The sequence below is a fragment of the Aegilops tauschii genome, chromosome 1 (assembly GCF_002575655.3).
Source record: "Aegilops tauschii subsp. strangulata cultivar AL8/78 chromosome 1, Aet v6.0, whole genome shotgun sequence".
NCBI classification, from domain to species: Eukaryota; Viridiplantae; Streptophyta; class Magnoliopsida; order Poales; family Poaceae; genus Aegilops; species Aegilops tauschii.
The window spans coordinates 242388629-242460717 of record NC_053035.3 but is presented as its reverse complement, the minus strand read 5'-3'; the positions used below and the strand labels follow the sequence as shown (position 1 = coordinate 242460717).

Below are 72089 nucleotides of genomic sequence, written 5' to 3'. Positions count from 1 at the left end.
AGATGATGGCAGCAACTATATAGACTGGGTCCGGAACCTGAGGATCATCCTCATAGCTGCCAAGAAAGATTATGTCCTAGAAGCACCGCTAGGTGACGCACCCATCCCAGAGAACCAAGACGTTATGAATGCTTGGCAGCAGCGTGCTGATGATTACTCCCTCGTTCAGTGCGGCATGCTTTACAGCTTAGAACCGGGGCTCCAAAAGCGTTTTGAGCAACACGGAGCATATGAGATGTTCGAAGAGCTGAAAATGGTTTTCCAAGCTCATGCCCGGGTCGAGAGATATGAAGTCTCCGACAAGTTCTTCAGTTGTAAGATGGAGGAAAATAGTTCTGTCAGTGAGCACATACTCAAAATGTCTGGGTTACACAACCGCTTGACTCAGCTGGGAGTTAATCTCCCGGATGACGCGGTCATTGACAGAATCCTTCAGTCGCTTCCACCGAGCTACAAGAGCTTTGTGATGAACTTCAATATGTAGGGGATGGAAAAGACCATTCCTGAGGTATATTCAATGCTGAAATCAGCGGAGGTGGAGATCAAAAAGGAACATCAAGTGTTGATGGTGAATAAAACCACTAAGTTCAAGAAAGGCAAGGATAAGAAGAACTTCAAGAAGGACGGCAAGGGAGTTGCCACGCCCGGTAAGCCAGTTGCCGGGAAGAAGCCAAAGAATGGACCCAAGCCTGAGACTGAGTGCTTTTATTGCAAGGGAAGTGGTCACTGGAAGCGGAACTGCCCCAAGTACTTAGAGGACAAGAAGGCCGGCAACACCAAAGGTATATGTGATATACATGTTATTGATGTGTACCTTACCAGCACTCGTAGTAGCTCCTGGGTATTTGATACCGGTGCGGTTGCTCATATTTGTAACTCAAAGCAGGAGCTGCGGAATAAACGGAGACTGGCAAAGGACGAGGTGACGATGCGCGTCGGGAATGGTTCCAAGGTCGATGTGATCGCCATCGGCACGCTACCTCTACATTTACCTACGGGATTAGTTTTAAACCTCAATAATTGTTATTTAGTGCCAGCTTTGAGCATGAACATTGTGTCAGGATCTCGTTTAATTCGAGATGGCTACTCATATAAATCCGAGAATAATGGTTGTTCTATTTATATGAGAGATATGTTTTATGGTCATGCCCCGTTGGTTAATGGTTTATTCTTAATGAATCTCGAACATAGTGTTACGAATATTCATAGTGTGAATACCAAAAGATGTAAGGTTGATAATGATAGTCCCACATACTTGTGGCACTGCCGTCTTGGTCACATTGGTGTCAAACGCATGAAGAAGCTCCATGCAGATGGACTTTTGGAGTCTCTTGATTACGAATCATTTGACACGTGCGAACCATGCCTCATGGGTAAGATGACCAAGACTCCGTTCTCCGAAACAATGGAGCGAGCAACCAACTTATTGGAAATCATACATACTGATGTGTGCGGTCCAATGAGTGTTGAGGCTCGCGGTGGCTATCGTTATGTTCTCACTCTCACTGATGACTTGAGTAGATATGGGTATGTTTACCTAATGAAACACAAGTCTGAGACCTTTGAAAAGTTCAAGGAATTTCAGAGTGAGGTTGAGAATCAACGTGACAGGAAAATAAAGTTCTTACGATCAGATCGTGGAGGGGAATATTTGAGTCATGAATTTGGCACACACTTAAGGAAATGTGTTATAGTTTCACAACTCACGCCGCCTGGAACACCTCAGCGAAATGGTGTGTCCGAACGTCGTAATCGCACTCTATTGGATATGGTGCGATCTATGATGTCTCTTACCGATCTACCGCTCTCATTTTGGGGCTATGCTTTAGAGACTGCCGCATTCACTTTAAATAGGGCTCCGTCGAAATCCGTTGAGACGACACCGTATGAATTATGGTTTGGGAAGAAACCTAAGCTGTCGTTTCTAAAAGTTTGGGGATGCGATGCTTATGTCAAGAAACTTCAACCTGAAAAGCTCGAACCCAAGTCGGAAAAATGCGTCTTCATAGGATACCCTAAGGAAACCATTGGGTATACCTTCTACCTCAGATCCGAAGGCAAGATCTTTGTTGCCAAGAACGGGTCCTTTCTGGAGAAAGAGTTTCTCTTGAAAGAAGTAAGTGGGAGGAAAGTGGAACTTGATGAAGTACTACCTCTTGAACCGGAAAGTAGCGCAGCTCAGGAAGATCTTCCTATGGTGCCTGCACTGACTAGAGAGGAAGCTAATGATGATGATCAAGGTACTTCGGATCAAGTTACTACTGAACTTCGTTGGTCCACGAGGACACTTTCCACACCAGAGTGGTATGGCAACCCTGTCCTGGAAATCATGTTGTTAGACAACGGTGAACCTTCGAACTATGAAGAAGCAATGGCGGGCCCAGATTCCAACAAATGGCTTGAAGCCATGTAATCCGAGATAGGATCCATGTATGAAAACAAAGTGTGGACTTTGACAGCCTTGCCCGATGATCGGCGAGCGATAGAAAACAAATGGATCTTTAAGAAGAAGACGGACGCGGATGGTAATGTTACCATCTATAAAGCTCGACTTGTTGCTAAGGGTTATCGACAAGTTCAAGGGGTTGACTACGATGAGACTTTCTCACCCGTAGCGAAGCTGAAGTCCGTCCGAATCATGTTAGCAATTGCCGCATACTATGATTATGAGATATGGCAAATGGACGTCAAAACGGCATTCCTTAACGGCTTTCTTAAGGAAGAATTGTATATGATGCAGCTGGAAGGTTTTGTCGATCCTAAGAATACTAACAACGTATGCAAGCTCCAGCGCTCCATCTATGGGCTGCTGCAAGCATCTCGGAGTTGGAACATTCGATTTGATGAGATGATCAAAGCGTTTGGGTTTACACAGACTTATGGAGAAGCCTATGTTTACAAGAAAGTGAGTGGGAGCTCTGTAGCATTTCTCATATTATATGTGGATGACATACTGTTGATGGGAAATGATATAGAATTCTTGGGAAGCATAAAGGCCTACTTGAACAAGTGTTTTTCAATGAAGGACCTTGGAGAAGCTGCTTATATATTAGGCATCAAGATCTATAGAGATAGATCAAGACGCCTCATTGGTCTTTCACAAAGTACGTACCTTGACAAGATATTGAAGAAGTTCAATATGGATCAGTCCAAGAAGGGGTTCTTGCCTGTATTGCAAGGTGTGCAATTGAGCACGGCTCAATGCCCGACCACGGCAGAAGATAGAGAAAAGATGAGTGTCGTCCCCTATGCCTCGGCCATAGGGTCTATTATGTATGCCATGCTGTGTACCAGACCTGATGTAAACCTTGCCGTAAGTTTGGTAGGAAGGTACCAAAGTAATCCCGGCATGGAACACTGGACAGCGGTCAAGAATATCCTGAAGTACCTGAAGAGGACTAAGGATATGTTTCTCGTTTATGGAGGTGACGAAGAGCTCGTCGTAAAGGGTTACGTCGATGCTAGCTTCGACACAGATCTGGATGACTCTAAGTCACAAACCGGATACGTGTATATTTTGAATGGTGGGGCAGTAAGCTGGTGCAGTTGCAAGCAAAGCGTTGTGGCGGGATCTACATGTGAAGCGGAATACATGGCGGCCTCAGAGGCAGCACAAGAAGCAATCTGGGTGAAGGAGTTCATTATCGACCTAGGAGTTATTCCCAATGCGTCGGGCCCGATGACTCTCTTCTGTGACAACACTGGAGCTATTGCCCTTGCCAAGGAGCCCAGGTTTCACAGGAAGACCAGGCATATCAAGCGTTGCTTCAACTCCATTTGTGAAAATGTTCAAAATGGAGACATAGATATTTGTAAAGTACATACAGACCTGAATGTAGCAGATCCGTTGACTAAACCTCTCCCTAGAGCAAAACATGATCAACACCAGAACTCTATGGGTGTTCGATTCATCACAATGTAACTAGATTATTGACTCTAGTGCAAGTGGGAGACTGTTGGAAATATGCCCTAGAGGCAATAATAAAATGGTTATTATTATATTTCCTTGTTCATGATAATTGTCTATTGTTCATGCTATAATTGTGTTATCCGGAACTCATAATACATGTGTGAATACATAGACCACAACATGTCCCTGGTGAGCCTCTAGTTGACTAGCTCGTTGATCAACAGATAGTCATGGTTTCCTGACTATGGACATTGGATGTCATTGATAACGGGATCACATCATTAGGAGAATGATGTGATGGACAAGACCCAATCCTAAGCATAGCACAAGATCGTGTAGTTCGTTTGCTAGAGCTTTTCCAAATGTCAAGTATCATTTCCTTAGACCATGAGATTGTGCAACTCCTGGAGACCATAGGAGTGCTTTGGGTGTGCCAAACGTCACAACGTAACTGGGTGGCTATAAAGGTGCACTACGGGTATCTCCGAAAGTGTCTGTTGGGTTGGCACGAATCGAGACTGGGATTTGTCACTCCGTATGACGGAGAGGTATCTCTGGGCCCACTCGGAATGCATCATCATAATGAGCTCAATGTGACCAAGTGTTTGGTCACGGGATCATGCATTACGGTACGAGTAAAGTGACTTGCCGGTAACGAGATTGAACAAGGTATTGGGATACCGACGATCAAATCTCGGGCAAGTAACGTACCGATTGACAAAGGGAATTGTATACGGGATTGATTGAATCCTCGACATCGTGGTTCATCCGATGAGATCATCGTGGAACATGTGGGAGCCAACATGGGTATCCAGATCCCGCTGTTGGTTATTGACCGGAGAGTCGTCTCGGTCATGTCTGCATGTCTCCCGAACCCGTAGGGTCTACACACTTAAGGTTCGGTGACGCTAGAGTTGTAGAGATATTAGTATGCGGTTAACCGAAAGTTGTTCGGAGTCCCGGATGAGATCCCGGACGTCACGAGGAGTTCCGGAATGGTCCGGAGGTAAAGATTTATATATGGGAAGTCCTATTTTGGCCACCGGAAAATGTTCGGGATTTTTCGGTATTGTACCGGGAAGGTTCTAGAAGGTTCTGAAGTGGGGCCCAACTGCATGGGGGGACCCACATGAACGTGGGTAGTGGGGGCAAGGCCCCACACCCCTGGTCAAGGCGTACCAAGATCCCACCTTAGAAGGAATAAGATCAAGATCCCTAAAAAAGGGGCATAACAATCGGTGGGGAAGGGAAATGATGGGATTTCTTTCCCCCACCTTTGCCAACGCCCCAAGGGACTTGGAGGGCAAGTAACCAGCCCCCTCCACCCCTATATATAGTGGGGAGGCGCATGGGAGCAGCACCCCAAGCCCTGGCGCCTCCCTCCCTCCCGTGACACCTCTTCCTCCCCGCTTGCGCTTGGCGAAGCCCTGCCGGGATCCCGCTACTTCCACCACCACGCCGTCGTGCTGCTGGATCTCCATCAACTTCTCCTCCCCCTTGCTGGATCAAGAAGTAGGAGACGTCCCCGCTCCGTACGTGTGTTGAACGCGGAGGTGCCGTCCGTTCGGCGCTAGGATCATCGGTGATTTGGATCACGACGAGTACGACTCCATCAACCCCGTTCTCTTGAACGCTTCCGCGCGCGATCTACAAGGGTATGTAGATGCACTCCCCTCTCTCTCATTGCTAGATGACTCCATAGATTGATCTTGGTGATACGAAGAATTTTTTTTAATTTCATGCAACGATCTCCAACAAGGCCACCCTAAGAGACTTGAGCAAGATTCTCAGAGAAATAATATAGATGCACCTAGTCCTTCTAAAAGGAAGAAAAAGAAAAATGATAGGACTTTGCATACTTCTAGTGAACCTATTACTGAAACACCTGAGAATCCAAATGATATTTCTATTTCTGATGCTGAAACACGATCTGGTAATGAACATGAAACTAGTGAAAATGTTAATGATGATGTTCATGTTGATGCTCAACCTAGTAATGATAATGATGTAGAAATTGAACCTGTTGTTGATCTTGATAACCCACAATCAAAGAATCAACATTATGATAAGAGAGACTTTGTTGCTATGAAGCACGGCAAGGAAAGAGAACCATGGGTTCAGAAACCCATGCCTTTTCCTCCCAAACCATCCAAGAAAAAGGATGATGAGGATTTTGAGCGCTTTGCTGAAATGATTAGACCTATCTTTTTGCGTATGCGTTTGACTGATATGCTCAAAATGAATCCTTATGCTAAGTATATGAAAGAAATTGTCACTAATAAAAGAAAGATACGGGAAGCTAAAATTTCCACCATGCTTGCTAATTATACTTTTAAGGGTGGAATACCTAAGAAATTAGGAGATCCAGGAGTACCCACTATACCATGCTCCATTAAAAGAAACTATGTTAAAACTGCTTTATGTGATCTTGGAGCCGGTTTTAGTGTTATGCCTCTCTCTTTATATCGTAGACTTGATTTGAATAAGTTGACACCTACTGAAATATCTTTGCAAATGGCTGATAAATCAACTGCTATACCTGTCGGTATTTGTGAGGACGTGCCTGTTGTAGTTGCAAATGTTACTATTCTAACGGACTTTGTTATTCTTGATATTCCCGAGGACAATAGTATGTCTATTATTCTTGGAAGACCCTTTTTGAACACTGCAGGGGCTGTTATTGATTGCAACAAAGACAATGTCACTTTTCATGTTAATGGCAATGAGCATACGGTACAGTTTCCGAGGAAACAACCTCAAGTTCATAGTATCAATTCTATTGGAAAAATTCCATCTATTATTATTGGAGGTTTTGAATTTCCTCTACCTACTGTCAAGAAGAAATATGATATTCTTATTATTGGGGATGTGCATATCCCCATTGAGGTAACATAGTGTTATTCGAAATTTCTCCGGTTCCATGTTATTCGGAATGAGTTTGTTAACAAGACTTGATCAACCTTGTTAGTGGATTCCTTTTGATGAGCATGAGATGGATGAAACTAGAAGGCACAACCTCCTGTACCCTCCTTTTACTTTCTGTTATTTAGTTGGAATAAGGTAAAAATAGCAATTTCCTGTCTGTTTCCTGAATTATCCGTGCAATGTAAAAATACCCCGAAAATAAAAGTTCTCCAAATGCCCTGAAAATGGAATATGATTTTTTCTGGAATATTTGAGAATAACTGGTACTGAGAACACAACAGGGGGAGCAAGCACCTGGCCATGAGGGTCCAGGGCATGCCCACCCTTACAGGGCGCGCCCCCTGCCTCGTGGGCCCACGGTGGCTCCCCTCCACTTATTCCTGCACCCACACACTTCTTCTTCCTCCCCAAAAAATCACTATCCAGCTCAAGCACGAGTTCTAGCTCATTTTGCTGCGATTTTCGATCTCCTTGCTCAAAGCACCTCTCACAAAACTGCGTGGGGGGACTGTTCCTTGGTATGTGACTCCTCCATTGGTCCAATTAGTTTTTGTTCTAGTGCTTTAATCATTGCAAATTTGTGCTGCCTAGGTGACCATGTTCTTGAGCTTGCATGTCAAATTTATATGGTTCCAAGTAGTTCTAATGCATGATATAGTCTCTAGGCACTTGTAGGAGTAGTTGCTATCAATTTTGTTGAGCTTGGTTCACTTTTATTTGAAGTTACTAAAAAATTTAGAAATTTTTTAGAGGAAGAAATATGCTTAGGAAAATATACCAAGGTGGTCCTTCAAGGAAGCAAGGACCCAGGCGCGCAATGCGTGATGCCAATGATGAGCCACCAAGGAACGCTCCAGTGCGGCCTTGCGAATGGCCTTTAGAAGGCTTTATGGATCGAGCAGGAATCAAGGAAGAATTTAACGCGTATTTGCGTAACGCTGATCTTGTGAGCTTCGAGGGAGAAAAGTGCCGCCAGTACCACTATCTCACTAGTTCCTTTGTGAGGAGGAAAAAGGGAGACATTACATAACCAGAGAGGAGGCGGAGGAGTATAGGAGGAGGGCTGAGATAGCTCGCCTCCAAGCTACAACACATGATGCAATGACCGCTGCATCTCAGTACGACCCCAACTACAACTTTGGATATCCGCCAGGCTACCCGTGGCAATAAACCAACTTAGGCCAAAAGCCTAAGCTTGGGGGAGTACGTATTTCCCACCGACATTACATTCATGTTCACACACTCATTGCTAGTTGTCGGTGCTCATACTCTTTCACTGTAATATCCATGCTAGTTTATTTTCCTTTTTCTTGCTTTCTTCTTGTGTGTCTAATAAACCTTAAGAAAAACCAAAAAAAATAGTGTAGCTTTTAGTTAGTTTACTTTTCTTGCTATAGTAGTAATAATTAAAAAGAAAACCCAAAAAGATTTCCCGTTCTTCTTTTGCTTGTTGGGAGCTTTCCCGTGTAAATAGTTTTATTTCTTTTCTTTTCTTTGGGGGTCGATAGGAGAAGACCATGATTAAATTGTTGAAGTGTCTCTTATATGCATTATTGTTGATTTAACCAAGAGCCCATATTGCCTTGTCTTCTCCTGTTTATTGAATGCTCGCAGATTCCAGCTTAGTCCAATGCACGTGCACTCTTATTATTTTCACATCGATCGGTCGTGCAAGTGAACGGCAATTATGACAATATATGATGGACTGATTGAGATGAGAGAAGCTGGTATGAACTCGACCTCTCTTGTTTTTGTAAATATGATTAGTTCATCGTTCCTGATTCAGCCTATTATGAATAAACATGTTTGCAATGACAATTAGAGATTATAGTTGCTCGTGCCATGCTTGATTAGCTATGAGAAATGGTTTACCTTGCGTGCCAACATGCTATTAAAATGGTTGTGATGTGGTATGATGGGGTGGTATCCTCCTTTGAATGATTTAAGTGACTCGACTTGGCACATGTTCACACATGTAGTTGAAACAAATCAACATAGCCTTCACGATATTTATGTTCATGGTGGATTATATCCTACTCATGTTTGTACTCAATGTTTATTAATTTTAATGCATGTTCATGACTGTTGTCGCTCTCTAGTTGGTCGCTTCCCAGTCTTTTGCTAGCCTTCACTTGTACTAAGCAGGAATACTGCTTGTGCATCCAATCCCTTAAACCCCAAAGTTATTCCATATGAGTCCACTATACCTTCCTATATGCGGTATCTACCAGCCGTTCCAAGTAAATTTGTATGCGCCAAACTCTAAACCTTCAAATGAAATTCTGTTTTGTATGCTCGAATAGCTCATGTGTCAACTAGGGATGTCCGTATCTTCCATGCTAGGCGGGTTATTCTCAAGAGGAGTGGACTCCGCTCCTCACTCACGAGAAAATGGCTGGTCACCGGGATGCCCAGTCCCATGCTTTATGCAAATCAAATCAAAATAATTGCAAACAAAACTCCCCCGGGGCTGTTGCTAGTTGGAGGCACTCGTTGTTTCGAGCAAGCCATGGATTGATGCTTGTTGGTGGAGGGGGAGTATAAATTTACCATTCTGTTTGGGAACCGCCTATAATGTGTGTAGCATGGAAGATATCGCCATCTCTTGGTTGTTATGTTGACAATGAAAGTATGCCGCTCAAAATATTATTTATCTCTATTTCAAAATCGAGCTCTGGCACCTCTACAAATCCCTGCGTCCCTCTGCGAAGGGCCTACCTATTTACTTTTATGTTAAGTCATCACCCTCTTATTAAAAGCACTAGCTGGAGAGCGCTGCTGTCATTTGCATCCATTACTATTAATTTATACTGGGTATGACTATGACAGGATCTCTTATACCATGAATTACAATGTCTAGTCAGTCCTTGATCTTGAAAGGTGCTCTGCATTTATGTTTTGCGGTCTCAGAAAGGGCTAGCGAGATACCATCTTGTTATATCATATCATGATTGTTTTGAGAAAGTGTTTTCATCCGAGATTTATTATTATTGCTCGCTAGTTGATTATGCCATTGACATGAGTAAACATGAGACCTAAGAGCTATTGTGAATGTGGTTAGTCATAATCTTTGCTGAAAACCTGAATGTTGGCTTTACATATTTACAACAACAAGAGCAAACAGAGTTTGTAAAAGTTTTTCTTTATCACTTTCAGTTTGTCAACTGAATTGCTTGAGGACAAGCAAAGGTTTAAGCTTGGGGGAGTTGATACTCTCCGTCGTATCTACTTTTCCAAACACTTTTGCCCTTGTTTCGGACTCTAACTTGCATGATTTGAATGGAACTAACCCGGACTGACGCTGTTTTCAGCGGACTTTCCATGGTGTTATTTATGTGCAGAAACAAAAGTTCTCGGAATGACCTGAAACACCAAGGAACTTATTTTTGGAAAATAATAAAAATACTGGAAGAAGAATCCACGTCAGGGGGGCCTCCACCTGTCCACGAGGGTGGGGGGCGCGCCCCCTGCCTCGTGGGCCCCCTGACGCTCCACTGACCTCAACTCCAACTCCATATATTCGTGTTCGGGGAGAAAAAAATCAGAGAGAAGGATTCATCGCGTTTTACGATACGGAGCCACCGCCAAGCCCTAAAACCTCTCGGGAGGGCTGATCTGGAGTCCGTTCGGGGCTCCGGAGAGGGGAATTCATCGCCGTCGTCATCATCAACCATCCTCCATCACCAATTTCATGATGCTCACCGCCGTGCGTGAGTAATTCCATCGTAGGCTTGCTGGACGGTGATGGGTTGGATGAGATTTATCGTGTAATCGAGTTAGTTTTGTTAGGGTTTGATCCCTAGTATCCACTATGTTCTGAGATTGATGTTGCTATGACTTTGCTATGCTTAATGCTTGTCACTAGGGCCCGAGTGCCATGATTTCAGATCTGAACCTATTATGTTTTCATGAATATATGTGAGTTCTTGATCCTATCTTTCAAGTCTATTGTCACCTACTTTGTGTTATGATCCGGCAACCCCGAAGTGACAATAATCGGGACCACTCCCGGTGATGACCATAGTTTGGGGAGTTCATGTATTCACTATGTGTTAATGCTTTGGCCCAGTACTCTATTAAAAGGAGGCCTTAATATCCCTTAGTTTCCATTAGGACCCCTCTGCCATGGGAGTGTAGGACAAAAGATGTCATGCAAGTTCTTTTCCATAAGCACGTATGACTATATTCAGAATACATGCCTACATTACATTGATGAATTGGAGCTAGTTCTGTGTCACCCTATGTTATGACTGTTACATGATGAACCGCATCCGGCATAATTCTGCATCACCGATCCAATGCATACGAGCTTTTCACATATTGTTCTTTGCTTATTTATTTTACCGTTGCTACTGTTACAATTACTACAAAACCCAAAAATATTACTTTTGCTACCGTTACCGTTACATCCATATTACTTTGCTACTAAATACTTTGCTGCAGATACTAAGTTATCCAGGTGTGGTTGAATTGACAACTCAACTGCTAATACTTGAGAATATTCTTTGGCTCCCCTTGTGTCGAATCAATAAATTTGGGTTGAATACTCTACCCACAAAAACGGTTGCGATCCCCTATACTTGTGGGTTATCACTTGCCGCCGCCGGAGTGCGCACTCCACACACATTCGCTTCCTCTCAGTCATGCCCGATGCATGTTGTGCTCGTCGCTCCTCCTCTTCGCGAACCTGTCACAAGTTCGTTTCCTCTCTTACTTCCATCGCCTCAGTGAGTCGGACTGCACCCCCTCGGTCACCTCCAGTGCAGCCATCCTCCGTGCAATAAGCGCCGCTTCCATGTACTGCGAGGCGTAGGACCTATTTGTGCTCTGGAGGGGCGCTCTCACACCGCTGCTAGTGTCAAAGTTCCACGTCCTCATTCCAGGGATTTGTTCGAAGGGCGCAATCGATAAGGCCCGCTTCCTGTTCGATGCAATGCATGGTTCGAGGTTGTAAGGTCATATTTATCCCTTAGTTGTTTTGGTGATTGACGACAATGCTTTTGCGGACTAATCGTGTGCTTTGAGCATTTCAGACATATCATGACTAGGCACAAGACGATTTGGTGCCCCTCAAATACTATTGAAGACGACGTTTCTCTACGTTTCTTTTCCGTGGATTTGAGTCGTAGGAAAGCCGTACTATTAAAAGGGGGTCCGCGTTGGAAAGGTTTGAGTGGAATCAACACATACACGTATGTTCCTTTTTGCACCACCTTTCCTTTGGCTCTTTGGGGCATCCTCCATTTCTCCGTGTCTCTACAAAATGAAGGACTCCTAGTGTTGCTTGATATGTCTCCAACTTATCTATAATTTTTGATTGTTCCATGCTATTATATTATCTGTCTTGGATGTTTAATGGGCTTTACTAAGCACTTCTATATTATTTTTGGGACTAACCTACTAACCGAAGGCCCAGTGCAAATTGCTGTTTTTTGCCTATTTGAGTGTTTCGCAGAAAAGGAATATCAAACGGAGTCCAAACGGAATGAAACCTTCGGGAGAGTTATTTTTGGAACAAACGTGATCCAGAGGACTTAGAGTGGACGTCAAGAAATAAGCGAGGAGGCCACGAGGCAGGGAGGCGCGCCTGCCCCCCTGGGCGCGCCCCCACCATTGTGGGCCCCTCGCAGCTCCACCGACCTACTGTTTCCTCCTATATATACCCATATACCCCGAAAACATCCAGGAGCACCCCGAAACCCTATTTCCACCGCCGCAACTTTCTGTACCCGTGAGATCCCATCTTGGGGCCTTTTTCGGCGCTCCGCCGGAGGGGGAATCGATCACGCAGGGCTTCTACATCAACACCATAGCCTCTTCGATGATGTGTGAGTAGTTTACCACAGACCTTCGGGTCCATAGTTATTAGCTAGATGGCTTCTTTTCTCTCTTTGGATCTCAATACAAAGTTCTCCTCGATCTTCTTGGAGATCTATTCGATGTAATTCTTTTTGCGGTGTGTTTGTCAAGATCCGATGAATTGTGGGTTTATGATCAAGATTATATATGAACAATATTTGAATCTTCTCGGAATTCTTTTATGTATGATTGATTATCTTTGCAAGTCTCTTCGAATTATCAGTTTGGTTTGGCCTACTAGATTGATCTTTCTTGCAATGGGAGAAGTGCTTAACTTTGGGTTCAATATTGCGGTGTCCTTTCCCAGTGACAGCAGGGGCAGCAAGGCACGTATTGTATTATTGCCATCGAGGATAAAAAGATGGGGTTTATATCACATTGCTTGAGTTATCCCTCTACATCATGTCATCTTGCTTAATGCGTTACTCCGTTCTTATGAACTTAATACTCTCGATGCATGCTAGATAGCGATCGATGTGTGGAGTAATAGTAGTAGATGCAGAATCGTTTTGGTCTACTTGTCGCGGACGTGATGCCTATATACATGATCATGCCTAGATATTCTCATAATTATGCACTTTTCTATCAATTGCTCGACAGTAATTTGTTCACCCACCGTAATACTTTTGCTATCTTGAGAGAAGCCACTAGTGAAACCTATGGCCCCCGGGTCTATTTTCCATCATATAAGTTTCCAATCTATTTTTACTTTGCATTCTTTACTTTCAGTTTATATCATAAAAATACCAAAAATATTTATCTTATTATCTCTATCAGATCTCACTTTTGCAAGTGGCCGTGAAGGGATTGACAACCCCTTTATCGCGTTGGTTGCAAGGTTTTTATTTATTTGTGTAGGTACGAGGCGACTTGCGTGTAGTCTCCTACTGGATTGATACCTTGGTTCTCAAAAACTAAGGGAAATACTTATGCTACTTTGCTGCATCACCCTTTCCTCTTCAAGGGAAAAACCAACGCAAGGTCAAGAGGTAGCAAGAAGGATTTCTGGCACCGTTGCCGGGGAGATCTATGCCAAGTCAAGACATACCAAGTACCCATCACAACTCTTATCCCTCGCATTACATTATTTGCCATTTGCCTCTGCCATTTTATTCGCCCTCTTTTTCCGTTCGCCTCTTTTCGCTTGCTTCTTGTGTGCTTGTGTGTTGGATTGTTTGTCACGATGGCTCAAGATAATACTAAATTGTGTGACTTTTCCAATACCAGCAACAATGATTTTTTAGCACTCCGATTGCTCCTCTTACCGATGCTGAATCTTGTGAAATTAATGCTGCCTTGTTGGATCTTGTCATGAAAGATCAATTCTCTGGCCTTCCTAGTGTAGATGCCGCTACCCATCTAAACAACTTTGTTGATTTGTGTGATATGCAAAAGAAGAAAGATGTGGATAATGATATTGTTAAATTGAAGCTATTTCCGTTTTCACTTAGAGATCATGCTAAAACTTGGTTTTCGTCTTTGCCTAAAAATAGTATTGATTCTTGGAATAAGTGCAAAGATGCTTTTATCTCTAAGTATTTTCCTCCTGCTAAGATCATCTCCCTTAGAAACGATAATATGAATTTTAAGCAACTTGATCATGAACATGTTGCACAATCTTGGGAGAGGATGAAATTAATGATACGTAATTGCCCTACACATGTATTGAATTTATGGATGATTATACAAATTTTTTATGCCGGATTGAATTTTGCTTCTAGAAATCTTTTTGATTCGGCCGCGGGAGGCACTTTTATGGAAATCACTTTAGGAGAAGCTACTAAATTCCTAGATAATATTATGGTTAATTATTCTCAATGGCACACCGAAAGATCCACTAGTAAGAAGGTTCATGCGATAGAAGAGATTAATGTTTTGAGTGGAAAGATGGATGAACTTATGAAGTTGTTTGCTAATAAGAGTGCTCCTATTAATCCCAATGATATGCCTTGGTCTAATTTGATTGAGAATAATAATGAATCTATGGATGTGAATTTTGTTGGTAGGAACAATTTTGGTAACAACGCTTATAGAGGAAACTTTAATCCTAGGCCGTATCCTAGTATTTCCTCTAATAATTATGGTAATTCCTACAACAACTCTTATGGAAATTTTAATAAGATGCCCTCTTATTTTGAGACTAGTGTTAAAGAATTTATGATTTCTCAAAAGAATTTCAATGCTTTGATTGAAGAAAAATTTCCTAAGATTGATGAGTTGGCTAGGAACGTGGATAGAATTTCCCTTGATGTTGTTTCTTTGAAACTTAGATCTATTCCTCATAAGCATGATATCAATGAGTCTCTCAAAGCTATGAGAATTTGCATTGACGAGTGCAAAGAAAGAACCGCTAGGATGCGTGCTAAGAAAGATTGCTTTATAAAGGCGTGTTCTTCTAGTTTTCATGACAATAGGGATGAAGATCTAAAAGTGATTGATGTGTCTCCTATTAAATATTTGTTTTGCAATATGAATCTTGATAATTATGGGACTGGAGATGAGTCAACTTTAGTTAAAGGGCGTCCCAATGATTCGGAGTTTTTAGATCTTGATGCAAAAATTGGTAAAAGTGGGATTGAAGAGGTCAAAACTTTACATAGCAATGAACCCACTATTTTGGATTTCAAGGAATTTAATTATGATAATTGTTCTTTAATAGGTTGTATTTCCTTGTTGCAATCCGTGTTAAATTCTCCTCATGCTTATAGTCAAAAGAAAGCTTTTACCAAACATATCGTTGATGCTTTAATGCAATCTTATGAAGAAAAACTTGAATTAGAAGTTTCTATCCCTAGAAAACTTTATGATGAGTGGGAACCTACTATTAAAATTAAGATTAGAGATCATGAATGCTATGCTTTATGTGATTTGGGTGCTAGTGTTTCCACGATTCCAAAAACTTTGTGTGATGTGTTAGGTTTCCGTGAATTTGATGATTGTTCTTTAAACTTGCACCTTGCGGATTCCACCATTAAGAAACCTATGGGAATAATTAATGATGTTCTTATTGTTGCAAATAGGAATTATGTGCCCATACATTTCATTGTTCTTGACATAGATTACAATCCTACATGTCCTATTATTCTTGGTAGACCTTTCCTTAGAACGATCAGTGCAATTATTGATATGAAAGAAGGAAGTATTAGATTCCAATTTCCGTTAAGGAATGGCATGGAACACTTTCCTAGAAAGAAAATAAAATTACCTTATGAATCTATTATGAGAGACACTTATGGATTGCATACCAAAGATGGCAATACCTAGATCTATTCTTGCCTTTATGGCTAGCTAGGGGCGTTAAACGATAGCGCTTGTTGGGAGGCAACCCAATTTTATTTTTGTTTCTTGATTTTTGGTTCTGTTTAGTAATTAATTCATCTAGATTCTGTTTAGATGTGGTTTTATGTTTTAATTAGTGTTTGTGCCAAGTAGAACCTTTGGGAAGACTTGGGTGAAGTCTTTTTAATCTTGCTGTAAAAAACAGAAACTTTAGCGCTCATGAGATTAGCTGCAAGTTTTTACTGGAGAGTGATATTTAGTTGATTCTTTTTGAAGATGATTAATATCTAAGTTTCTCACGTCCGGCAATTTATTTCAGAATTTTTGGAGTTCCAGAAGTATACGTTTTATACATATTACTCCAGACTGTTCTGTTTTTGACAGATTCTGTTTTTCGTGTGTTGTTTGCTTATTTTGATGAATCTATGACTAGTATCGGAGGGTATGAACCATAGAGAAGTTGGAATACATTAGGTTTAACACCAATATAAATAAATAATGAGTTCATTACAGTACCTTGAAGTGGTGGTTTGTTTTCATTCGCTAACGGAGCTCATGAGATTTTTCTGTTAAGTTTTGTGTTGTGAAGTTTTCAAGTTTTGGGTAAAGATTTGATGGACTATGGAATAAGGAGTGGAAAGAGCCTAAGCTTGGGGATGCCCAAGGCACCCCAAGGTAAAATTCAAGGACAACCAAAAGCCTAAGCTTGGGGATGCCCTGGAAGGCATCCCCTCTTTCGTCTTCGTCTATCAGTAACTTTACTTGAGGCTATATTTTTATTCACCACATGATATGTGTTTTGCTTGGAGTGTCTTGTATGATTTGAGTCTTTGCTTTTTAGTTTAACACAATCATAATTGATGTACACACCTTTTGGGAGAGACACACATGAATCCGAATTTATTAGAATACTCTATGTGCTTCACTTATATCTTTTGAGCTAGATAATTTTGCTCTAGTGCTTCACTTATATCTTTTAGAGCACGGTGGTGGTTTTATTTTATAGAAAGTATTGATCTCTCATGCTTCACTTATATTATTTTGAGAGTCTTTTAGAACAGCATGGTAGTTTGCTTTGGCTATAAAATTAGTCCTAATATGATGAGCATCCAAGATGGGTATAATAAAAACTATCATATAAAGTGCATCGAATACTATGAGAAGTTTCATACTTGATAATTGTTTTGAGATACGAAGATGGTGATATTAGAGTCATGCTAGTTGAGTAGTTGTGAATTTGAGAAATACTTATTCTAAGTTTGTGATTCCCGTAGCATGCACGTATGGTGAACCGTTATGTGATGAAGTCGGAGCATGATTTATTTATTCATTGTCTTCCTTATGAGTGGCGGTCGAGGACGAGCGATGGTATTTTCCTACCAATCTATCCCCCTAGGAGCATGCGCGTAGTACTTCGTTTCGATAACTAATAAGATTTTTGCAATAAGTATGTGAGTTCTTTATGACTAATGTTGAGTCCAGGGATTATACGCACTCTCACCCTTCCACCATTGCTAGCCTCTCTAATACCGCGCACCTTTCGCCGGAATCATACACCCACCATATACCTTCCTCAAAACAGCCACCATACCTACCTATTATGACATTTCCATAGCCATTCCGAGATATATTGCCATGCAACTTACCACCGTTCCGTTTATTATGACACGCTTCATCATTGTCATATTGCTTTGCATGATCATGTAGTTGACATCATATTTGTGGCAAAGCCACCTTTATAATTCTTTCATACATGTCACTCTTGATTAATTGCATATCCCGGTACACCGCCGGAGGCATTCACATAGAGTCATATTTTGTTCTAAGTATCGAGTTGTAATTTTTGAGTTGTAAGTAAATAAAAGTGTGATGACCATCATTATTAGAGCATTGTCCCAAGTGAGGAAAGGATGATGGAGACTATGATTCCCCCACAAGTCGGGATGAGACTCCGGACGAAAAGAAAAAAAAAGAGAAAAAAAGAGGCCAAAAAAGAGAGAGAAAAAGGCCCAAATAAAAAAATGAGAGAAAAAGAGAGAAGGGACAATGTTACTATCCTTTTACCACACTTGTGCTTCAAAGTAGCACCATGATCTTCATGATAGAGAGTCTCCTATGTTGTCACTTTCATATACTAGTGGGAATTTTACATTATAGAACTTGGCTTGTATATTCCAATGATCAAAATGCCCTAGGTCTTCGTGAGCAAGCGAGTTGGATGCACACCCACTTAGTTTCTTTTGTTGAGCTTTCATACACTTATAGCTCTAGTGCACCCGTTGCATGGCAATCCCTACTCACTCACATTGATATCTATTAATCGGCATCTCCATAGCCCGTTGATACGCCTAGTTGATGTGAGACTATCTTCTCCTTTTTGTCTTCTCCACAACCACCATTCTATTCCACATGTAGTGCTATGTCCATAGCTCACGCTCATGTATTGCGTGAAGATTGAAATTTTTTGAGAACATCAAAAGTATGAAACAATTGCTTGGCTTGTCATCTGGGTTGTGCATGATTAAATACTTTGTGTGATGAAGATAGAGCATAGCCAGACTATATGATTTTGGGATAACTTTCTTTGGCCATGTTATTTTGAGAAGACATGATTGCTTTGTTAGTATGCTTGAAGTATTAATATTTTCATGTCAATATTAAACTTTTGCCTTGAATCTTTCGGATCTGAACATTCATGCCACAATAAAAAAATTACATTGAGAAATATGCTAGGTAGCATTCCACATCAAAAATTCTGTTTTTATCATTTACCTACTCGAGGACGAGCATGAATTAAGCTTGGGGATGCTTGATACGTCTCCAACATATCTATAATTTTTGATTGTTCCATGCTATTATATTATCTGTTTTGAATGTTTAATGGGCTTTACTAAGCACTTTTATATTATTTTTGGGACTAACCTACTAACCGAAGGCCCAGTGCAAATTGCTGTTTTTTGCCTATTTGAGTGTTTCGCAGAAAAGGAATATCAAACGGAGTCCAAACGGAATGAAATCTTCGGGAGAGTTATTTTTGTAACAAACGTGATCCAGAGGACTTGGAGTGGACGTCAAGAAAGAAGCGAGGAGGCCACGAGGCAGGGAGGCGCGCCTGCCCCCTGGGCGCGCCCCCACCCTCGTGGGCCCCTCGCAGCTCCACGGACCTAGTTCTTCCTCCTATATATACCCATATACCCCAAAAACATCCAGGAGCACCACGAAACCCTATTTCCACCGCTGCAACCTTCTGTACCCATGAGATCCCATCTTGGGGCCTTTTCCGGCGCTCCACCAGAGGGGGAATCGATCACGGAGGGCTTCTACATCAACACCATAGCCTCTCCGATGATGTGTGAGTAGTTTACCACAGACCTTCGGTTCCATAGTTATTAGCTAGATGGCTTATTTTCTCTCTTTGGATCTCAATACAAAGTACTCCTCGATCTTCTTGGAGATCTATTCGATGTAATTATTTTTGCGTGTGTATGTCGAGATCCGATGAATTGTGGGTTTATGATCAAGATTATCTATGAACAATATTTGAATCTTCTCTGAATTCTTTTATGTATGATTGGTTATCTTTGCAAGTCTCTTCGAATTATCAGTTTGGTTTGGCCTACTAGATTGATCTTTCTTGCAATGGGAGAAGTGCTTAGCTTTGGGTTCTATCTTGCGGTGTCCTTTCCCAGTGACAGCAGGGGCAGCAAGGCACGTATTGTATTGTTTCCATCGAGGATAAAAAGATGGGGTTTATATCACATTGCTTGAGTTTATCCCTCTACATCATGTCATCTTGCTTAATGCGTTACTCCGTTCTTATGAACTTAATACTCTAGATGCATGCTGGATAGCGGTCGATGTGTGGAGTAATAGTAGTAGATGCAGAATCATTTCGGTCTACTTGTCGCGGACGTGATGCCTATATACATGATCATGCCTAGATATTCTCATAATTATGCACATTTCTATCAATTGCTCGACAGTAATTTGTTCACCCACCGTAATACTTATGCTATCTTGAGAGAAGCCACTAGTGAAACCTATGACCCCCGGGTCTATTTTCCATCATATAAGTTTCCAATCTATTTTTACTTAGCATTCTTTACTTTCAGTTTATATCATAAAAATACCAAAAATATTTATCTTATTATCTCTATCAGATCTCACTTTTGCAAGTGGCCGTGAAGGGATTGACAACCCCTTTATCGTGTTGGTTGCAAGGTTCTTATTTGTTTGTGTAGGTACGAGGCGACTTGCATGTAGTCTCCTACTGGATTGATACCTTGGTTCTCAAAAACTGAGGGAAATACTTACGCTACTTTGCTGCATCACCCTTTCCTCTTCAAGGGAAAAACCAACGCAAGCTCAAGAGGTAGCATTGCTGAACTGGGGCATGCGGTAGTACTGCTCTTCGGAGCAGTAGTACCGCAGGCCCTTGCGGTAGTACCGGCCTCAGGCGCGGTAGTACCGCTCCTTGGGAGCGGTAATACCGTGGCCTCAGGCCAAGCTCAGCTGCTCGGGCAGTTGTAGGGGCGGATGTAATTTTTTTACATCCGCTCCCTACACGGTAGTACCGCACCATGGGCGCGGTAGTACCGCGAGCTCTGGCCAGGGGCAGCAGCATGAGGGGAAGTAGGGGCGGATGTAATTTTTTACATCCGTGCCCTACGTGGTAGTACCGCTCCAGGCTTGCGGTAGTACCGTGTCGGAATTTTGCATGGATCGGAACTCAGCGGAAGTAACCACGGATGTATTTTTATATGTCCGTGCGTTCCCAGTCTAGACCAACCCTGCCTTGCGGTAGTACCGCAAGGGGGAGCGGTAGTACCGCGCCGGTGGTTCTACCGCCCTCGGCTTCTTTGCCACAAGTCTGGGTTAGCTCCTGCCGCGCCAGCGGTAGTACAGCAGGGCCTTGCGGTAGTACCGTGGGCTCGTGCGGTAGTACCGCTTGTTGTGTGTGGTAGTACCGCTCGTCGCGGGCTGAGTTAGTGGATAACGGTTGGATTTGTTCTATCACTATAAAAGGGGAGTCTTCTTCTCCGAGTTGACCACCTCTTCCACCCCCAAGCTCCATTGTTGCTCTAAGCTCCATTTTCGCCCGATCTCTCTCCCTAGCCAATCAAACTTGTTGATTATCTAGGGATTGGTTGAGACGGCTCCGATCTACTCTTCCACCAAGAGAAATTTGATTCCCCCCACTAATCCCTTGCGGATCTTGTTACTCTTGGGTGTTTGAGCACCCTGGACGGTTGAGGTCACCGCGGAGCCATATTCCATTGTGGTGAAGCTTCGTGGTGTCGTTGGGAGCCTCCAATTAAGTTGTGGAGATTGCCCCAACCTTGTCTGTAAAGGTCCGGTCGCCGCCTCCAAGGGCACAAATAGTGGAATCACGGCATCTCGCATTGTGTGAGGGCGTGAGGAGAATACGGTGGCCCTAGTGGCTTCTTGGGGAGCATTGTGCCTCCACACCTCTCCAACGGAGACGTACTTCCCCTCAAAAGGAAGGAACTTCGGTAACACATCCTCGTCTTCACCGGCTCCACTCTTGGTTATCTCGTACCTTTACTTGTGCAAGCTTATATCATGTTGTATCCTTTGATTGCTTGTGTGCTTGTTGTTGTTGCATCATATAGGTTGCTCACCTAGTTGCATATCTAGACAACCTACTTTGATGCAAAGTTTAAATTGGTAAAAAAGCTAAAAATTGTTAGTTGCCTATTCACCCCCCTCTAGTCAACCATATCGATCCTTTCAATTGGTATCAGAGCCTCGTCTCTTTATTAAGGACTTTGCCGTCCAAGGAGTATGGTTGAGACCGTAGACGGTGGGGAGGAGCACTCCGGTGTGAATCCATTCTCGTCTACGGCCGATGGGGCAACCGCGTGAGGAGTTCAATGTGGCTTTAGAAACATTGAAGAACTCCATGACGGCCGAGGTCAAAGGCATGTTTAAGAATTTTCTTGATGGTCTCAAATTATCCACCGCACCGTTGGAAGTGGTCGATCCCACTAACAAGGTGTCGGATGCTAATTCCGACAAGGGGGAAGCTACTAGTGAGAAAGTTCCTTTGTCTAGTGGTAAAAATGGTAGTGGCATCTTTGCCCATGTGGAACCACCTCCTACTTATGGAGGACCTATTCCCTCCACTCATTTAAATCATCCGGCCCTCCTCCTAAGATTGTGAAAAATGAGGACTTTGATGCTTGGGTATATCGCTTTAAACGTCATTTAAACCATGTTAATACTAACCTTTGGAGAATCGTTGAGCAAGGTTTTTATCCGCATGGCCCAAGCAACTTCACCCCTAGAGAAGCCGCGGATCATCAATTCAACGAGAGTGCTCTCTTCATCATCCAAGGTGCAATTCCATCTGAAGATCTTGCACATCTCCGACCTTTCACCATGGCCAAGGAAGCATGGCACCATGTTGTTTCCCATTACAAGGGAAGCGCAAGCATTCAACGCTCCAACTATGAAGTGGTGCAAGATGAGGCCGATGAGTTTGCAATGAACGAAGATGAAGAACCTCGTGAGCTTTACCGGAGGTTAACCACTCTCGCGGTCTCACTCCGAGAACATGGGGGAAAGGATACTGATGACAATTGGATCAAGTGCAAGTTCCTCAAGGCCATGATGCCTTATCACAAGGCCATATCCTCCATCATCCGTCAAAGACCGGACTTCCACACCTTGTCCTCAACTGAAGTCTTGGATGAGTTTGTGGCAATGAGAATCTTGGACAAGACCGCCGACAATGTGGTGTTGCGCTCTCAAAGAGCTAAGAAGCCCAACCTTGCTTTGACCAAGGTTAGTGTGGAAGAAGAGGATGAAGAGGAGAAGAGGAGAGCAACCCCGAAGATACAAAATATGCTTATCATGAGCACATGGCTCTCGCTTCAAGGCAATTTTGGAGCAAGAAGAACTCAAGTCCCAACTTCAACAAGAACAACTCAAGTGGCACGAATAGCAAGCAATGAGTGAGGACTTGCTACAATTGTGGCAATGTGAGTCACTTTGTTGCGGAGTGTCCGTATGAGAAGAGGGAAGACAATGGTGGCAAGCTCATCTGAAAAGACAAGGCCAAGTCCTTCCCAACAAGAGCAACTTCACCAAGAAGACTCCTCCCAAGGGGTTGGTGGCACAAGAAGAGTACAATGAGGATGATGAAGACGGTGAGCCGGTTGCCATGGCCTCCGTTGCCATTGCGACAAATCCACGGGTGTCTCTCTTCGACCCACCCAATGAGAACATCGCCGCCAAGTGCCTCATGACTAAAGCACCAACAAGGTAACCCCCAACATCAAAACTACCATCATTACTAATCCTTATTTGACAGATTGCATTGATGAAAGTGAGGGGTCCAATGTGGAGGAAAATGAATTTGAGTCTTTTATGAGTAAGCTCAAGGGTAAATCCAAGAAGCACTTCGTTGCTCTCTTGGAACAACTTGGTGAAGCCAATGACATGATCGAGGCTCACGAAGATACCATCTCTAAGATGGAGGGGCATAGTCGTGACTATGCCGATGCGATTTCGGATCTCTCCAATGCTCTTGAGGAAGGGCGCGGTCATCGTTTGGCTCTTGAGGAGTCATACAACGAGGACCATGCTAAATTGAAGAAAGATCTTGATCATGCTCTTGTTGTATCTCGTGTGCTAAACTCCGAGAAAGCAAAGCTTGGGGTTGATCTTGCTAGACTCAAAGAGGAGTTTGATTTACTTGACAAGGCTCACAAGGTCTTGAAGGGTGCTCATGCTAGCCTCAAAGAGTCTCATGATCAACTCCAAGTAAAACTAACTAAGGAGAAAGCCACTTTTCCTCATATGGTCTTAATTGATAATGCAAATGCTACTAACCCGTGTTGTGAGCATGTGCATCTTGTTAAGGAGAATACTAAGTTGAAGAAGCAACTTGAGAAAGGCCTTGTGTCATGTATACAAGGTGAGAAGAACCTCAACGACCTTTTGAGCAATCAAAAGGAAGTTGTGGCCAAGGAAGGGATTGGGTTCACACCCAAACCCAAGAACAAGAAGAAGAATGACAAGGCCAAATGACCTCCCCCTCTAAAGCAATCCTTTGTGAAAGAGGGAGAGGGCGCTCCTAAGGAGAAGAAGAACAATGGGAAGGGTAGTGGTGTCAAGAAGGGCAATGCCACACCTTCCAACAAAGCCGGCGACTTTAACCCTTCCTATGTGTTATGTCGTGCTAGTGATGGGCATGTTTATGCTAAATTTGTTGGTTCTCCTTATGAGTACATTGAATTGTCTGTTTGGGTTCCTAAGACCCTTGTCACTAACATCAAAGGACCCATTACAAAATGGGTACCTAAAACCAAGCATTGATCTCTTGTAGGTGTTTGCTTCCGGTGGGGGATCATGGTTGCTCGATAGTGGAGCCACTAATCATATGACCGGAAGCAAGGACTTGGTGGTGGACGTTCACAAGATTCCATCTATGCCCACCAATGTCGAGTGGGGTGATGCCTCATCCTCTAAGGTATTGGGACTTGGCAAGGTTGTCATCTCTCATGATCTCACGATCGAGAAGGTCATGCTTGTTGAGTCCCTCGCATACAATTTACTTTCCGTTCGTCAACTTGCAATCATGGGCTTTGCCACTTTCTTTGATATTGATACCGTGGCCCTCTTGTGGAGCAAGACTCTTAAAGTAGCCCTTGTTGGGCATGTCGAGAATGGTCTCTATGTGATTAACTTTTCGGAGCGACCCACTAAGACCGCGACATGCCTAATGGCTAAAGTTGACGTGGGATGGCTTTGGCTTTGGCATCGTTGTTTATCCCATGTCAATATGAGATCTTTGCAAAGTCTTCTCAAGGGGGACCATGTTCGTGGACTAACAAATGTTAGTTTTGGCAAAGATCGTGCTTGCAGTGCTTGTATCGAAGGAAAGCTACATGAGAAGGCTGACCCTCCCATGACTATCATCTACTCGAAGAGGCCTTTGGAGCTCCTTCACTTGGATCTCTTTGGGCCTCCATCCTTTGATAGTCTTGGGGGTAGAAACTATTGATTGGTGATTGTGGATGATTATTCAAGATACACTTGGGTATACTTCTTCAAGAGGAAGATTGAGACCCAACAAACCGTCATTGACTTTGCAAATGAAGCCCAATGCCAACACAATGCAAAGATCTTGACAATTAGAAGTAACAACGGCACCGAGTTCAAGAACTACACCTTGGATGAGTTTCTTAGTGATGAGGTGATCAAGCATCAATATACGCACCTTATACCCCTCAACAAAATGGTGTAGCGGAGAGGAAGAACCGAACGTTGATGGATGCGGCAAGGACCATGATGGCGGAGTTCAAGTCTCCATACAACTTTTGGGCCGAAGCCATCAACACCGCGTGTCATGCATCCAATCGGCTCTATCTGCGCAAAGGCTTGAACAAGACTCCATATGAGGTACTCACCTGTAACAAGCCCTACCTCAAGTACTTTCAGGTGTTCGGGTGTAAGTGTTTCATTCTCAAGAAAGGTGTTCGTTTGTCTAAATTTGAGGCTAGAGCTCAAGAGGGCATATTTGTTGGTTATGCTACAAACTCTCATGCTTATCGTGTCCTCAATAGAATAAGTCCACGTGACTTATTGAGGAGACGTGTAACGTGGAGTTTGATGAGAATAACGGCTGCTAAGTGGAGCAAAGTGGCACTTGTGATGTAGGTGATGAAATTCCTCCCCAAGCCATAAGAAGAATGGGTGTTGGTTTTATCCTACCCATTGAGGAACCCCTTGTGGCTGAAGGAGAAGGAAAATGTTCCACTCAAGTGGAACCATCACCAACCCAAGGCCCACACGCTTCCGAAGAACAAAGTGAAGGCCCTCGACCTCATGAACAAGACCAAGGGCAAGATCAACCTCAAGATGGTGTTGAACCACCAAGTGATGCCCAAGGTCAAGTTCTCTCCTCCGAGCAAGTTCAAGATCAAGATCAAGCTCAAGATCAAGAACAAGCTCAAGACGACGCTCAAGATGATCAAGTGACCGCTCCTCAACTCTCTCCTGAGGAGGAATTGGAGCGTCGTGCCGCCAAGATTGCATCCAAGCTCTCTACCAAGGGTCATCTCATGATAAATGTGCTTGGAAGCATACGAAAGGGGGTAAGCACTCGTAGACAATTGGCAAACTATTGTGAACATCATGCGTTTGTCTCTTGTATTGAACCCCAAAAGGTCTATGAGGCGCTCGAAGATCCGGATTGGCTTAATGCCATGCATGAAGAACTCAGCAATTTCGAGCACAACAAGGTGTGGAGATTGGTACCAAGGCCAACGGGGAACCATGATGACATTGGAACCAAGTGGATATTCAAGAACAAGCAAGATGCTCATGGAATTATAGTCCGCAACAAGGCTCGTTTGGTAGCACAAGGCTACTCCCAAGTCGAGGGTATCGACTACGGTGAAACCTTTGCTCCCGTTGCTCGCCTTGAATCTATTCGTTTGTTGATTGCTTATGCTTCTCATCATAATTTCAAGTTGCAACAAATGGATGTGAAAAGTGCTTTTCTTAATGGTCCTATTAATGAGTTGGTGTATGTCAAACAACCCCCCGGGTTTGAGGATCCCTATTTCCTCGATCATGTGTACCAACTCGATAAGGCACTCTATGGCCTTAAACAAGCCCCACGTGCGTGGTATGACCACCTTACCGAGTTGTTGCAAGATCGTGGGTTTGAAATTGGGAAAATCGACCCCACTCTTTTTACTAAGAAGGTCAAAGGGGAGTTGTTTGTGTGCCAACTATATGTTGATGATATTATCTTTGGTTCCCCTAACAAAGCTTTCAATGAGGAATTTGCCGCTCTCATGACCTCAAAGTTCAAGATGTCCATGATGGGAGAGTTGAAGTTCTTTCTCGGGTTCGAAGTCAAGCAAAGAAGAGAAGGGACCTTCATCAACCAAGCCAAATACACTCAAGACATGTTCAAGAGATTCAAGCTAAGTGATGTCAAGCCGGCTTCCACTCCAATGCCCGTCAAATGCCAACTAGACATAGATCCCAATGGTAAAGCGGTGGGTCAAAAGGTATATCGCTCCATAATTGGCTCCTTGCTTTACCTTTGTGCATCTAGACCGGATATCATGTTGAGTGTGGGAATTTGTGCACGGTTTCAAGCCGCACCTAAGGAAAGCCACCTTGTGGCGGTCAAGCGGATCTTTCGATATTTGGCTCATACCCCAAACTTTGGCTTATGGTACCCAAGAGGAGCAAGCTTCAACCTTGTAGGCTATTCGGACTCCAATTGGGCGGGAGACAAAGTGGATAGGAATTCAACTTCCGGAGGGTGCCAATTCCTTGGTTGCTCTTTGGTGAGTTGGTCTTCTAAGAGGCAAAGTTGTGTGTCTCTCTCGTCCACCGAAGCGGAGTACGTGGCCGCCGATAGTTGTTGTGCACAACTTCTATGGATGAGGCAAACTTTAAAGGATTACGGTGTCATTTGTGACAAAGTGCCTCTTTGGTGTGACAATGAAAGTGCCATCAAGATTTCTCTCAACCCGGTGCAACACTTCAAGACGAAGCACATTGAGATTCGGTATCACTTCATCCGGGATCACATTAGGCGAGGGGAGATCGGGCTCAACTATGTCAACACTAATGATAACCTTGCAGATATCTTCACGAAGCCCTTGGATGAAGCAAGATTTCGCGAGTTAAGGCATGACCTAAATATCATTGATTCGAGCAATGTGGCTTGAACCCTTGCACACCCCACCATACTCAACTTGTTATCTTGTTTAGGTGTAGGCATGGACATAGGGGGAGTGTTGTTCTCTCAATGTACTCTCCCTCCCCCATTGTGCGTAAATTGATCAACTCTTTCACTAGCCATTTTTATGGTACTTGTGCTTCAAAGACGAGTTTTGGTCATGGGCCCAAGGATAATTCTTCGCGGTGCCATACCAATTGACTCAAAAATAGGTAGCTCCGGCCACTGCCCTCTCTTTGGAGAGGTTGTGTCACGTGTTTGGTCCTTGTTGTCTCTTGCCTTTCCTTCTTCGTGTCGAGCTCGTGTTTGAGTTCCTCGTGTGTTAGCTCTTAGTGTGTTTTTTCGCTTGAAGGTTGTATTGCAAAGGTTGTTTTCCTCTTTTGTGAAACTTGCACTTTCTTGGGTTTGCGGTACTACCGTGGCTTGCCACGTTACTACCGCAGGAGCTGCCCACGGTACTACTGCAACCAGCACGGCAGTAATTTTTTACCGCCGCTGGATGAGCGGTACTACCGCCCAGTGTGCGGTACTTCCGCTTGGGCGGTACTACCGCGGTGACCCACGATACTTCCGCCCGGGCGGTACTACCGCGGTGACCCGCGGTACTACCACGCAGACGCGAGCGCGTGGGGGTTAAGAGCGGGCAAGGGGAGTTCCAACTCCCCCATACCCATTCAACTCTTTTTCCCCACGTCATCTCTCTCTCCTGCCCAAGAACGGCACCGGAGGACCTCGCCGAATCTCCGTCTCCGGTCGCTCTCCTCGCATTCTGACCGGTGGGATCGATCCCTACCTCGCCTGTGACGCCCGGATAATTAAGCTACAGTAATCCCTTGTTAATGAGGCCACGTCATCACATTACTGTTGCTAATCCTTGCTTGATCCAAATCTTAGTTCAAACTCAAATTCAAATTAAAGCTCAGAATTCAAATTTCTCAAACATGTAAATAAAATGTTCATCAAGTGGAAATTATTTCATTTGTTAATATTGGTGGTGAACCATCTTTTTATAAAGTGGTTTATTGCCCTAAAATAAATGAAATAGAGGCAGGAAAATAAAAGGGAAAAGGGCTAAAGCAAAAGAAAAGAAAGGCCCCAACCCCTCCTGGGCCTAACGCCCCCCCGGCCAACTGGCCCAGCTGGCTAACCCACTAGCCCAGCCGCCCCCTCACTCCCTTAACCCCTCACCGTGGGAACCCTAGCCCACCAACACGCCCACTCCCCCCTCCCCCGCACGATCCGCTCGATCCCCCACCTCTTCCTCTCGCCCCCTGATCTGGATCGGGGGCACCCGAGCCTGCCGCCCCGTCGCGACCCCCCGACCTCGCCTCTGCCCCGACGGCAGCCGGCGCTCCCGTCGCCGCGTCGCAGCTCGTCGTCGTCTGCGTCGCAGCTCGCCGTCGTTCGCGCCCCGTCGACCGTCGCCACCTCGCTGGACCACCGCGTCGCCGCCTCGTCCTCCACCTCCTCGACGGATGCCGTCCTCGACCTCTTCCCCGACCGGCCTCCCCGAACCCACTGCCATTCCCTACAGCTCCACTGTGAGCACCCCCCCCCCGGTCCGGCCCCCTCTCCCCTCTGCATCCCTTAGTAACCGCTGCCCGTGCTGCCCACTGCTCCCCACCCCTGAGGTCGCGCACTCCGGCGTCCGGCACCCGACGCGCCGTCGCCCGGGATCGCCCCGACGAGTAACCCTGCCCGTAGCCCCGTTAACCCACACGCCCGAAAGGCCTCTGGGCCGCTGACTGCTGGGGCCCAGCGCCCTGGCTTTAAAAAAAGAAAAAATAGGGTTTAAAAATGAAAAATAATCAATTAATTAATTAGGTAATTAATTAACTTAATTAACTAGGATTAATTAGCCTAATCACTAGATTAGTTGAAACTGGAATTAATTAGCTAGACCTAGTCAATGACAGGGTGGCACCACCCCCTGTTGACCAGTCAACATTGACTAGTCAACTGGGACCCCCTGGACCCGCTTGTCACCCTCTGGTGCACCTCTATGTACACAGATCTGGGTGCACATAGCATTTTAGCTATTGTAATTCGAATTAAATTAAAATTGCAGAATATTGTTAAAACTTTGAAAAAGCATATAAAATAATTCGTAGCTCGCATGAGAAAGTTTTATACATGAAAGTTGCTCAGAAAAATATGACGAATCCGAATACTCGGTCCGTTCGTCTGCCACACATCCCTAGCATAGAGAACATGCAACTTTCCCCCTCTGTTTCATCTGCCCGAAAAAGCCTAACTCCGGGAAAACTTTCCAGATGTTTTCCCCCTTCGCCGGTATCATGTAGCACCGTGATAGAACACCCCTGGCCCTGCGTGTTACTGCCGTCATGCATCTGTGTTGCATTTGTTTGCATTATATTTACTGTTTCTTCCCCCTCTTCTCTCCGGTAGACCCCGAGATCGCTGCTGATGCCCCTGTGATCGACTACGTCGACGAGGACCCCTCCTTGCCAGAGCAACCAGGCACGCCCCCCCTTTGATCATCCCGATATCGCCCATTCCATTCTCTCATGCTTGCATTAGATTTTGCTACTGTAATTGATTGCTCCTATTCTGATACATAGCCTGCTTTTGTATCTGCTATTGTTACCTACCTGCTTACCCTAAACTGCATAGTATAGGTTGGTTAGTGATCCATCAGTTACCCCCACCTTGTCCTTGTTGCCCCTGCTTCATCATTGACGACTCGATCAACATGATCGACGACCAGAGCCCGACACCTCACATCACATCACGCCCCTTTAGTTGCTCGACTCTGCAGAGCTACTATCGAGTGCCGAGGGTGATCCCTCATAACGCACTCCAGATGACAATTCTGTAGTGTAGATATTCGGTCGTGGTCATCGAGGGTGATTTCCTCTTTCACCATTCCCGATACGGCTCTGCCGTGCAACACCTCAAGTGTGAACCTCGAGGGTGGTCCCTCTTACGTTCACCTTGATGATTACACACAGTTACCTTGACTTTACTTGAGACCATTGTGAAAGCCGGGCGGGCCCGGAGAGCACCCATGCGATGTGACGGTGGCGGTTGGCTGTTTAGCGGTATCACCCAGGAGGGGGTGATAGCTCGGACTTGTCCCGACAGCCGTCACTTCTTTTAATAATGCACTAACAGGTTTGGGTATTTGTTCTGAGTTGGACTTTGGCCTTCACGCACTAACCACCACGCGAGAATAGTTATGGGCCTCGACGTCGCAGTATTAGCCGAAGTTTTGTCAGACATCCAGTTCAGCATTGCGGCACGGCCTGGTCGGCGCCCCAGTGGAGGTGGCCTGTATCGCCCTGCGCGCAACGATCAAGAGTGCAACGGGCGATGGGCCTAGACCCCGGAGTGCTTAGGATGTAGACCGGCGGGGACCTCTCTGCTGAGCCTAGGTAGGGCTACGACGTGTTGATCTTTCGAGGCCGGGCATTGACCCAGAAAAGTGTGTCCGGCCAGAGTGATCGAGCGTGTTGGAAAACGTGGTGCACCCCTGCAGGGAAGATATATATTCGAATACCGTGTCCACGGTAATGGAAGTTTAGACTTATATCCTGATCTTATACAACTAGAAACGGATACTTGATATGTGATGGATATGTTGGCTCCGGGATTGCTTTCTCGCAGGGAGTCGAGGAAGGATCTCTGGGCAATAATGCTATAACATGTTTGTTAAATATAAACTGCTATTCTTTACTCTTCTACATGTTGCAAGATGCTTGGAGTTGCCTGAAGATGCTAGTCTTCGATAGGCTAGGCCTTCCCCTCTATTCTGGCATTCTGAAGTTCAGTCCATAGATACAGCCCTTCCATTTGATACCAATGCATACTTAGTATAGATCTGATGCTTGCGAGTACTTTGGATGAGTACTCACGGTTGCTTTGCTCCCCCTTTTCCCCCTTCCTTCTTCTTTCTGGTTGTTGCAACCAGATGGTGGCCCCCAGGAGTCAGATGCCACCCCCGCCGACTATGACTATTACCCCGAGGGTGCCTACTACTACGTGGAGCCCGCCGACGACCAGGAGTAGTTAGGAGGTCCCAGGCAGGAGGTCTTGCCTCTTCGATCGTTGATGTTTGTGTTAGCCTTCTTAAGGCAAAACTTGTTTAACTTATGTCTGTACTCAGATATTGTTGCTTCCGCTGACTCGCTTATGTATCGAGCTACGTATTCGAGCCCTCGAGGCCCCTGGCTTGTAATATGGTGCTTGTATGACTTTCATTTGTGTCAAGAGTTGTGTTGTGATATCTTCCCGTGAGTCCCTGATCTTGATCGTACACGTTTGCGTGTACGGTTAGTGTACGGTCGAATCGGGGGCGTCACAAGTTGGTATCAGAGCCGACTGCCTGTAGGAACCCCCTTTCCAACTCCTTGGCCGAAGTTGAGTCTAGTATTCGAAAAACTGATTTACTAACATGGTTGTGTGGCTTACGGGCCCACGTCACCATTCGGTGGTATTAGGATCTTTTACTCCTCGTCTATACTCTGGGATTCTGATCTCTCTTCTACTCAGGTTAAATGATTTTACTAACTCCAACATTAGGTTCTCGTGATCACATCCATCCGGAGATTTGTGTTACCCCTTTCTCGAATTGAGGGACAAGATCTGCTTCAAAATATTCACTGACCGCAGGATCCTCTTATCGAGGGCACCCTGCGTCGTCACTTGCAAATCCCTCGATCCAAAGGTTTCCCTGACATTTATGTAGCCTTTGCTATGTCCCGTTGTGGTATCCCTTTGTCGCGTGCATGCGTGTCGCCTAGTATGTCTAGGGTGTTCTCTTGTCCGAACTCACATGAACAACATGTAATTGGCTCCGTATATGTATCGGTATGTCTTCAATGACTACTGCTTTGTACATACCACGCCTTTGCTCATTGTTTAGATTGCATCATGAATGATTCCATACACTTGCACCAACCCTTGCTGAAGTACCCCCTGTTGCATTTAAGCAGGATGGTTAGACCCGCTGGTCGTGACCATGGTAGCGACAATCCACCACCTCCCGAATACATGGCCAGAATGATACATCAGTTGAGATGAATCACCAGTTCATAGAATGAGTCATGGCTCAGTTTCCATGCCCCAATATGAATCAGCAGTCAGCCCCAGTAACACTGCAATACTTTGCGCGTCTCAACCTTGTCATATACCGGAGCTCAACTCAGCCATTTGATGCTGATGACTGGCTCCATGACATCACTTTCGAGATGGAGTCTACTGATGTAGCCCCTGCCAACTATGTCACCTTCGCGGCTTACTACCTGAAAGGTCCCGCTGCTCAAATGGTGGGCCAGCCACAGGCGTTCCTTACCTGCTGGAATCGTCATCACTTTGCGAAATCCCAAGCTGCATTCCGCGGGCCAATGTCCAACCACCTTGGTTACTCACAACGTCCCCGTTGAACTTGAAGGGTTGGAATTCCATGTTTCCCCCATTGTTTTGAAGTCGTCCAATATCGACCTCATCCTAGGAAGGGAATGGTTGAAAACACATACAACTTCTATCATTTGCGCCACTGAAACCATCCATCTAATACATCCTTCAAGTGAGATAGTAAGCTACCATGCTCATCTTGTTTGAAATACCAAAGCACGGATTTATTCCTTGAAAGCGTTAAACGCTTCTCCTTTTGTGAGGATTGAACATGCTCTAGTCATTTGTGAATTCCAGGATGCCTTTCCAAAAGAACTATCCAGTCTATGACCTTGAACTTGCTGCAGTTAAATTTTGCAGTAAAGTTGTGGCCGCATTTCCTTTTTGGTAATCGTTGCGAGATCTACACTGATCATCAAAGTCTGAAGTATTTGTTTACTCAGCTAGATCTGGATCTCCGTCAACAGCGATGTATATGAAACAATCACAAACAATGACTACGGTATTTCTTATACCCCTGGCAAGGCTAATACCATGGCCAATGCCCTATGTCGCAAATCCTTTCGCAATAACCCCATGGCTTATAAAGCTCAACCCTTGCAAGATGATCTCACTTACGGAGATCATCCGGTCTGAGTTCTCGATCAAGCTGAACGTCGCACCCTCTGAGGGCTATCAAATTTCTAAAAGTTCAGTGGTCAAATCCTTTTGAAGATGAAGCCACTTGGGAACTCGAGGAACGTCTTCGCGATGAATACCCCGCTCTGTTTCCTTCTACCTCCTAAAATCTCGGGACGAGATTTCTTGTAGTGGAGGAGAATTGTGACGCCCTGATAATTAAGCTACAGTAATCCCTTGTTAATGAGGCCACGTCATCACATTACTGTTGCTAATCCTTGCTCGATCCAAATCTTAGTTCAAACTCAAATTCAAAGTAAAGCTCAGAATTCAAATTTCTCAAACATGTAAATAAAATGTTCATCAAGTGGAAATTATTTCATTTGTTAATATTGGCGGTGAACCATCTTTTTATAAAGTGGTTTATAGCGCTAAAATAAATGAAATAGAGGCAGGGAAATAAAAGGGAAAAGGGCTAAAGCAAAAGAAAAGAAAGGCCCCAACCCCCCCTGGGCCTAACGCCCCCCGGCGAACTGGCCCAGTCGGCTAACCCACTAGCCCAGCCGCCCCCTCACTCCCTTAACCCCTCACCGTGGGAACCCTAGCCCACCAACACGCCCACTCCCCCCTCCCCCGCACGATCCCCTCGATCCCCCACCTCTTCCTCTCGCCCCCTGATATGGATCGGGGGCACCTGGGCCTGCCGCCCCGTCGCGAGCCCCCCCCGACCTCGCCTCTGCCCCGACGGCAGCCGGCGCTCCCATCGCCGCGTCGCAGCTTGCCATCGTCTGCGTCGCAGCTCGCCATCGTCCATGCCCCGTCGACCGTCGCCACCTCGCTGGACCACCGCGTCGCCGCCTCGTCCTCAACCTCCTCGACGGACGTCGTCCTCGACCTCTTCCCCGACCGGCCTCCCCGAGCCCACTGTCGTTCCCTACAGCTCCTTTGTGAGCACCCCCCCCCGTCCGGCCCCTCTCCCCTCTGCATCCCTTAGTAACCGCTGCTTGTCACTGCTCTGCGCCGTGCTGCCGCTACCCCGCACGCGCCCCGCCTCCGCTCGCGGTGGCTGGCCACGCCTGCTGCTCGCGCCTGCTTGCCGTGCTGCTGCTACCTGCTGCAGCCGCAGCCACCGCACAGCACCGCTCCTGTCCTGCCACCGCTGCGCTGGACTGCGTGGCCTCCGCCGCGCCACGCCCTGCCGGCCCATCTCTGCGGCCACCGGTGCCTCGCTGCCCGTGCTGCCACTGCTCCCCACCCCTGCGGTCGCGCACTCCTGCGTCCAGCAGCCGATGCGCCGTCGCCCGGGATCGCCCCGACGAGCAACCCTGCCCGTAGCCCCGTTAACCCACACGCCCGAAAGGCCTCTGGGCCGCTGACTGCTGGGGCCCAGCGCCCTGGCTTTAAAAAAAGAAGAAAAAATAGGGTTTAAAAAAATGAAAATAATCAATTAATTAATTAGGTACTTAATTAACTAGGATTAATTAGCCTAATCACTAGATTAGTTGAAACTGGAATTAATTAGCTAGCCCTAGTCCATGACAGGGTGGCCCCACCCCCTGTTGACCAATCAAAGTTGACTGGTCAACTGGGACCCCCTGGACCAGCTTGTCACCCTCTGGTGCACCTCTATGTACACAGATCTGGGTGCACATAGCATTTTAGCTATTTTAATTCGAATTAAATTAAAATTGCAGAATATTGTTAAAACTTAGAAAAATCATATAAAATAATTCGTAGCTCGGATGAGAAAGTTTTATACATGAAAGTTGCTCAGAAAAATATGAAGAATCCGAATACGCGGTCCGTTCATCTGCCACATATCCCTAGCATAGAGAACATGCAACTTTCCCCCTCCGTTTCATCTGCCCAAAAAGCCTAACTCCGGGAAAACTTTCCGGATGTTTTCCCCCTTGGCCGGTATCATGTAGCACCGCGATAGAACACCCCTAGCCCTGCGTGTTACTGCCGTCATGCATCTGTGTTGCATTTGTTTGCATTATATTTACTGTTTCTTCCCCCTCTTCTCTCCGGTAGACCCCGAGATCGCTGCTGATGCCCCTGTGATTGACTACGTCGACGACGACCCCTCCTTGCCAGAGCAACCAGGCAAGCCCCCCTTTTGATCATCCCGATATCATCCATTCCATTCTCTCATGCTTGCATTAGATTTTGCTACTGTAATTGATTGCTCCTATTCTGATGCATAGCCTGCTTTTGTATCTGCTATTGTTACCTACCTGCTTACCCTAAACTGCATAGTATAGGTTGGTTAGTGATCCATCAGTGAACCCCACCTTGTCCTTGTTGCCCCTGCTTCATCATCGACGACTCGATCAACGTGATCGACGACCAGAGCCCGACACCTCACATCACATCACGCCCCTTTAGTTGCTCGACTCTGCAGAGCTACTATCGAGTGCCAAGGGTGATCCCTCATAACGCACTCCTGATGATAATTCTGTAGTGTAGCTATTCGGTCGTGGTCATCGAGGGTGATTTCCTCTTTCACCATTCTCGATACGGCTCTGTCATGCAACACCTCAAGTGTGAACCTCGAGGGTGGTCCCTCTTACATTCACCTTGATGATTACATTGAGTGAAATCCACCGGGGGTGATTCCTCGGGTTTTCCCCTTGATGTCTGGACACACAGTTACCTTGTCTTTACTTGAGACCGTTGTGAAAGCCGGGCGGGCCCGGAGAACACCCGTGCGATGTGACGGTGGCAGCTGGCTGTTTAGCGGTATCACCCAGGAGGGGGTGATAGCTCGGACTTGTCCCAACAGCCGTCACTTCTTTTAATAATGCACTAACAGGTTTGGGTATTTGTTCTGAGTTCCTTTGTCCTTTACGCACTAACCACCACGCGAGAATAGTTATGGGCCTCGACATCGCAGTATCAGCCGAAGCTTTGTCAGACGTCCAGTTCAGCATTGCGGCATGGCCTGGTCGGCGCCCCAGGGGAGGTGGCCTCTATCGCCCTGCGCGCAACGATCCGGAGTGCAACGGGCGATGGGCCCAGACCTCGGAGTGCTTAGGATGTAGACCGGCGGGGACCTCTCTGCTGAGCCTAGGTAGGGCTACGTCGTGTTGATCTTTCGAGGCCGGGCATTGACCCAGAAAAGTGTGTCCGGCCAGAGTGATCGAGCGTGTTGGAAAACGTGGTGCACCCCTGCAGGGAAGATATATATTCAAATACCGTGTCCACGATAATGGACGTTCAGACTTATATCCTGATCTTATACAACTTGAAATGCATACTTGATATGTGATGGATATGTTGGCTCCGGGATTGCTTTCTCGCAGGGAGTCGAGGAAGGATCTCTTGGCAATATTGCTATAACATGTTTGTTAAATATAAACTGCTATTCTTTACTCTTCTACATGCTGCAAGATGCTTGGAGTTGCCTGAAGATGCTAGTCTTTGATAGGCTAGGCCTTCCCCTCTATTCTGGCATTCTGCAGTTCAGTCCATAGATACAACCCTTCCATTTGATACCAATGCATACTTAGTATAGATCTGATGCTTGCGAGTACTTTGGATGAGTACTCAAGGTTGCTTTGCTCCCCCTTTTCCCCCTTCCTTCTTCTTTCTGGTTCTTGCAACCAGATGGTGGCCCCCAGGAGTCAGATGCCACCCCCACCGACTACGACTACTACCCTGAGGGTGCCTACTACTACGTGGAGCCCGCCGACGACCAGCAGTAGTTAGGAGGTCCCAGGCAAGAGGTCTTGCCTCTTCGATCGTTGATGTTTGTGCTAGCCTTCTTAAGGCAAAACTTGTTTAACTTATTTATGTACTCAGATATTGTTGCTTCCGCTGACTCGCTTATGTATCGAGCTATGTATTCGAGCCTTCGAGGCCCCTGGCTTGTATTATGGAGCTTGTATGACTTTCATTTGTGTCTAGAGTTGTGTTGTGATATCTTCCCGTGAGTCCCTGATCTTGATCGTACACGTTTGCGTGTATGATTAGTGTACGGTCGAATCGGGGGCGTCACAAGTTGGTATCAGAGCCGACTGCCTGTAGGAACCCCCTTTCCAACTCCTTGGCCGAAGTTGAGTCTAGTATTCGAAAAACTAATTTACTAACATGGTTGTGTGGCTTACGGGCCCACGTCGCCATTGGGTGGTATTAGGATCTTTTACTCCTCGTCTATACTCTGGGATTCTGATCTCTCTTCTACTCGGGTTAAATGACTTTACTAACTCCAACATTAGGTTCTCGTGATCACATCCATCCGGAGATTTGTGTTACCCCTTTCACGAATTGAGGGACAAGATCTGCTTCACAATATTCACTGACCGCAGGATCCTCTTATCGAGGGCACCCTGCATCGTCACTTACAAATCCCTCGATCCAAAGGTTTCCCTAACAATGATGTAGCCTATGCTATGTCCCGTTGTGGTATCCCTCTGTCGCGTGCATGCGTGTCGCCTAGTATGTCTAGGGTGTTCTCTTGTCCGAACTCACATGAACAACATGTAATTGGCTCTGTATATGTATCGGTATGTCTTCAATGACTACTGCTTTGTACATACCACGCCTTTGCTCATTGTTTAGATTGCATCATGAATGATTCCATACACTTGCACCAACCCTTGCTGAACTACCCCCTGTTGCATTTAAGCAGGATGGTTAGACCCGCTGGTCGTGACCATGGTAGCGACAATCCACCACCTCCCGAATACATGGCCAGAATGATACATCAGTTGAAATGAATCACTAGTTCATAGAATGTGTCATGGCTCAGTTTCCATGCCCAATATGAATCAGCAGTCAGCCCCAGTAACACTGCAATACTTTGCGCGTCTCAACCTTGTCATATACCGGAGCTCAACTCAGCCATTTGATGCTGATGACTGGCTCCATGACATCACTTTCGAGATGGAGTCTACTGATGTAGCCCCTGCCAACTATGTCACCTTCGCGGCTTACTACCTGAAAGGTCCCGCTGCTCAAATGGTGGGCCAGCCACAGGCGTTCCTTACCTGCTGGAATCGTCATCACTTTGCGAAATCCCAAGCTGCATTCCGCGGGCCAATGTCCAACCACCTTGGTTACTCACAACGTCCCCGTTGAACTTGAAGGGTTGGAATTCCATGTTCCCCCCATTGTTTTGAAGTCGTCCAATATCGACCTCATCCTAGGAAGGGAATGGTTGAAAACACATACAACTTCTATCATTTGCGCCACTGAAACCATCCATCTAATACATCCTTCAAGTGAGATAGTAAGCTACCATGCTCATCTTGTTTGAAATACCAAAGCACGGATTTATTCCTTGAAAGCGTTAAACGCTTCTCCTTTTGTGAGGATTGAACACGCTCCAGTCATTTGTGAATTCCAAGATGCCTTTCCAAAAGAATTATCCAGTCTATGACCTTGAACTTGCTGCAGTTAAATTTTGCACTAAAGTTGTGGCAGCATTTCCTTTATGGTAATCGTTGTGAGATCTACACTGATCATCAAAGTCTGAAGTATTTGTTTACTCAGCTAGATCTGGATCTCCGTCAACAGCGATGTATATGAAACAATCACTAACAATGACTACGGTATTTCTTATACCCCTGGCAAGGCTAATACCATGGCCAATGCCCTATGTCGCAAATCCTTTTGCAATAACCCCATGGCTTATAAAGCTCAACCCTTGCAAGATGATCTTGCTTACGGAGAGCATCTGGTCCGAGTTCTCGATCAAGCTGAACGTCGCACCCTCTGAGGACTATCAAATTTCTAAAAGTTTAGTGGTCAAATCCTTCTGAAGATGAAGCCACTTGGGAACTCAAGGAACGTCTTCGCGATGAATACCCCGCTTTGTTTCCTTCTACCTCCTAAAATCTCGGGACGAGATTTCTTGTAGTGGAGGAGAATTGTGATGTCCGGATAATTAAGCTACAGTAATCCCTTGTTAATGAGGCCACGTCATCACATTACTGTTGCTAATCCTTGCTTAATCCAAATCTTAGTTCAAACTCAAATTCAAATTAAAGCTCAGAATTCAAATTTCTCAAACATGTAAATAAAATGTTCATCAAGTGGAAATTATTTCATTTGTTAATATTGGTGGTGATACATCTTTTTATAAAGTGGTTTATTGACCTAAAATAAATGAAATAGAGGCAGGAAAATAAAAGGGAAAAGGGCTAAAGCAAAAGAAAAGAAAGGCCCCAACCCCTCCTGGGCCTAACGCCCCCCGGCCAACTGGCCCAGCCGGCTAACCCACTAGCCCAGCCGCCCCCCTCACTCCCTTAACCCCTCACCGTGGGAACCCTAGCCCACCAACACGCCCACTCCCCCCTCCCCCGCACGATCCCCTCGATCCCCCACCTCTTCCTCTCGCCCCCTGATCTGGATCGGGGCCACCCGAGCCTGCCGCCCCGTCGCGACCCCCCGACCTCGCCTCTGCCCCGACGGCAGCCGGCGCTCGCGTCGCCGCGTCGCAGCTCGCCGTCGTCTGCGTCGCAACTCGCCGTCGTCCGCGCCCCGTCGACCGTCACCACCTCGCCGGACCACCGCGTCGCCGCCTCGTCCTCCACCTCCTCGACGGACGCCGTCCTCGACCTCTTCCCCGACCGGCCTCCCCGAGCCCACTGCCGTTCCCTACAGCTCCTCTGTCAGCACCCCCCCCCCGTCCGGCCCCCTCTCCCCTCTGCATCCCTTAGTAACCGCTGCTTGTCGCTGCTCTACGCCGTGCTGCCGCTACCCCGCACGCGCCCCACCTCCGCTCGCGGTGGCTGGCCACGCCCGCCAGCCGTGACACGCCTGCTGCTCGCGCCTGCTCGCCGTGCTGCTGCTACCTGCTGCAGCTGCAGCCACCGCACCGCACCGCCCCTGTGCCGCCACCGCTGCGCCGGACCGCGTGGCCTCCACCGCGTCGCGCCCTGCCGGCCCATCTCCGCGGCAGCCGGTGCCCCGCTGCCCGTGCTGCCCACTGCTCCCCACCCCCGCGGTCGCGCACTCCTGCGTCCGGCACCCGACGCGCCGTCGCCCGGGATCGCCCCGACGAGCAACCCTGCCCGTAGCCCCGTTAACCCACACGGCCGAAAGGCCTCTGGGTCGCTGACTGCTAGGGCCCAGCGCCCTGGCTTTAAAAAAAGAAGAAAGAAAATAGAGTTTAAAAAAATGAAAATAACGAATTAATTAATTAGGTACTTAATAAACTTAATTAACTAGGATTAATTAGCCTAATCACTAGATTAGTTGAAACTGGAATTAATTAGCTAGACCTAGTCCATGACAGGGTGGCCCCACCCCCTGTTGACCAGTCAACGTTGACTGGTCAACTGGGACCCCCTGGACCCGCTTGTCACCCTCTGGTGCACCTCTATGTACACAGATCTAGGTGCACATAGCATTTTAGCTATTTTAATTCGAATTAAATTAAAATTGCTGAATATTGTTAAAACTTTGAAAAATCATATAAAATAATTCTTAGCTCGGATGAGAAAGTTTTATACATGAAAGTTGCTCAGAAAAATATGACGAATCCGAATACGTGGTCCGTTCGTCTGCCACACATCCCTAGCATAGAGAACATGCAACTTTCCCCCTCCGTTTCATCTGCCCGAAAAAGCCTAACTCCGGGAAAACTTTCCGAATGTTTTCCCCCTTTGCCGGTATCATGTAGCACCGCGATAGAACACCCTTGGCCCTGCGTGTTACTGCCGTCATGCATCTGTGTTGCATTTGTTTGCATTATATTTACTGTTTCTTCCCCCTCTTCTCTCCGGTAGACCCCGAGATCGCTGCTGATGCCCCTATGATCGACTACGTCGACGACGACCCCTCCTTGCCAGAGCAACCAGGCAAGTCCCCCCTTTTGATCATCCCGATATCGCCCATTCAATTCTATCATGCTTTCATTAGATTTTGCTACTGTAATTGATTGCTCCTATTTTGATGCATAGCCTGCTTTTGTATCTGCTATTGTTACCTACCTGCTTACCCTAAACTGCATAGTATTGGTTGGTTAGTGATCCATCAGTGACCCCCACCTTGTCCTTGTTGCCCCTACTTCATCATCGATGACTCGATCAACGTGATCGACGACCAGAGCCCGACACGTCACATCACATCACGCCCCTTTAGTTGCTCGACTCTGCAGAGCTACTATCGAGTGCCGAGGGTGATCCCTCATAACGCACTCCTGATGATAATTCTGTAGTGTAGCTATTCGGTCGTGGTCATCGAGGGTGATTTCCTCTTTCACCATTCACGATACAGCTCTGTCGTGCAACACCTCAAGTGTGAACCTCGAGGGTGGTCCCTCTTACGTTCACCTTGATGATTACATTGAGTGGAATCCACCGGGGGTGATTCCTCGAGTTTTCCCCTTGATGTCTGGACACAGTTACCTTGACTTTACGTGAGACCGTTGTGAAAGCCGGGCGGGCCCGGAGAGCACCCGTGCGATGTGACGGTGGCGGCTGGCTGTTTAGCGGTATCACCCAGTAGGGGGTGATAGCTTGGACTTGTCCCGACAGCCGTCACTTCTTTTAATAATGCACTAACAGGTTTGGGTATTTGTTCTGAGTTGGCCTTTGGCCTTTACGCACTAACCACCACGCTAGAATAGTTATGGGCCTGGACATCGCAGTATCAACCGAAGCTTTGTCAGACGTCTAGTTCAGCATTGCGGCACGGCCTGGTCGGCGCCCCAGTGGAGGTGGCCTGTATCACCCTGCGGGCAACGATCCGGAGTGCGACGGGCGATGGGCCCAGACCCCGGAGTGCTTAGGATGTAGACCGGCGGGGACCTCTCTACTGAGCCTAGGTAGGGCTACGATGTGTTGATCTTCCGAGGCCGGGCATTGACCCAGAAAAGTGTGTCCGGCCAGAGTGATTGAGCGTGTTGGAAAACGTGGTGCACCCCTGCAGGGAAGATATATATTGGTATACCGTGTCCATGGTAATGGACGTTCAGACTTATATCCTAATCTTATACAACTAGAAATGGATACTTGATATGTGATGGATATGTTGGCTCCGGGATTGCTTTCTCGCAGGGAGTCGAGGAAGGATCTCTGGGCAATAATGCTACAACATGTTTTTTAAATATAAACTGCTATTCTTTACTCTTCTACATGCTGCAAGATGCTTGGAGTTGCCTGAAGATGCTAGTCTTTGATAGGCTAGGCCTTCCCCTCTATTCTGGCATTCTGCAGTTCTGTCCATAGATACAACCCTTCCATTTGATACCAATGCATACTTAGTATAGATCTGATGCTTGCGAATACTTTGGATGAGTACTCACGGTTGCTTTGCTCCCCCTTTTCCCCCTTCCTTCTTCTTTCTGGTTGTTGCAACCATATGGTGGCCCCCAAAAGTCAGATGCCACCCCCGCCGACTACGTCTACTACCCCGAGGATGCCTACTACTATGTGGAGCCCGCCGACGACCAGGAGTAGTTAGGAGGTCCCAGGCAGGAGGTCTTGCCTCTTCGATCGTTGATGTTTGTGCTAGCCTTCTTATGGCAAAACTTGTTTAACTTATGTCTGTACTCAGATATTGTTGCTTCCGCTGACTCGCTTATGTATTGAGCTATGTATTCGAGCCCTCGAGGCCCCTAGCTTGTAATATGGAGCTTGTATGACTTTCATTTGTGTCTAGAGTTGTGTTGTGATATCTTCCCGTGAGTCCCTGACCTTGATCGTACACGTTTGCGTGTATGATTAGTGTACGGTCGAATCGGGGGCGTCACATCGCCCTCTTGCCATGGAACACAGTTTCTCCCCAAATCCCTCTCTCTTTGCCTCGTTGTCTTGTCTTTAGGTTTTGGTGAGATACTTTGTGTTCTTGAGATTTTAGGCCAAATATTTGCAAGAGTAGGATGTAGGAGAGTTGTAGTGCTGTAGAGATGCTATTTGGTATGTTGCTACTCGGTAGTTTTGATCAACCGTAGTACCGCTCCATTGTCACGGATGTTCCCAGATCTGATTCATTTTGAATCTAATCCGAGCGGTACTACCGCAACTCTCGTATGGTACTACCGCTCTGGGTGGTTTCGCCTCGTGCGGTACTACCGCTTCTTCAGAGCGGTACTACCGCGCGCGGCGCGGAAGTAAAATTTTACTTCCGCTCTAGGCGCGGTACTACCGTGCCATCTCGGCGCGGTACTACCGCGGCTAGAGCGGTACTAAAATTTTAGTTCCGCTTCATGGAGCAGTACTACCGTTGACCTCAAACCTTCCTCGTGGCTACTACCCAATTACCTCTACTTGTTTCGTTTGTTTTTGCTGTGGTCTTTGCATTGATCCTTCTTGCTTCTCTTGCGTGTTCTTGTGTTGTGTGACATAGGTGGTGGCTCCGGTTCCACTGTCCGCCGTTCGAATCCAAGCCGTGACACGGGCTCCAAACGCCTGCGCAATCAAGATGAAGCTCCAGAGGGCTCCAATGCCCCCCCCCCCAACGCAGAACCAAGACCACCTCCACCAAGAACAAGGAGCCCTCAATGGGCATGGATGAGATACCTCTTGCTGAGTTTGTCACTCGAAAGAGGATCAACCCCAATGTGAATCCCCGTGCAAACTTCAGAGGGAATGATTTGTTCTAGACCAAGCAGCAGAATCTTATCTATCTGGATGTGATCAAGGCCAAGCAGAACATCTACGTGGACGTGCACTGGATTGACATGAATCATATGAGGCAGGATAAGCACCGTGACTATTTTGGTGAGGCCTTGGACCTAGTGGAGCAGTTTGGCATTGAGGACGTGATCTCTTTCCACCTGGACTTTGATCCTGAGATTGTGGCCCAGTTCTTTGCTTCGGTTCACTTCCATACTAATGAGGAACGGACCATGACCTGGATGACCAATGGACAACAGATGACTGCTAAGTGGAAGGAATTCATGGCTTTGCTACAGGTGCCTGATGAGGGGCTCAACACGCCCGTTGGTGTTCGCCCTGATGCCAACCCCGAGTCTGCTAGCAAGAACAAGCTCCAGCAGTACTATGTTGAGAAGAAGCTTCCCAATGACAAGAAGACGTGGGTGCTAAACCCATTCCTTGACATCATGCACCGGATCTTCCGCAACTCCCTTTTTCCACGCATTGGTGACAAGGACAAGGTGCCTGCCTATCTAGTGGATATGATGCTCATTTGTGAGGAGGTGTGTCACGCTCAGACACAACCACTTGACGTCTCACACATCATGTGGTGCGAGCTACGGTTTGCGGTGTTCAACCATAAGGTACCCATCTATGGACCTTACCTGTTTCTCTTGATCACAAAGACTTGGGAGAAGCTCTATCCCGATGAGGTGTTTGTTGCTCCTGACTGGATCCGTCACGGCCCCATCAAGCTCCGCATCAAGCCTCAGTGGGCTAACACCACTACCCGTGCTGAGGCAGAGGCTGCTCAAATGGACGTGGACAAGGATGATATTGAGGAGGAGGAAGCGGATGAGGACAGCTCTGTTGGATATGCTCCTTCCTCTACTGAGCCTTCTTGGGCTAAGAAGCTAAAGAACAAGATGAAGGTTCTGATCTGCATGCAGGCCAAGGGCCACTACAGGACCCATGTTGCTTCCAAGGAGAGTCGCCGCCGCGACAAGAGGATCTTGAGGATGTTTGGCGAGGAGATATCCAGTGGGTCCGAGAAGCACATCACAGCAGAGGTAGAATGGATGACGAAGCAGGGCTGCCAGTGGACTGAATCTGAGGAGGAGCCCATCCCCGCTGCCGAGTCCGACGAGGAGCATGACGAGTGATCTATTCAGCTTGGGCTACCACCAGTGTCGTAGGTGTCCTCTCTGCCTTTTTGGTGTCTCGATGCCAAAGGGGGAGAAAGTGTAGGATTTGCGTGTCGTGTGTCGTGGTGTTTCCCTCTGTCGCTTTGCTTTCATTCAGTTGGACCTCGTTTGCTTTGGTTTGTTTTGTGCTTGTGAGACCAGGTTCTCTTTCATATGGTGTAAGACATATGCACTCTAGCGTACCTTAATTAGTAGCCCGTGAGCCTATGCTATCTTGTGCCCTTTACTTTATGCTCATAGTTATTATCTTGCCTCCTTGCTTAGTGTTAGCTATATTATTGCAAGATATGCCTTGTCTATAAAATATAGGGGGAGTGTTGATCCTAGTATGTGTGCCGTGCAGTCCAAAGCATTTCTCTAGAAAGCACACATCTAGGGGGAGCATGTCTATATTTTATAGATGTGGGGTTTGCCTTTGTTCCATTTTATATCCCTATGTGCAAATCACGTATTGTCATCAATCCACCAAAAAGGGGGAGATTGTAAGGGCATATTTATCCCTTAGTTGTTTTGGTGATTGATGACAATGCTTTTGCGGACTAATCGTGTGCTTTGAGCATTACAGACATATCATGACTAGGCACAAGACGATTTGGTGCTCCTCAAATACTATTGAAGACGGTGTTTCTCTACGTTTCTTTTCGGTGGATTTAAGTCGTAGGAAAGCTATACTATTAAGAGGGGGTCCGCGTTGGAAAGGTTTGGGTGGAATCAACACGTACACGTCTGTTTCTTTTTGCACCACCTTTCCTTTGGCTCTTTGGGGCATCCTCCGTTTATCCGTGTCTCTGAAAAATGAAGGACTCCTAGTGTTGCTGAAGTGGGGCATGCGGTAGTACCGCAGGCCCTTGCGGTAGTACCGGCCTCAGGCACGGTAGTACCGCTCCTTGGGAGCGGTAGTACCGTGGCCTCAGGCCAAGCTCAGCTGCTCGGGCGGTTGTAGGGGCGGATGTAATTTTTTTACATCCGCGCCCTACACGGTAATACCGCACCATGGGCGCGGTAGTACCGCGAGCTCTGGCCAGGCGCAGCAGCATGAGCGGAAGTAGGGGCGGATGTAATTTTTTACATCCGCTCCCTACGCGGTAGTACCGCTCCAGGCTTGTGGTAGTACCGTGTCGGATTTTTGCATGGATCAGAACTCAGCGGAAGTAGCCACAGATGTATTTTTATATGTCCGTGCCTTCCCAGTCTAAACCAACCCTGCCTTGCGGTAGTACCTCAAGGGGAAGCAGTAGTACCGCGCCAGCGGTTCTACCGCCCTCAGCTTCTTTGCCACATGTCTGGGTTAGCTCCTGCCGTGCCAGCGGTAGTGATACATCTCCAATGTATCTATAATTTTTGATTGTTCCATGCTACTCCCTCCGTTCCTTGATATAAGGTTTATAGATTTTTGAGAAAAAGTCCGAAATATAAGGTGTATTGCATTGCACCACACGTTTGGATATTTTTTTTAGGGATTTGATTACATTTCCTTATATCGGGCAAGCTCCTCTATTTCCTCGTGTCAATTAGTCAGGTGTAATCTCGCCCAAAACTTGTGAAATTTTCCCTCCACGTGCCTTCTTTAATTTCCGTGCCAAAAACTATACACCCTATATCTAGGAAAGGAGGGAGTATTATATTATCTGTTTTGGATGTTTAATGGGCTTACTATGCACTTTTATATTATTTTTGGGACTAACCTATTAACCGTAGGCCCGGTGCAAATTGTTGTTGTTTTGCCTATTTCAGTGTTTCGCAGAAAAGGAATATCAAACGGAATGAAACCTTCGGGAGAGTTAATTTTGGAACAAACGCAATCCAGGAGACTTGGAGTGGAGGTCAAGAAAGAACTGAGGAGGCCACGAGGTAGGAGGGCGCGCCCAGGGGGGTAGGCGCGCCCCCCACCCTCGTGGCCCCCTCGTGGCTCCACTTAATTACTTCTTTTGCCTATATATACTCATATACCTTGAGAACATCCGAGAGCACCACGAAACCCTATTTCCACCGCCTCAACCTTCTGTCCCCGTGAGATCCCATCTTAGAGCCTTTTCCGGCGCTCCACCTGAGGGGGAATCGATCACGGAGGGCTTCTACATCAACACCATAGCCTCTCCGATGATGTGTGAGTAGTTTACCACAGACCTTCGGGTCCATAGTTATTAGCTAGATGGCTTCTTCTCTCTCTTTGGATCTCAATACAAAGTTCTCCTCGATCTTCTTGGAGATCTATTCGATGTAATTCTTTTTGCGGTGTGTTTTTCGAGATCTGATGAATTGTGGGTTTATGATCAAGATTATCTATGAACAATATTTGGTTCTTCTCTGAATTCTTTTATGCATGATTTATTTATCTTTGCAAGTCTCTTAGAATTATCAGTTTGGTTTGGCCTACTAGATTGATCTTTCTTGCAATGGGAGAAGTGCTTAGCTTTGGGTTCAATCTTGCGGTGTCCTTTCCCAGTGACAGCAGGGGCAGCAAGGCACGTATTGTATTGTTGCCATCGAGGATAAAAAGATGGGGTTTATATCATATTGCTTGAGTTTATACCTCTACATCATGTCATCTTGCTTAAGGCGTTACTCTATTCTTATGAACTTAATACTCTAGATGCATGCTGGATAGCGGTCGATGTGTGGAGTAATAGTAGTAGATGCAGAATCGTTTCGGTCTACTCGTCGCAGACGTTATGCCTATATACATGATTATGCCTAGATATTCTCATAACTATGCGCTTTTCTATCAATTGCTCGACAGTAATTCGTTCACCCACCGTAAATTATGCTATCTTGAGAGAAGCCACTAGTGAAACCTATGGCCCCCGGGTCTATCTTTCATCATATTATCTTCCTATCAATTTACTATTTCTGCTATCTTTTATTTTGCAATCTTTACTTTCCAATATATATCATAAAAATACCAAAAATATTTATCTTATTATCTCTATCAGATCTCACTTTTGCAAGTGGCCGTGAAGGGATTGACAACCCCTTTATTGCATTGGTTGCAAGGTTCTTATTTGTTTGTATAGGTACGAGGCGACTTGTGCGTAACCTCCTACTGGATTGATACCTTGGTTCTCAAAATTGAGGGAAATACTTACGCTACTTTGCTGCATCACCCTTTCCTCTTCAAGGGAAACCAACGCAGTGCTCAAGAGGTAGCAAGAAGGATTTCTAGCGCCGTTGCCGGGGAGGCTAACGTCAAGTCAAGACATACCAAGTACCCATCACAACTCTTATCGCTCGCATTACATTATTTGCCATTTGCCTCTCGTTTTCCTCTCCCCCACTTCACCTTTGCCATTTTATTCGCCCCTCTTCCGTTCGTCTTTTTCGTTTGTTTGTGTTCCCATGTGCCTTCTATTTGCTTGCATCTTTGCTTGCTAAAAATCTAGTGATATGGATCCACTTAAAGTGTTCTGCTTGGATCATCTTCGATCCTTATGCGCTCGTGCTGAAACCCCGACTAGCCTAGTTGATGGGAAATCTTTAGATGAGCATGCTCGTTTTGTGCATCACCGTTTGTCTGAAAAAAGGAGATTCTTATGGGATCAAATAAACAGATTGTTGTGTTATGCTTGGAATCTTTGTGAAATTTATGATTTTACTTGTTGCTCTAAGAACCCGAAAAAACACCTTCCCTACCTTTGTGAGTTTAATGAAAATGAAATCTAATCTTCTTATGCAAAGGGCGTTTATAGTTACTATGATATTGAACAAATTGAAGATTTTTTTGCTTTTAAAGGTGCTTATGAAGTTGCTTCTTTGATTGAAAAGTATGATGTTACTCTCTACGAATCTGAAAATTTTGACATACTTAAATATTGCTATGAAAACTATGCTCATAATGTCTATGTCAAAGAATTTATTGAGAGAATGACAGTTGCTTTGGAAGAAAATAATGATATGCATGAATCTATAGATAATCATGACTCCGCTGATTTGATTGAAATATCCCTTGATGAACATGATGCTTGCTATTCTTGTGGCCATGATGCCAATATTTATGAAGATGAATTTGCTATAGTTCCTTATGTTAAACATGAGATCGTTGCTATTGCACCCATACTTGGTAGTTCCTTCGATGAAAAGCATGATTGCAATGATGTTATTATAAATTCTCTTAATGCCAATTGTGTTAATAATATTCAAAACCCTAAGCTTGGGGATGCTAGTTTTTCTATGTCTACTATTTGTTGCAATGATCATGATTGGGGTGATTCTTTTTATGATCTTAAAAATTTATTTAAGCCCCATGATGAATATGAGATTGATATTAGTGTTTGCCATAATATTGAAAGTGGGTTTGGAAGAGTGTCAACTTTAGACCCCACATATTTGGAGAATGTTCAATCTTATGAAGTTTTTGATAAAAGTGGGTTTGGAGAGGTCATGACTTTAGTTAATACTAATCCCACTATTTTGGAAGAGTGTCAACTTCGCATGCATGTGGATCGTGTTGAAAATATTTTATGTGATAGCTATTTTGTTGAATTTTCTTATGATCCTACATCCAATTATTATGAGAGAGAAGAATATGGTTGTAGAAATTTTCATGTTACTAAATTACCTCTCGTTATGTTGAGATTGCTATTGTTTCTTTCCGCTTCCTTGCATAGGCTAGTTTTTGCTTGCTATGATAATTTGTTTTCCTATAAGATGCCTATGCATAGGAAGTATGTTAGACTTAGTTATGTTTTTCACATGCTATATGATGCTCTTTTTGTGCTTCAATTCTTGTCTTTCTTGTGAGCATCATTAAAATTATCAATGCCTAGCTAGGAGCGTTAAACGATAGCGCTTGTTGGGAGGCAACCCAATTTTTTTTTGTTTCTTGCTTTTTGTTTCTGTTTAGTAATAAATGATTCATCTAGCTTCTGTTAAGATGTGTTTTCATGTTTAAATTAGTGTTTTTTCCAAGTAGAACCTTTGGGAAGACTTGGGTGAAGTCTTTATGATCTTGCTGTAAAAAACAGAAACTTTCGCGCTCACGATATTAGCTGCCATTTTTTACTGGAGAGTGATTTTAGGTTGATTCTTTTTTCAGATGATTAATAGACAAATTACTCACGTCCACCAATTTATTTCATAATTTTTGAAGGTACATAAGTATACGTTTGATCCAGATTACTACAGACTGTTCTGTTTTTGACAGATTCTGTTTTTCGTGTGTTGTTTGCTTATTTTGATGAATCTATGGCTAGTATCGGGGGGGGGGGGGGGGGGGGGGTATGAACCATAGAGAAGTTGGAATACAGTAGGTTTAACACCAATATAAATAAATAATGAGTTCATTACAATACCTTATGGTGGTGATTTGTTTTCTTATACTAACGGAGCTCATGAGATTTTCTGTTGAGTTTTGTGTTGTGAAGTTTTCAAGTTTTGGGTAAAGATTTGATGGATTTTGGAATAAGGAGTGGCAAGAGCCTAAGCTTGGGGATGCCCCGGAAGGCATCCCCTCTTTCGTCTTCGTCTATCGGTAACTTTACTTGAGGCTATATTTTTATTCACCACATGATATGTGTTTTGCTTGGAGCGTCTTGTATGATTTGAGTCTTTGCTTTTTAGTTTACCACAATCATCCTTGCTGTACACACCTTTTGGGAGAGACTCACATGAATCGGAATTTATTAGAATACTCTATGTGATTCACTTATATCTTTTGAGCTAGATAATTTTGCTCTAGTGCTTCACTTATATCTTTTTAGAGCATGGTGGTGGTTTTATTTTATAGAAATAATTCATCTCTCATGCTTCACTTATATTATTTTGATAGTCTTTTAGAAAAGCATGGTAGTTTGCTTTGGCTATAAAATTAGTCCTAATATGATGAACATCCAAGATAGGTATAAACAAAACTATCATATAAAGTGCATCAAATATTGTGAGAAGTTTGATACTTGATAATTGTTTTGAGATATGAAGATGGTGATATTAGAGTCATGCTAGTTGAGTAGTTGTGAATTTGAGAAATACTTGTTCAAAAGTTTGTGATTCCCGTAGCATGCATGTATGGTGAACCGTTATGTGATGAAGTCGGAGCATGATTTATTTATTGATTGTCTTCCTTATGAGTGGCGGTCGGGGATGAGCGATGGTCTTTTCCTACCAATCTATCCCCCTAGGAGCATGCGCGTAGTACTTTGTTTCAATAACTAATAGATTTTTGCAATAAGTATGTGAGTTCTTTATGACTAATGTTGAGTCCACGGATTATACGCACTCTCACCCTTCCACCATTGCTAGCCTCTCTAATACCACGCACCTTTTGCCGGTATCATACACCCACCATATACCTTCCTCAAAACAGCCACCATACCTACCTATTATGGCATTTCCATAGCCATTCCGAGATATATAGCCATACATACCACCGTTCTGTTTATTATGACACGTTCCATCATTGTCATATTGCTTTGCATGATCATGTAGTTGACATCGTATTTGTGGCAAAGCCACCTTTATAATTCTTTCATACATGTCACTCTTGATTCATTGCATACCCAGGTACACCGCCGGAGGCATTCACATAGTCATATTTTGTTCCAAGTATTGAGTTGTAAGTAAATAAAAGTGTGATGATCATCATTATTAGAGCATTGTCCAAGTGAGCAAAGGATGATGGAGACTATGATTCCTTCACAACTCGGGATGAGACTCCGGACGAAAAGAAGAAAAAAAGAGGCCATAAAAAAGAGAAAAAGGCCCAAATAAAAAAATGAGAGAAAAAAGAGAGAAGGGACAATGTTACTATCATTTTACCACACTTGTGCTTCAAAGTACCACCACGATCTTCATGATAGAGAGTCTCCTATGTTGTCACTTTCATATACTAGTGGGAATTTTACATTATATAACTTGGCTTTTATATTACAATGACAGGCTTCCTCAAAATGCCCTTGGTCTTCATGAGCAAGCGAGTTGGATGCACACCCACTTAGTTTCTTTTGTTGAGCTTTCATACACTTATAGCTCTAGTGCATCCGTTGCATGGCAATCCCTACTCACTCACATTGATATCTATTGATGGGCATCTCCATAGCCCGTTGATACGCCTAGTTGATATGAGACTATCTTCTCCTTTTTGTCTTCTCCACAACCACCATTCTATTCCACATATAGTGTTATGTCCATGGCTCACGCTCATGTATTGCGTGAAGATTGAAAAAGTTTGAGAACATCAAAAGTATGAAACAATTGCTTGGCTTGTCATCGGGGTTGTGCATGATTAAATACTTTGTGTGATGAAGATAGAGCACAGCCAGACTATATGATTTTGTAGGGATAACTTTCTATGGCCATGTTATTTTGAGAAGACATGATTGCTTTGTTAGTATGCTTGAAGTATTATTATTTTTATGTCAATATTAAACTTTTATCTTGAATCTTTCGGATCTGAACATTCATGCCACAATAAAGGAAATTAGATTGAGAAATATGCTAGGTAGCATTCCACATCAAAAATTCTGTTTTTATAATTTACCTACTCAAGGACGAGCAGGAATTAAGCTTGGGGATGCTTGATACGTCTCCAACGTATCTATAATTTTTGATTGTTCCATGCTATTATATTATCTGTTTTCGATGTTTAATGGGATTTACTATGCACTTTTATATTATTTTTGGGACTAACCTATTAACCGAAGGCCCAGTGCAAATTGCTGTTTTTTTGCCTATTTCAGTGTTTCGCAGAAAAGGAATATCAAACGGAGTCCAAACGGAATGAAACCTTCGGGAGAGTTATTTTTGGAACAAACGCAATCCAGGAGACTTGGAGTGGAGGTCAAGAAAGAACCGAGGAGGCCACGAGGTAGGAGGGCGCGCCCCCCACCCTCGTGGGCCCCTCGTGGCTCCACCGACCTACTTCTTTCGCCTATATATACTCATATACCCTGAAAACATCCGAGAGCACCACGAAACCCTATTTCCACCACCGCAACCTTCTGTACCCGTGAGATCCCATCTTGGAGCCTTTTCCGGCGCTCCACCGGAGGGGGAATCGATCACGGAGGGCTTCTACATCAACACCATAGCCTCTCCGATGATGTGTGAGTAGTTTACCACAGACCTTTGGGTCCATAGTTATTAGCTAGATGGCTTCTTCTCTCTCTTTGGATCTCAATACAAAGTTCTCCTTGATCTTCTTGGAGATCTATTCGATGTAATTCTTTTTGCGGTGTGTTTGTCGAGATCCGATGAATTGTGGGTTTATGATCAAGATTATCTATGAACAATATTTGGTTCTTCTCTGAATTCTTTTATGCATGATTTATTTATCTTTGCAAGTCTCTTCAAATTATCAGTTTGGTTTGGCCTACTAGATTGATCTTTCTTGCAATGGGAGAAGTCCTTAGCTTTAGGTTCAATCTTGTGGTGTCCTTTCCCAGTGACAGCAGGGGCAGCAAGGCACGTATTGTATTGTTGCCATCGAGGATAAAAAGATGGGGTTTATATCATATTGCTTGAGTTTATTCCTCTACATCATGTCATCTTGCTTAATGCGTTACTCTATTCTTATGAACTTAATACTCTAGATGCATGCTGGACAGCGGTCGATGTGGAGGAATAGTAGTAGATGCAGAATCGTTTCGGTCTACTTGTCGCAGACATGATGCCTATATACATGATCATGCCTAGATATTCTCATAACTATGCGCTTTTCTATCAATTGCTCGACAGTAATTCGTTCACCCACCGTAAATTATGCTATCTTGAGAGAAGCCACTAGTGAAACCTATGGCCCCCGGGTCTATCTTTCATCATATTATCTTCCTATCAATTTACTATTTCTGCTATCTTTTATTTTGCAATCTTTACTTTCCAATCTATATCATAAAAATACCAAAAATATTTATCTTATTATCTCTACCAGATCTCACTTTTGCAAGTGGCCGTGAAGGGATTGACAACCGCTTTATCACGTTTGTTGTAAGGTTCTTATTTGTTTGTGTAGGTACGAGGCGACTTGTGCGTAACCTCCTACTAGATTGATACCTTGGTTCTCAAAACTAAGGGAAATACTTACGCTACTTTGCTGCATCACCCTTTCCTCTTCAAGGGAAAACTAACGCAGTGCTCAAGAGGTAGCAGGTAGTACCGCAGGGCCTTGCGGTAGTACCGTGGGCTCGTGCGGTAGTACCGCTTGTTGTGTGCGGTAGTACCGCTTGTTGTGCGCGGTAGTACCGCTCGTCGCGGGCTGAGTTAGTGGATAACGATTGGATTTGTTCTATCACTATAAAAGGGGAGTCTTCTTCTCCGAGTTGACCATCTCTTCCATCCCCAAGCTCCATTTTCGCTCGATCTCTCTCCCTAGCCAATCAAACTTGTTGATTCTCTAGGGATTGGTTGAGAAGGCTCCGATCTACACTTCCACCAAGAGAAATTTGATTCCCCCCACTAGTCCCTTGCGGATCTTGTTACTCTTGGGTGTTTGAGCACCCTAGACGGTTGAGTTCACCGCGGAGCCATATTCCATTGTGGTGAAGCTTCGTGGTGTCGTTGGGAGCCTCCAATTAAGTTGTGGAGATTGCCCCAACCTTGTTTGTGAAGGTCCGGTCGCCGCCTCCAAGGGCACCAATAGTGGAATCACGGCATCTCGCATTGTGTGAGGGCGTGAGGAGAATACGGTGGCCCTAGTGGCTTCTTGGGGAGCATTGTGCCTCCACACCGCTCCAACGGAGACGTACTTCCCCTCAAAAGGAAGGAACTTCGGTAACACATCCTCGTCTTCACCGGCTCCACTCTTGGTTATCTCGTACCTTTACTTGTGCAAGCTTATATCGTGTTGTATCCTTTGCTTGCTTGTGTTCTTGTTGTTGTTGCATCATATAGGTTGCTCACCTAGTTGCATATCTAGACAACCTACTTTGATGCAAAGTTTAAATTGGTAAAGAAAAGCTAAAAATTGTTAGTTGCCTATTCACCCCCCTCTAGTCAACCATATCGATCCTTTCAGAGGTTGACACCGCCAGTCCGCGTCTACAAGTCACTTGGGTTCGCGCACTGCAAGGCAAGGCGCTCGCCCGAGTCCGACGAGAGGTGGCGGGCACATGGCTTGTCCAGGCCTTCTCTCTCTGCCAGGAGGGGCGGCTGGAATTGGCATATTGCGTGTGTTTCATAGGATGCAGGTGGATGAAGGTGTCAGGTTGGATGGATATGCTTATACAACAAAGCATGGGTATGCAGACAATGGTTGGGAGTTGTACGAGGAGATGAAGGACATGGCCCATGGGCATGGAGCCAAGCCCGGTGACATATAATGTGATGATCCAGTGGTATTGCAAGAGCAAGTGGATTGGTGCTGCAATGGCACTCTACGGTGAAATGGTGAGCGGCAGTACTTGAGGTCTTCCACTATTCTGATGGCATTGCTTTGCAAGGAAATAAATTTTGTAGAAGCTGAGCAGATGTTCGATAAGATGCTGGAGAGGGGTGTTTCCCCTGATCATGTGATGTTCATTTCAGTAGCAAAGTTCTTACCCAAGGGCTGGGAGGTTCTATGTGTGGAAAGCATTGAAGGCTGTTGCCAAGTTGGATTATAGCGGCTGGTGAAGGAAATATGCCCTAGAGGCAATAATAAAGTTGTTATTTTATATTTCCTTATTCATGATAAATGTTTATTATTCATGTTAGAATTGTATTGACCGGAAACCTTAATACATGTGTGAATACATAGACAAACACTGAGTCCCTAGTGAGGCTCTACTTGACTAGCTTGTTGATCAAAGATGGTTAAGGTTTTCTAACCATGGACGTGAGTTGTCATTTGGTAAACGGGATCACATTATTAGGAGAATGATGTGATGGACATGACCCATCCGTTAGCTTAGCATATTGATCATTCAGTTTTATTGCTAGCTTTCTTCATGTCAAATACATATTCCTTTGACTATGAGCTTATGCAACTCCCGGATACCGGAGGAATGCCTTGTGTGCTATCAAACGTCACAACATAACTGGATGATTATAAAGATGCTCTACAGGTATCTCCGAAGGTATCTGTTGGGTTGGCATAGATCGAGATTAGGATTTGTCACTCTGAGTATCGGAGAGGTATCTCTAGGCCCTCTCGATAATACACATCATGAGAAGGCTTGGAAGCAAAGTAACTAATGAGTTAGTTGCGGGATGATGTATTGCCGAACGAGTAAAGAGACTTGTCGGTAACGAGATTGAACTATGTATGAAGATACCGACGATCGAATCTCGGGCATGTAACATACCGATGACAAAGGGAATAACGTATGTTGTCATAACGGTTCGACCGATAAAGATCTTCGTAGAATATGTAGGAACCAATATGAGCATCCAGGTTACGCTATTGGTTATTGACCGGAGAGGTGTGTCGGTCATGTCTACATAGTTCCCAAACACGTAGCGTTCGCACGCTTAACGTTCGATGACGATTTAGTATTATATGAGTTACATGATTTGGTGACCGAATGTTATTCGGAGTCCCGGATGAGATCACGGACATGACGAGGAGTCTCGAAATGGTTGAGAGGTAAAGATTGATATATAGGACGATGTTATTTGTGTTGGGGAACGTAGTAATTTCAAAAACTTTCCTACGCACACGCAAGATCATGGTGATGCATAGCAACGAGAGGGGAGAGTGTTGTCCACGTACCCTCGTAGACCGAAAGCGGAAGCGTTAACACAACGCGGTTGATGTAGTCGTACGTCTTCACGATCCGACCGATCAAGTACCGAACGCACGACACCTCCGAGTTCAGCACACGTTCAGCTCGATGACGTCCCTCGAACTCCGATCCAGCCGAGTGTTGAGGGAGAGTTTCGTCAGCACGACGGCGTGGTGACGATGATGATGTTCTACCGACGCAGGGCTTCGCCTAAGCTCCGCAACGATATTATCGAGGTGTAATATGGTGGAGGGGGGCACCGCACACGGCTAAAATATCGTATATCAATTGTGTGTCAGGGGTGTCCCCCTGCCCCCGTATATAAAGGAGCAAGGGGGGAGGCCGGCCGGCCCTTGGGGCGCGCCAAGGAGGGGGGGAGTCCTCCTCCTAGTAGGAGTAGGACTCCCCTTTCCTAGTCCAACTAGGAAGAGAGAAGGGGGAAGGAAAGAGAGGGAGAGGGAAAGAGGGGCCGCGCCCCCTTCCCCTAGTCCAATTCGGACTCCCCATGGGAGGGGGCGCGCCACCTCCTGGGCTGCTGCCCTCTCTCTCCCCTCAGGCCCACTAAGGCCTAATACTTCCCCGGGGGGTTCCGGTAACCCCTCCGGCACTCCGGTTTTATCCGAAACTTCTCCGGAACATTTCCGGTGTCCGAATATAGTCGTCCAATATATCAATCTTTATGTCTCGACCATTTAGAGACTCCTCGTCATGTCCGTGATCATATCCGGAACTCCGAACAACCTTCGGTACATCAAAACATATAAACTCGTAATAAAACCGTCATCGTAACTTTAAGCGTGCGGACCCTACGAATTCGAGAACTATGTAGACATGACCGAGACACCTCTCCGGTCAATAACCAATAGCGGAACCTGGATGCTCATATTGGTTCCGACATATTCTACGAAGATCTTTATCGGTCAGACTGCATAACAACATACGTTGTTCCCTTTGTCATCGGTATGTTACTTGCCCGAGATTCGATCGTCCGTATCTCGATACCTAGTTCAATCTCGTTACCGGCAAGTCTCTTTACTCGTTCCGTAATACATCATCCCGCAACTAACTCATTAGCCACAATGCTTGCAAGGCTTAAAGTGATGTGTATTACAGAGTGGGCTCAGAGATACCTCTCCGACAATCGGAGTGACAAATCCTAATCTCAAAAATACGCCAACCCAACAAGTACCTTTGGAGACACCTGTAGAGCACCTTTATAATCACCCAGTTACGTTGTGACGTTTGGTAGCACACAAAGTGTTCCTCCGGTAAACAGGAGTTGCATAATCTCATAGTCATAGGAACATGTATAAGTCATGAAGAAAGCAATAGCAACATACTAAATGATCGAGTGCTAAGCTAACGGAATGGGTCAAGTCAATCACGTCATTCTCCTAATGAGGTGATCCCGTTAATCAAATGACAACTCATGTCTATGGCTAGGAAACATAACCATCTTTGATTAACGAGCTAGTCAAGTAGAGGCATACTAGTGACACTCTGTTTGTCTATGTATTCACACATGTATTATGTTTCCGGTTAATACAATTCTAGCATGAATAATAAACATTCATCATGGTATAAGGAAATAAATAATACTTTATTATTGCCTCTAGGGCATATTTCCTTCAGTCTCCCACTTGCACTAGAGTCAATAATCTAGATTACACAGTAATGATTCTTACACCCATGGAGTCTTGGTGCTGATCATGTTTTGCTCGTGGAAGAGGCTTAGTCAATGGGTCTGAAACATTCAGATCCGTATGTATCTTGCAAATTTCTATGTCTCCCACCTGGACTAAATCCCGGATGGAATTGAAGCATCTTTTGGTGTGCTTGGTTCTCTTGTGAAATCTGGATTCCTTTGCTAAGGCAATTGCACCAGTATTGTCACAAAAGATTTTCATTGGTCCCGATGCACTAGGTATGACACCTAGATCGGATATGAACTCCTTCATCCAGACTCCTTCATTTGCTGCTTCCGAAGCAGCTATGTACTCCGCTTCACACGTAGATCCCGCCACGACACTTTGCTTAGAACTGCACCAACTGACAGCTCCACCGTTCAATGTAAATACGTATCCGGTTTGCGATTTAGAATCGTCTGGATCAGTGTCAAAGCTTGCATCAACATAACCATTTACGATGAGCTCTTTGTCACCTCCATAAACGAGAAACATATCCTTAGTCCTTTTCAGGTATTTCAGGATGTTCTTGACTGCTGTCCAGTGATCCACTCCTGGATTACTTTGGTACCTCCCTGCTAAACTTATAGCAAGGCACACATCAGGTCTGGTACACAGCATTGCATACATGATAGAGCCTATGGCTGAAGCATAGGAAACATCTTTCATCTTCTCTCTATCTTCTGCAGTGGTCGGGCATTGAGTCTTACTCAACTTCACACCTTGTAACACAGGCAAGAACCCTTTCTTTGCTTGATCCATTTTGAACTTCTTCAAAACTTTGTCAAGGTATGTGCTTTGTGAAAGTCCAATTAAGCGCCTTGATCTATCTCTATAGATCTTGATGCCCAATATATACGCAGCTTCACCGAGGTCTTTCATTGAAAAACTCTTATTCAAGTATCTCTTTATGCTATTCAGAAATTCTATATCATTTCCAATCAGCAATATGTCATCCACATATAATATTAGAAATGCTACAGAGCTCCCACTCACTTTCTTGTAAATACAGGATTCTCCAAAAGTCTGTATAAAACCAAATGCTTTGATCACACTATCAAAGCGTTTATTCCAACTCCGAGAGGCTTGCACCAGTCCATAAATAGGTCGCTGGAGCTTGCACACTTTGTTAGCTCCCTTTGGATCGACAAAACCTTCCGGTTCCGTCATATACAACTCTTCTTCCAGAAATCCATTTAGGAACGCAGTTTTGACATCCATTTGCCAAATTTCATAATCATAAAATGCGGCAATTGCTAACATGATTCGGACAGACTTAAGCATCGCTACGGGTGAGAAGGTCTCATCGTAGTCAATCCCTTGAACTTGTCGAAAACCTTTCGCAACAAGTCGAGCTTTACAGACAGTAACATTACCGTCAGCGTCAGTCTTCTTCTTGAAGATCCATTTATTTTCAATGGCTTGCCGATCATCGGGCAAGTCAACCAAAGTCCATACTTTGTTCTCATACATGGATCCCATCTCGGATTTCATGGCCTCAAGCCATTTAGCAGAATCTGGGCTCACCATCGCTTCTTCATAGTTCGTAGGTTCGTCATGGTCTAGTAACATAACCTCCAGAACAGGATTACCGTCCCACTCTGGTGCGGATCTTAATCTGGTTGGCCTACGAGGTTCAGTAATAACTTGATCTGAAGTTTCATGATCATTATCATTAACTTCCCCACTAATTGGTGTAGGTGTCGCAGAAACTGGTTTCTGTGATGATCTACTTTCCAATAAGGGAGCAGGTATAGTTACCTCATCAAGTTCTACTTTCCTCCCACTCACTTCTTTCGAGAGAAACTCCTTCTCTAGAAAGGATCCATTCTTTGCAACGAATGTCTTGCCTTCGGATCTGTGATAGAAGGTGTACCCAACAGTCTCCTTTGGGTATCCTATGAAGACACATTTCTCCGATTTGGGTTCGAGCTTATCAGGTTGAAGTTTCTTCACATAAGCATCGCAACCCCAAATTTTAAGAAACGACAACTTTGGTTTCTTGCCAAACCATAGTTCATAAGGCGTCGTCTCAACGGATTTCGATGGTGCCCTATTTAGAGTGAATGCAGCCGTCTCTAAAGCATAACCCCAAAACGATAGCGGTAAATCAATAAGAGACATCATAGATCGCACCATATCTAGTAAAGTACGATTACGACGTTCGGACACACCATTACGCTGTGGTGTTCCGGGTGGCGTGAGTTGCGAAACTATTCCGCATTGTTTCAAATGTAGGCCAAACTCGTAACTCAAATATTCTCCTCCACGATCTGATCGTAGAAACTTTATTTTCTTGTTACGATGATTTTCAACTTCGCTCTGAAATTCTTTGAACCTTTCAAATGTTTCAGACTTATGTTTCATTAAGTAGATATACCCATATCTGCTCAAATCATCTGTGAAGGTGAGAAAATAACGATATCCACCACGAGCCTCAATATTCATGGGACCACATACATCTGTATGTATGATTTCCAACAAATCAGTTGCTCTCTCCATAGTTCCGGAAAACGGTGTTTTAGTCATCTTGCCCATGAGACACGGTTCGCAAGTACCAAGTGATTCATAATCAAGTGATTCCAGAAGTCCATCAGTATGGAGTTTCTACATGCGCTTTACACCGACATGACCTAAATGGCAGTGCCACAAATAAGTTGCACTTTCATTATCAACTCTGCATCTTTTGGCTTCGACATTAAGAATATGTGTGTCACTACTACCGAGATTCATTAAAAATAGACCACTCTTCAAGGGTGCATGACCATAAAAGATTTTATTCATATAAATAGAACAACCATTATTCTCTGATTTAAATGAATAACCATCTCCAATCAAACAAGATCCAGATATAATGTTCATGCTTAACGCTGGCACCAAATAACAATTATTTAGGTCTAATACTAATCCCGAAGGTAGATGTAGAGGTAGCGTGCCGACGGCGATCACATCGACTTTGGAACCATTTCCCACGCGCATCGTCACCTCGTCCTTAGCCAGTGTTCGCTTAATCCGTAGTCCCTGTTTCGAGTTGCAAATATTAGCAACAGAACCAGTATCAAATACCCAGGTGCTACTGCGAGCTCTGGTAAGGTACACATCAATAACATGTATATCACATATACCTTTGTTAACCTTGCCATCCTTCTTATCCGCCAAATACTTGGGGCAGTTCCGCTTCCAGTGACCAGTCTGCTTGCAGTAGAAGCACTCAGTTTCAGGCTTAGGTCCAGACTTGGGTTTCTTCTCCTGAACAGCAACTTGCTTGCTGTTCTTCTTGAAGTTCCCCTTCTTCTTCCCTTTGCCCTTTTTCTTGAAACTAGTGGTTTTACTGACCATCAACACTTGATGCTCCTTTTTGATTTCTACCTCCGCTGCCTTTAGCATTGCGAAGAGCTCGGGAATTGTCTTATTCATCCCTTGCATGTTATAGTTCATCACAAAGCTCTTGTAGCTTGGTGGCAGTGATTGAAGAATTCTGTCAATGACGCTATCATCCGGAAGATTAACTCCCAGTTGAATCAAGTGATTATTATACCCAGACATTTTGAGTATATGCTCACTGACAGAACTATTCTCTTCCATCTTGCAGCTGTAGAATTTATTGGAGACTTCATATCTCTCAATCCGGGCATTTGCTTGAAATATTAACTTCAACTCCTGGAACATCTCATATGCTCCATGACGTTCAAAACGTCGTTGAAGACCCGGTTCTAAGCCGTAAAGCATGGCACACTGAACTATCGAGTAGTCATCAGCTTTGCTCTGCCAGACGTTCATAACTTCTGGTGTTGCTCTTGCAGGAGGCCTGGCACCCAGCGGTGCTTCCAGGACGTAATTCTTCTGTGCAGCAATGAGGATAATCCTCAAGTTACGGACCCAGTCCGTGTAATTGCTACCATCATCTTTCAACTTTGCTTTCTTAAGGAACGCATTAAAATTCAACGGAACAACAGCACGGGCCATCTATCTACAATTGACATAGACAAGCAAGATACTATCAGGTACTAAGTTCATGATAAATTTAAGTTCTATTAATCATATTACTTAAGAACTCCCACTTAGATAGACATCTCTCTAATCATCTAAGTGATTACGTGATCCAAATCAACTACACCATAACCGATCATCACGTGAAATGGAGTAGTTTTCAATGGTGAACATCACTATGTTGATCATATCTACTATATGATTCATGCTCGACCTTTCGGTCTCCGTGTTCCGAGGCCATATCTGCATATGCTAGGCTCGTCAAGTTTAACCTGAGTATTCTGCGTGTGCAAAACTGGCTTGCACCCGTTGTAGATGGACGTAGAGCTTATCACACCCGATCATCACGTGGTGTCTGGGCACGACAAACTTTGGCAACGGTGCATACTCAGGGAGAACACTTTTATCTTGAAATTTTAGTGAGAGATCATCTTATAATGCTACCGTCAATCAAAGCAAGATAAGATGCATAAAAGATAAACATCACATGCAATCAATATAGTGATATGATATGGCCATCATCATCTTGTGCTTGTGATCTCCATCTCCAAAGCACCGTCATGATCACCATCGTCACCGGCTCGACACCTTGATCTCCATCGTAGCATCGTTGTCGTCTCACCAACTATTGCTTTTACGACTATCGCTACCGCTTAGTGATAAAGTAAAACAATTACATGGCGATTGCATTGCATACAATAAAGCGACAACCATATGGCTCCTGCCAGTTGCCGATAACTCGGTTACAAAACATGATCATCTCATACAATAAAATATAGCATCATGTCTTGACCATATCACATCACAACATGCCCTGCAAAAACAAGTTAGACATCCTCTACTTTGTTGTTGCAAGTTTTACGTGGCTGCTACGGGCTTAGCAAGAACCGTTCTTACCTACGCATCAAAACCACAACGATAGTTTGTCAAGTTGGTGTTGTTTTAACCTTCGCAAGGACCGGGTGTAGCGACACTCGGTTCAACTAAAGTGAGAGAGACAGACACCCGCCAGTCACCTTTAAGCAACGAGTGCTCGCAACGGTGAAACCAGTCACGCGTAAGCGTACGCGTAATGTCGGTCCGGGCCGCTTCATCTCACAATACCGCTGAACCAAAGTATGACATGCTGGTAAGCAGTATGACTTATATCGCCCACAACTCACTTGTGTTCTACTCGTGCATAGCATCAACGCATAAAATCAGGCTCGGATGCCACTGTTGGGGAACGTAGTAATTTCAAAAAAATTCCTACGCACATGCAAGATGATGGTGATGCATAGCAACGAGAGGGGAGAGTGTTGTCCACGTACCCTCGTAGACCGAAAGCGGAAGCGTTAACACAACGCAGTTGATGTAGTCGTACGTCTTCATGATCCGACCGATCAAGTACTGAACGCACGGCACCTCCGAGTTCAGCACACGTTCAGCTCGATGACGTCCCTCGAACTCCGATCCAGCCGAGTGTTGAGGGAGAGTTTCGTCAGCACGACGGCGTGGTGACGATGATGATGTTCTACCGACGCAGGGCTTCGCCTAAGCTCCGCAACGATATTATCGAGGTGTAATATGGTGGAGGGGGGCACGGCACACGGCTAAAATATCGTATATCAATTGTGTGTCAGGGGTGTCCCCCTGCCCCCGTATATAAAGGAGCAAGGGGGAGGCCGGCCGGCCCTTGGGGCGCGCCAAGGAGGGGGGGAGTCCTCCTCCTAGTAGGAGTAGGACTCCCCTTTCCTAGTCCAACTAGGAAGAGAGAAGGGGGAAGGAAAGAGAGGGAGAGGGAAAGAGGGGCCGCGCCCCCTTCCCCTAGTCCAATTCGGACTCCCCATGGGAGGGGGGCGCCACCTCCTGGGCTGCTGCCCTCTCTCTCCCCTCAGGCCCACTAAGGCCCAATACTTCCCCGGGGGGTTCCGGTAACCCCTCCGGCACTCCGGTTTTATCCGAAACTTCTCCGAAACACTTCTGGTGTCCGAATATAGTCGTCCAATATATCAATCTTTATGTCTCGACCATTTCAAGACTCCTTGTCATGTCCGTGATCATATCCGGAACTCCGAACAACCTTCGGTACATCAAAACATATAAACTCATAATAAAACTGTCATCGTAACTTTAAGCGTGCAGACCCTACGGGTTCGAGAACTATGTAGACATGACCGAGACACCTCTCCGGTCAATAACCAATAGCGGAACCTGGATGCTCATATTGGTTCCCACATATTCTACGAAGATCTTTATCGGTCAGACCGCATAACAACATACGTTGTTCCCTTTGTCATCGGTATGTTACTTGCCCGAGATTCGATCGTCTGTATCTCGATACCTAGTTCAATCTCGTTACCGGCAAGTCTCTTTACTCGTTCCGTAATACATCATCCCGCAACTAACTCATTAGCCACAATGCTTGCAAGGCTTAAAGTGATGTGTATTACTGAGTGGGCCCAGAGATACCTCTCCGACAATCGGAGTGACAAATCCTAATCTCGAAATACGCCAACCCAACAAGTACCTTTGGAGACACCTGTAGAGCACCTTTATAATCACCCAGTTACGTTGTGACGTTTGGTAGCACACAAAGTGTTCCTCCGGTAAACGGGAGTTGCATAATCTCATAGTCATAGGAACATGTATAAGTCATGAAGAAAGCAATAGCAACATACTAAACGATCGAGTGCTAAGCTAACGGAATGGGTCAAGTCAATCACGTCATTCTCCTAATGAGGTGATCCCGTTAATCAAATGACAACTCATGTCTATGGCTAGGAAACATAACCATCTTTGATTAACGAGCTAGTCAAGTAGAGGCATACTAGTGACACTCTGTTTGTCTATGTATTCACACATGTATTATGTTTCCGGTTAATACAATTCTAGCATGAATAATAAACATTCATCATGATATAAGGAAATAAATTATACTTTATTATTGCCTCTAGGGCATATTTCCTTCAATTTGGACACCGGAAGTGCTCCGGATAGTATCGGGTATTTATCGGAGTACCGGGGGGGTTAACGGAACCCCCCGGGGGAAGATATGGGCCATAAGAGGGGAGCACACCAGCCCACAAGAGGTACCCCCCTTAGGCAGGAGGCTGAATAGGAGAAGGAAGAGGGGGTTCGCCCCCCCTTTCCTTCCTCCCTTCTCTCTTCCTTTTCCCCCCTCCGGAAATAAGGAAGGGGGGAGGCCTAATTGGGGGAGGTCCCCAAGTAGGATTCCTCCTACTTGGGGTGCCCCATGGTTGCTCCCCCTCCCCTCCCACCTATATATATGTGGGGATGGGGCGCCTTAGAACACACACCAATAATTGTTAGCCGTGTGCGACGCCCCCCCTCCATAGTTTACACCCCCGGTCATAGTTTTGCGGTGCTTAGGCGAAACCCTGAGAGAATCACTTCACCATCACCGTCACCACACCGTCGTGCTGACGGAACTCATCTACTTCCTCGACACCTTGCTGGATCATGAAGGCGAGGGATGACATTGCGCCGAACGTGTGCAGAACTCGGAGGTGTCGTACGTTTGGTGCTTGATCGGCCGGAGCTAGAAGAAGTTCGACTACATCAACCGCGTTGTCAAACGCTTCCGCTTTCGGTCTACGAGGGTACGTGGACACACCCTCCTCCTCTCGTTGCTATGCATCTCCTAGATAGATCTTGCGTGAGCGTAGGATTTTTTTTTTAATTTCATGCTACGTTTCCCAACAGTTGGCTACTGAAATTTTCTTCCCAGGCCAGTGGTTGCTCAAACATGAGTTTGCAGCAGGAGGCCAAGGGCCTTCTCAATGAGATGGTGAGAAGCAATCTTCTCCCTATTGATGATGTTTCCAATATATGCTGATAATTGCCATGTGCTCAGAGGGTGGACTAGATGTGTCGTACTATCTATTGGACTAGTTGGTGGCTTATGATTGTAAACCTGCAGAGTTAACATATAGCATTGCGATAAAATGTATGTGTAGACAAAAGCGCAAGGATGATGCTAGGACACTCATTAGTCTTATGCAGAGCAGAGGTGTCAGATCTGACATGTCCATGAATTCAATTGTGGTAACCACATACTGTAAGATTGGTGATGACAGTGCGCGTGGTCTATTTGACGATATGGCCAAGACAGGCTAGAGCATTCTATTGCAATTATGTTTCCATCGTAACATGCCTTTGCAGAAGGAGGCGCCTTAAAGAAGCAGAGTTTACTCTACGCCAGATTATTAAGGCTTGACTGGTACCTGATGAGGTTAACACATCACTTTGGACATTACGTTATGGGGCATACAAAGGACGCCTGCGGTGTTTCTTTGAAATGCTAGAGCGAGGTTTGCAACCTGGTTCCCATGCTTATGGTGCCCTAATAAATGGGTTGATTAAAGACCACAAAAATAAGCAAGGCTCTATTATCTGGAAAGAATACCGGAGGAAGGTTTTGCAACCCAGACTATTATTTATACAATGCTTATAAGTCAGTTCTTTAAGTAAGAGAGCTAAGACTAGGTTTAGATCTTGTTGAACTGATGATGGAAAACCACGTTGAACCTGATATGGTTACCGACACTAGTCAATGGCATTTGCCGAAATATAAATCGTCGAGACATGAGGCCGTCTTTGGCTACAAAACTGCAGGGAGCAAGGTATGTGTCGTTTAGACTGCTGCCCCAAATAACTTTTAGCATAAGGGGAAAGAGAAGAGCAAGCACATGTCTACAGAAGAAAATTTTGAGCTTGCTCTGAGTATAATACATGATTTTGCAGAAAATGGGATGATGCCGGATTTGCACATCTATAATTGGATGCTCAATGGCCTTTGTCGAGCAAGCAAGATGGACGGTGCTTACAGTCTCTTGCAATTGATGGTAATTGGTATTCTTCCCAATCATGTGACATACACGATACTTAACCATATATGATTAGGAACAACAATCGTGCTATCCAACTATTTAACTCGCTGAACAGTGATGCTCATGTTTTTGATGATATAACATACAACACTTTTGTATGGAAGTACGTGTGAACTCTGTTAGGGGGCTTATTTCAGTTTGTGAATCATTATCTCGCCCTGAAGTTACTTGTGGATATGATGTTTTGATATCTTTCATCCTAGGTGAATGTATCATCGTGATAACAAGAATAGAAACAGTTCCTAGTGATGATGCTATAGGTGTTCATTCCGAGGATGAAAGATACAAGCATTTGCATGGAAAATATATGCCCGCAGTCACCTTAGTGACTGAAAATTCAAATTAGTTGTATTTGTGATGCTATCGTAGTGGATCCTACTATTGTAATATACTACTAGTGCTGTCAAGGTATGTATGCTCACCTAAAGAGATAGTTTGGATATATTGATCTATATTTCCCTATTTGCATTAATTACATTCATTAAACGGCAATATGTTTGTCAACACCCACTCTTATCTTCACTTTTTGCTCTACTGTCTGTATACATATAACTCCAGCCCATGATCCTGATGTCTTTAGGTTGGGAAACAGTATCTTGAGATTGTCCATATTTATTTTCGTTGATGATGGGAACATAAATGAAATGGAGTTCCATGATTTTTAAAAATGCAAGTGTTGTTATTGATGCACATGCATAGGTATTATGAGATTATTCAATATTGCCAAAAAAATCCATTACAATTAGCTCTGTGATGTTTCCTCCGTAGCGAAATGCATTCATTTATATTCGTTGCAACGCACGGGCTCTTTTGCTAGTAAAAACTAATGACTGTTCAATGTTATTAACTTGTGTTCTGAAATACTATTGGATGCATGTGTGAAGATGGTTGATTAAGTCGATTCTTTTAAAATGTTAGTATAAAAGTTTCTTGCCTGGTTATATCCTTCTATCACCACTTTTCCTGCAATTAGGTATATACAACAGAAACTTTCCATCTGTTTCAGGGAAAAGGGAAACGGAAGCGGAAAGGCATTTCCTAATATAACTCATGAGGAATTTTCATATTTGCATGTGCGGAAATTTCTCTTTATTGCTTGTCCGTATAGTCTATCCTAGGTGTTTAGATTGTATTGTAGTAGTGCGAAAAACAATTTCTTAACTTGGTTTATGTACTTGTTCATGCGTGTTTCTAATATTCATATGCATAGGAGTTGTGGTTGTATGTGTCTCGGTTCCAGATCCTTCATTGCTTCCCAATCAAGTCTCTCTGTTTGGTTCCTCTATGGTGAACCCTTTCAGTCCCTCCTCTTCTATACAAGCTGCTACATGAATCAGGACCTTCCATCTATTTTAGTCAACATCATTAAATACAGTTAACATTGGTCTCACTTATTTGACCCTGCAGCTGATCAGGTGTGCCTTGTACTACTGCGAGGCAATCATTTCATCTCAGCACAAAATATGCATAAAGCCCGTGAAACACTGTAGGGACTAGATTAAGGTCTGCTAGATCATGAAAAACCCTATGTGTCGCTCGTTGCGTCAAAATGTCGACACAACACAGAAGAGAAGCCCCGTGTCGCTAGAAATGGGTCGGCCCATTATACAAAATTTAGCCAGCCGGTTTTGGGAACCTTTTTTGACCGGTTTTACTGTTTCTTCTTGGGGTTTTTTCACTTTTATATTTCTTTTTCTTCTTTCTTAATTTTGTTTTCTGTTTTTTCCCTTTTTCATTTATTTTATTTTTAAAATTTATTTTTTAAAGATCATCTTTTAAAAATTGTTCGAAATTTTCAAAAAACGTTCCTGTTTTGTAAAACCTTAAAATTTTTAAAAAATGTTCATGTTTCAAAAAAAATCATAAATTCAAAAAATGTTCCTTTTTTAATTTTTTTTGCATTTTTCAAAAATTTCAATTTTTTCGCATTTCTCAAAAACTGTTCTCGAATTTAAAAAATGTTCTTGTTTTACAAAAAATGCTTGAATGTTTTCTTCCCAAATATCTGACTATGTTTAAAATATGTTCATGTTTTAAAATTTTGTTCATAATTTTTAAAAATTGTTCACATTTTCATTTTTCGGGAGTTTCAAAAAAATTTCACAAGTGTCTTAAAATCATGTTTTCAAATTTTGTTCAGGAATTTTCAAATATGTTTGCGTTTCCCAATTTTTGAAAAAATGTTCCCATTTTAGAAAATTGTTCGCATTTTTCAAAAATTTCGATTTGCTTGCAGTTCTCAAAAATTGTTCTGGAATTTAAAAAAAATGCGCTTGTTTTACAAATAATGTTTGAATATTTTCTTTTCAAAAATTTGACAATGTTCAAAAAATGTTCATGTTTTAAAAAATTGTTCACGATTTCATTTTTTTCAGGAGTTTGAGAAAATGTTCACAAGTTTCTTAAAAATCATGTTTTCGAATTTTGTTCTGGAATTTTCAAATATGTTCGTGTTTCCCAATTTTGTTTTGAAATTTGGAAAGATGTTCCGGTTTCAAGAAAATTGTTCATGATTTTCAAAAAATGTTCCCGCTTTTCGAAAATGTTATAGTTTCCAAAATATTTTTCACGATTTTGGAAAGTGTTTGCATCTCCTAAACTAATTCGGACCCGCGCAACATGTTTGGTTCTTAAAGTTTGATTCTCCAACATGGTCAAGGACGTCTTCTAGCACAGCTGGTAGGAAACGCGTCGTTTATAGCAGTCGATCCTGCGTTCGAATCTCCCGCAGCGCAATATTTCATTTTGAGCTACAGTGCGTGTCACCATCTTCATGGGCCGGCCCAGTCGAAGAAATGCCTGTGCGAAACCTCAGCAACTTGACGCGGAGAGCGTCACATAGGAGGTCTCCTAGATTAGTACCAATAGTATGGGAGCGACTAGTTTACGAGCGCTCCTTCAGGAGCCTCACAACGATCAGCAGCCACCCGCCACGTGTCGCGCTCTGGGTGCTCCCTTCGAATTTTGTTTTATTTTTATTTTTCCGCACGCGTTTTCGTCTTTTTAAACATTTTTTCTATTTTTTCCGACGTTTCGGTTTTCCACCGGTCTACCTTAGCTTTTGGATAAAAAATTCGATTTTTTTTGCGCAAAAGACATGTTTTTTTTTCTTTCACGACAGTCACGGTTTTGCTTTCGCGAGAGTCATGGCCGTGTCTCTTGGAAACGGAAAAAATGCGTTTTCTGTTTTTTTCCTTCCGCGAGAGGCACGGTTTTGCTTCCGCGAGAGGCACGGTTGTGCTTTCGCGAGAGGCACGGTCGTGCCTCTCGAAGACGAAAAAAACGCGTTTTCTGTTTTTTTTTTCCTTCCGCGAGAGGCACGATTTTCTTTCGTGAGAGGCATGGTTGTGCTTTCGCGAGAGTCACGGCCGTGCCTCTCGGAAACAAAAAAAAACGTGTTTTGCTGTTTTTTCCTTCCGCGAGAGACACGGTTTTGCTTCCGCGAGAGGCACAAGTTGCGACAAAAGTAAAACATTTTGAATAAATGAATCTACGCAAAATAGAAAAACTCCAATGTTGCGACAAGTGGCGCACATGCAGCGCGCCACTTTTCGCAGTCTAGGAAGGTGGGAGTGATCTTTGTAATGAGCCTTAATTAGTGATTTCGCAATAGTATTGGTTCATTCATCTCCTGATATTTGAGGCCCATCGTGGGTCACCTAGTTCAGTTCATATATTTGCACATGCTGGACTTTTCCTTGGCGGGTTCAGATATGGCCCATGACTTTTTCCGAAATTGTTTTTTCGAAAAGAATTTGGCCCATGATTGCATAAGAATTTGGCCTTAGTGTGGACTAGTCTTTTTCATGGCTATTATTTTTCTGACTTTCTCTCTGTAGGAGTATTCATTTCCAGCCAAAGCATGTCATCGTATATCTTCGAATGCTATCAGATTGCTGAAGTTGCGTCTCGGCTAAAATCTAGTATTTGTCGATTTGATAAGGGACATTACAAATCCCCATAGCTACTCTGCCAATGCTCCATGCAACTTGAGCCTGGGCAGCTTTGGCTTCTAGAGTAGTACTTGTATTTATTTTTCATTTTGGGTTTGATTTGAAATAAAGGCGAGCTTCACGGCTTGTACTAGCACCAATCTTGTACGTTAATCCTCACTAGAAAAACGCTGGTGCGTTACAACGGGGTCACGTTAACTTTAAGAGTTTAATATTATTCATGTTAATATTACATTTGATATTTTCATACATATCAAATGACATTGGCGATTTTTTTTACCATCAAATCCTCACACACACTCTCCCCCTCCCTCTTCCTCACTCTCTCTCCCCCTCTCCCTCTCTCTCTTTAACACATACACATATCCATCTTATTGGGTACGGGATGTAGAGGTTAATTGTTTCCTTTGTTTGGAGATTGATTACTATCCGTGAGTTAAGCTGGGTACTAAAGAAGAATCTGATTGTGATACGTTAATTGAT

The 72089-nt window shown here is 44.6% G+C and overlaps 1 protein-coding gene across 1 annotated transcript; it reads left to right on the top strand.

Moving 5' to 3' along the window:
* Window positions 1-11489: 11489 nt before the first annotated feature.
* Window positions 11490-69492, top strand: LOC109745704 (uncharacterized). Its single transcript, XM_073506018.1, is given in 15 exon segments — window positions 11490-11782; window positions 55402-55478; window positions 55481-55545; window positions 55548-55670; window positions 55672-55780; window positions 55783-55948; window positions 55950-55991; window positions 66467-66590; window positions 66593-66876; window positions 66878-67143; window positions 67146-67229; window positions 67232-67304; window positions 67306-67424; window positions 67427-67669; window positions 67672-69492. Coding segments are annotated over 15 exon segments (2163 nt in total). The 3' UTR covers window positions 67767-69492.
* The last annotated feature ends 2597 nt before the right edge of the window (window positions 69493-72089 follow it).